The sequence below is a fragment of the Enhydra lutris genome, unplaced genomic scaffold (genome assembly GCF_002288905.1).
Source record: "Enhydra lutris kenyoni isolate GAN:26980312 unplaced genomic scaffold, ASM228890v2 scaffoldscaffold9, whole genome shotgun sequence".
NCBI classification, from domain to species: Eukaryota; Metazoa; Chordata; class Mammalia; order Carnivora; family Mustelidae; genus Enhydra; species Enhydra lutris.
In genome coordinates, this window is record NW_019154093.1 from 3,685,328 (window position 1) to 3,756,808 (window position 71,481).

The 71,481-nt window shown below is 47.7% G+C and overlaps 1 protein-coding gene across 1 annotated transcript; it reads right to left on the reverse strand.

Annotated features, from left to right (window-relative positions):
• Positions 1 to 6,489: 6,489 nt before the first annotated feature.
• On the reverse strand, positions 6,490 to 35,350 carry LOC111143701 (SPOC domain containing 1). The gene is made up of 14 exons (XM_022497525.1): positions 33,998 to 35,350; positions 17,212 to 17,253; positions 16,245 to 16,421; positions 15,601 to 15,661; positions 15,214 to 15,304; positions 14,329 to 14,488; positions 14,092 to 14,208; positions 12,419 to 12,544; positions 10,027 to 10,159; positions 9,652 to 9,803; positions 9,212 to 9,361; positions 8,561 to 8,650; positions 8,088 to 8,274; positions 6,490 to 7,154 (listed from the first exon to the last, which is right to left on the reverse strand). The coding sequence occupies exons 1-14, from the start codon at positions 35,348 to 35,350 to the stop codon at positions 6,490 to 6,492; spliced, it is 3,504 nt and encodes a 1,167-aa protein (XP_022353233.1).
• Between the last annotated feature and the right edge of the window lie 36,131 nt (positions 35,351 to 71,481).

Consider the following 71,481-nt stretch of genomic DNA (forward strand, 5'->3'; position numbering starts at 1 on the left):
ACTAAGCCCGCAGCCAAGCCCTGGATGTCCTCTTCCCCGCATCCCTTCTCCTCAAACTTGATGGGTGGCAGAGGGTGGCCTTTTCCAGGAGCGTGGGGCATCCACAGATCTGCACAGGAAGCCCCTCGCACTGTTGTCTAGAGCCCCCTGGGTGAAGAGGAGAGAGAGGTCTAGGGGGAGGTCTAGAGGGTCTCCTGTTATATCCTTGCCCTGGGCTTTTTAAACATTTGGGGTGGTTCCAATAAGTTGTTTGATCTTGGGCAACCTACCTCACCTCCCTGTGCCCCCGAGTGGGGTTAATAATAGTACCTGCCTCATGCAGTTGTTAGGAGGAAGAACTGACTTAATTCACGTAAAGCACTTAGAGCAGTGCCTGGCACAGAGAAAGGGCTTGCAAGTGTTCGCTATTATTGTCTATATTACCCTGGGATTTGGCTTTTTTCCCTCCAGCTGCAGAAGAAGCACCTTCTCTTTCACTTTGAGAGATGGAAGAAGTAGGGGATGGGGACATCCCTTCCACTTCTCTCCCTCATCCCTCCAAGCCCAGCACCCCCGCTTTGTTTGCCTCCCCAGCTCCACACCCTGAGGCCAGGCTGCCCAGCTGCCAGGACAGCCAGGTCACTGGACAGGATAGAATGGCTTGTTTAATCTCCTTACTGGTTGAATGAATGAGTGAACAAATGAATGAATGAAAAACAAAAATTAAATGACTAAAAGTCAAACAGAAGGCTGGATTCACTAACAGAAGGACAGACCTATAGAAGACGTCTTGGCTTTGGAGGCCCACGGATCTGTTTCCTGTTTGCTTTCATTAGATGGTAGGAGGCAGAGGGGGGGCTTAGGGCTCTGGACAGGCTTTCTGCAAAGTCAGCCCAGGGTTTGGTGAGTGGCTCATGCCTGGGGAGGGGGGTAGCTATACCTGCGGGCGCAAGAGGGGGATGGGGCATCTGCTTGTGTCTGGGTCCTGTGGGCCTGTGGACCTTGAAATTCTTCATTCCATGCAGAAGAGGGCTGTCTGTGTCCTACGGAAGCCCAAGCACGTGGGGATGGCTCTGTATGAACCCCTGCATCTCTGTATCTGCATGTCCCGGCTCCGAAGCCCCTCCCTGCTCAACAATGAGAGGCCCCGGGGTAGGTCTCATCCTGGTGTGGGGTGTAGGGGCGTAGAGGGTGTCGGTGAGCTTCATTACCTCCTTATTTCCACCTCTGCCCCCCTCTGGCAGAGCCAGGCCTCAGTGCTCCCGCCTGTCAGCTGGTGGGTTAGCAGTGACAGAGAGCTCTCCTGTGGCCTGGCAGCCTCCACCATCTGGCCAGGCTGGTGTTGGGGGAGGTGGGGGAACCTGTCCCAGGACGCCCCTCTGGGCCCTCAGGCTTAGCACTGGGCTCGTCTCAGAGAGTGCCAGGCGTAGGGGCACGTGGGAGTGCAGGTGTGTGTGAGCAGCGCTGCATGTGTGCCCATGTGCACATGATTTCGCGTGTGGCAAGGCTGCGCGTGGGTGGCTGGGTCTGGGTGTGACCGTGAGTGGAGTTATATGTTTGTATTCATGACTGTCCAGGTTTGTGTGTCCGCATGGCTGGATCCTTGTGGTCTGGGGTTTCTGTGTATGACGACCTATGTCACAGACCATAGGTGAGGTGCTTGGGTCTTGGCTCTGCAGGTTTTCCATGGAAAGCCCCCAGACACAAGTGGGAGAGGGACAGGGACCTATTCTCAGCTTTCAGTAGGGAGAAATTAACCTCCAGGTCCCTTTCTTGATGATTCTCATCTCTCTCCCTCAGCCTGGGTGAGGCTCGGTTGTGCCAAGTCCCCCTAGAGGGGCCGGAAGTCCCTGTGAAGGAAACCACATTGCCCCAGGAGCCCTAGAGCCCTGTTCCCTAGAGGCGGCACCTGGTACCCCCAGGCTCTCCGGGGAGCTCCTGCAGGGACTCCCCTCACCAGCCGCAACACAGACAGGACACTCATAAAGCCACTCGGAAGTAGTCACCCGATTAGCCGGTCATGAGGGGTGGCACAGGCTCACACATGAACTGGAAACCCACATGGTAGTCACAGCTCCACTGAACACGGGCACGTGGACACACACCCGTGCACCCATCTTGCCGCACAAACATTCACACGGGCACACAGATGGAAGGCATGTGCCTGTTTCCACACAAGCACATGCCCGTGAGTCACGAGGACGTGCATGCTTCGAGTTACATGCATGCAGACATGCTTGCGTGTGTGTTCCCAAGTGTTCTGTCCCTTCCCACCTTGGTTCCAATTCTCAGTCTGATACCCCGCTGCAGCTCTCCAGGGATGACCCTTTGCAAGGCAGGCATCAAAGGAGGGCAAGTGCCACGTGCACATGGGAACCCCTGGGAACACAGCTGTGTCTGTGTACATGTCCAGATTTGTGCACGTGCCACTGTATGTCTCGTAGTCTGTGTGGTTATAGCTCTCTGTTAAACAGGGAAGCGTCTCTATGTGACACTGGGGATATTTTCCTGGATCTATGTGTATTTCTGGCAGGACTTCCATGTATCTCCATGAACACATTTTTTTGTGAGTGTGGATGACAGTAGGGGACTTGTGTATTGTGTGACTAGACCATGTGGACTGTCTTGCCGCAAATGTATGTCTATATATGTGTGTATGTTTGCACATGTGTACATTTCTCATGTGTATATGGCTCTGGGGTCTGGAGTCCACAGGCTGGCTGGGCTGGCTACCATCCCTGCAGAGGCTGTGGCCTGGGGTGGGGCTGGGCGGGACTCGACTGCCTCTCTCAGCCACTGACAGTCGTATTTACAGAGCTCCGAGTAGGACGTAATTGCTTCTATTAATCTTTCTCTGGTTGTTAATTGCTCACTTATCGGGTTGTGTATTATGCCGACTGTTGCTCTTAATTCGCCTCCGTAGCTGCAGGTGTTTGCTGCCTTAGGGATGGAGACTTAATTGGCCCCCAGAGTGGGACACAGGCAGGCCAGCCGGGCACTGCCAGGCTCTCAGCCTGTCCCTGGAACCCTTACCTGTGGAGCACAGGTGGCTACAAGGGAAGGAGTTGGCCCACTGCCATCCGCAGGCGGACAGCAGTCTTGCATCCAGTGATCAGAGTGACAACTGTAGGGTATAGCCCCCATGTACTCCTACCTCCTCCAGAAAGCCAATCAACCAATCAGAATCCAGCTCCAACCCTCCCTCTCCATCACCAACAAACTTCATCTACCCAGGAGAGGAGCCAACCTCATTTATCTTAATTATGTGAACCTAATTGAGAACGAAGGGACCAACACAGAGTGGAACTGATTCTCCTCCTTTACCACCTCCTCTGCCTCCCCTCTGACCCTAGTAGTCAAGGCTAAGGTTATGGGGACTCTGGGAAAAAGGAAGGCAAGAAGGCCAGAGCAGGAAGGGCTGAAGTCAGACCCAGGAGGGACGTTCCAGGTTTTGAAGAGGCTATACAGAACAAATGGAGGCTGGAGGGGAAGGGGTGTAAGGACGTGCATGAGTGTGTGGGGGTGGTGATGGGTGGGGGATGGGGGCCATGCTTCACCAACCTGGCCTCCAGCCTCCAAGGACAAACAGGCAAACCAATAGTCCTCACCCTGTGCCTTGAATCCTGACATCTGGAAGTCCTTGCTGGTGTTTAGTTGTCAAGTCTGGCGCTGCAAAGGAAGTTAATTTGCTTCGGTTGGGTCCTGAGAGGAGCTGGATTCTAAGAAGGGAGGGTAGAAGCCATTACTAAGGGCCTGCTGTGTGCCAGAAGCAGCATAAGTGGATATAAAAGTGACATCTCATCAAATCCTCACATCATCTGGTGAATTAAGGATTAGTATCCCTATTTACAAAGAAGGAAACTGAGCCACAGAGAGGGGAACTAAACTTGCCCAAGGCCACACAGACAGGAGAGGGCAGAATTGGGATTCCAACCAGGCCTGGCATTGCATGGGGGTGCTGGTCAAGAGTACTTGGACGAATTCATGCTAATGGTTCAATAAAGGGCCAGAACGGGAGGTCACTATTACAGATCACCCACCCACCCCAATTCTGGGAACATTAACAAGCGAAACACTCACGCATGCGCGGCCCACGTGCCCCTCGGGCGGGATGAGAGAGAAGCAAAGGGAACTGTCCCGGGATAGTTGCCCAAACAAGTTCCGGCCCCGCCTCTATGTTAATGACATGCAGATATATGCAAATTTCTACACGCTACCGTTCAAACCTTTGGGAGAAATGGGACGACACAGGAGCGGTTGCTATGGAAACCCAAATGCGAGCCCCCCTGCCCCCTCTACCGCTCAAGCAAGCGCAGAGACACGTGCCCAAAGACCCAGGGTTCCTCGCTCCAGAGCCCAGAGGATCACGGAGTCTCGGAGGGTGTGAACCGGAAGGACCCTCGGAAACTGCGTCCAGCCCGGGGGAAGCTGAGGCCCGGAGAAAGTCGCGCCTTGCACTGAAGCCGAGGGGAGCTAGGTGGCCTTTCCGGTCCCTGGGGACTCCTACTCAGGCCTAGCAACGGGAGCCCCGCCCAGCGTTGCTTAGCAACGTCCCTCGAGCCCAGCAACCTCCGGTCACGCCCCCTAGCAACAGCTCGCCTAATCCTTGCTCCTGGCCTCCTCCGCCGCAAGAAAGGCGAGGGAAGAGGCTTGTGGACTAGGGCCAAAGCGTGGGTGGAGGTCGTACTGTCCAGCCTCAGCCTCCAAGCACGCTGCAGGATTTCGCGGTCCACCTCTAGCCCTCTTCGCGGGGCGAGGTGCTGGAAGGCCGAGTCATCGCCCCCATTTGCAGGGGGGAGGGGGGAACTGAAGCTCCGAAAGGAAGGCCCGGCCGAGAGTACAGAGCCTGCTCTTCCCTGAGTGCCCTGAGAAGGCAGCATACGCTCTCCTGTCTCCCTGAGAGGAAGCCCTGGGCCTGGGGAGAAGGGGTGCGCAGCCGTCTTCCCCTTGACCTGCCCCAACTGCGTTAGGAAAATGACCCAAGTTGACTCAGACTCAGATCAGGCTGCAGGTTGCATAGTAATTTGTGTCATTTACATACAGAACGGAGGCTGTGGCGCTCACTAGCCCGTCGGAGTCGGTAAAGTTACGGAAGGAACCCCGCTTTCTCAATCCTGATTCACTTGTCCAGTCCCCTTTCTGCGTCCTCCTCCTGCCCCCGCACCACACTCCGGGCCCCTCTTCCTGTCCCGCAGGCTAAAATTCCATACCTCTCCCCGCCCCCAGTTCGTCCTCCGGTCCTGCTAGCCCCGACCTCCATCCCTAGGCCGAGGGCCCCCTCTGCTGTCGACCGCGGGTAGGGCAGCAGCAGAGCTCGTGGGGCAGAGAAGAGGAACTCCCCCAAACAACCAATGCCCCATCCTTCCCAGTACAGCACGCTCCAGAGCGAGGCGGGTGCACAGGTAGACTTCCAGAGGGATGGACGGGATATACACCCCTTTAGGACCGGGGAGGCGGGGTGAGGAGGGAGGAGGGGTCCAGCCAGAAGTTCTTTCCTCTAAGCAGGGCCCTGCCTCTTCCCACTGGGTTAGGCAGCCAGGGGGCAGCTAGTTTCCAGGTGGGTCCCCAGACTCAGTTCTCCCGGGGTCCACCCCACACTGAAATGCTTTACAAGTGTAGCTGTTGTTAGGAGCTCACTCCAGGCCCCAGGCAAAGCAGCACCATCCCGCCCTAACACAACGAGCTTCCCAGCCTGCCCTGAATGCCCACCCCTTCCCAGGCCAAGACCCGTGGTTTTCTCCTGCACCAGTTTCTGGGAGCTGGCAAGACATGCAGAGAAGAGTCATCCTAAATGGATCTCCTAACTTACTCAACAGACACCCATACACACACACACTATCAGACATCCATGCACACAGAGGCACACACACGCTCACAAGCCCATGAGTACAGAGACACTCACAGATCCACATGGACACAGAGACACAGAGGGAATATGGTGGTACCCAACTAGCCAAATGAAAAAATTGCTGGTAACTGAAAAAAAATGGGGGGGGGACTGAAATCATTGCAACTTGCTCTCCTTTTTCTCCCTAACAATCTCTTGGTGTCTGTGCCCCAGCAAAAGCCTCATTTCTGTCTCCCCCACCCTAGTCCCGCCCTCTCTCCCATGGCTTCTTCCTCCTAGTTCAGAATACTTGCAGAATGCTTCCAGAACCCACCACAGCAACAGCTGTGCCCTGGGGCGCAGTGATGGTTCAGGAGCTCAAGGCAAGCAACTGGCAGGGCTGCCCCCTCCATCCCCAGCACTTCAGCTCTGCTACATCTGTACACAGAAAGTCAGACACACCTACCCCAACCCACCCCTGGCCCGGCCCCGGATCTCTCCTGATTAGCCAGCAGAGGCAACCTCACCTTTGCCAAACTCTTTATTGAACCAAAAATCAACACCAAGCAGACCGCAGAACAAGAAACTCAAACAGCTGACCCTCCCCTGCTTCCTCTGCCCCTCCCTCTCTCCGGAAACAGAAGATTCAGAATCAAGGCCTCTCTTCTGGTTGGCAATGAGGGTCAGGTCTCTCTAGGGAGGATACACTCAGAACCAGCTCCATCTGTAGGACCCAAAGAGTCAGGAGCCTGTCCAGGGGGCTCTGGAGATGCAGGGGGCTGGCAAAATAGGCCAAGAATTCCAGGGGCTTCAGGGGGCTGGGCAGGGTTTGGGGGAAAGAGCCCCTGGCCTGGGGAGCTCAGCGAGGCTTGGAGCTGGTGGCTCATGGACACCAGGGATTCCAGATGCTGGAGCAGGGCCTGGTGGGGACAGGAGGCCCTGTGGAGGTGCTGGCCGGGGCCAGATGGTGCTGCTGAATGGAGATGCCATGACTGGCACCAGCCTGGTTTGGGGGACCACTGCCCTCGCCGAGGACCCTGCCAGGCCTCTGGCTCTCCCCACAGTCTCTCCCTGCCTCTGGAAGGCCTGTGCCAAGCACAAATTCCCTTTGGATCCAGGCTGCCCGCGTCCTGGTTCGGCAGCGGAGCACCCTTTGGGGAAGGGGAGCCCTTCAAGGCCACGCTGGGACTCCTGTCCTCTGGCTGATAGCTCCTCCTCTCCACTTTTCTGTTGAAGGAGACCATCTTTCGAACCTTCCCCCACAAAGGGCTGGACTCCGCTGTGTGTGGAAGTCCTGCCTTGGGGAGCAGCACAGCCAGGACCAGGCTTGAGTGAGCAGCTTCCAGGCCTGGGAAAAGAGGGAGCAGAGAGACCAAGGGCCAGATAGGAGAGAACACACCGTCCCCAGAAGCTGCACTGTGGCAGCAGCAGGTCTGGAGAGGAGGCCCCAAGGAGAGCAGTGAGACGGGGGCCCATGAGATGCTGGGAACAGTAAGAAGAGGGTGAGCCTGTCCCAGACACGGGAATGGACTCCCCTGATGAAGGGTAGGGCAATGGACGGTTTGACCTCAAGACACTATGGATTCAGTCTGCCACATTGTCCCCAGGACAGGCAGCCCAGAAAGGCCAAGTGTTCCGCTTGGAAATGGAGGCAGCCAACCCCCTGAACACCACCCCCACCCCCACCCCGGGGGCTTTGCTGGAGCCACGCCCTGTGCACCACGGCCAACCTTGGCCTAGGACCACTGCGGTGAAAACCTCCCTCCTTCCCATCTTAGGTGATGGTTTCGATTGTCTGCGGGTCCTGCCTCTGTCCCACTGTGTCTGCCTTCCTTGTGGCCGCCCCAGGGGTTTCTAATCCAGATGCCCAGTTGAAGAGGCAGTCCGTGTGGTGGTCAGCAGCCCAGTCTCTGCAGCCCTGCCCCCTGGCTGTGAGGCCTGGCCCTGCTCCTGACCGGACGCGTGACTCCAGACAAGTCACCAGCTTTCTCCCTACCTCAGTTTCCTCATCTGTGAAATGGAGAAACCGACATCAGCATTCTGATGGGGGTGATTCTGAGGACTCAGTAAATTAATAGAAGTGAAGCTTCTAGAACACTGCCTGGCACCCAGTAAGCAATGTGGAGCTATGATGGTCACTCCATGTGCCAGTCTCAGGAGTTCCCTGCTGAGCTGAGCTGAGCCTGCCTCCTCCGTGGACACCAGGTTGACCTTCAACAGCGCTCCCCGCTGGTCACAGGGCAGGAGAGGCAGGGTCTGGTTCGCGCATTGGGGCACTCACCGGGGCCTCCAAGAGGGCGCAGTCTGGGGGGCAGGGGCTGGAAGGCGGGCAGGGGCAGCAGGACCATGCCCACGTGCTCCACAGCTGCCAGGCCGTGGCGCTGTTTGTTGTTGAGGTAGGAATAGAGCTGACGGCAGTTCTGGGTGTCCCGAGCCCCGTGCGGGCACAGTCTGACCACGCAGATGTCCTGCAGTTGCAGGAAGGAGGGTGGCTTCTGGAGCAGCCATCCTTTCCTCCTGCGAACACCCCGCCCTCATCTAAATCTCTGACGACCCTGTGAGGACGCGTGTCCCCCCTTTCCAGAGGAGGAAAGTGAGGGACTTGCCCAGGGTCACAGAATGTCTATGATTACAGGGGGAACCAGACCCAGACAGCCTAAGCCAGGCCTCTGCTCCAGACATGGAGAGAGACGGAGCACAGGGCTGGGGGTCCCCAGCTAGGAGGAAAAGGTGGTGCCCAAGGATGCCAGTTACCTTGGCCTCTGCCGGGCAGACGCTGGCCAAAAGTTCCCAGACAGTACCAGAGGGGATGCAGCCTGCCGAACGGATCACCTCAGGCAGGGTCTGGGGGCAGGGAGGACAGCCAGTCAGCCCCCAACTTCCCACCCACCTAGCACATGCTCCACACCCGCCATGGCAAAGCCACAGCCTTCAGTGACAAGGATGGTATACCAGAACCCCAGGAAGGTCAGTGGCAGCCTGGGAAGCCCTGACTGTCCCTGGAGGGCTACAGCCTACCTGGACCCACCCCTGCAGCTCCTCAGAAGCTCCTTCCTCCCTCCTTGACCTTTCCACTCCCATCCCTCAGTTCAGCTTGACCATTCAATAGTCACTTGACCATCCCTCCTAACCCCCACTCCCTGGGGTCAGGGAGGCACCACACTCCTCTCCCAGGGCCCTCTCGCATTATGCCTTCGGTTACAGGGAGTCCTTGACCCCTGTGCGTCTCCGCAGGAGTGGGGCTGGTGTCTCACTGGTCCCGTGCCAAGCACAGGGCCAGGCCCAGAGAGGCGCAAATGCCTTGTTCTAGAATGAGGGAGTAAGAGAATCAAAGAATGAAAGCAGTGTGAGGAGCTGACTCCCGGTGTGTGAGGGGGACGACCCTGGCGAGCAGGGCCGGAGTACCGTGAGGAGCCGACAGCTGTTTCCAGACACCAGCTGGGCCTTGGCCCTGAACCGCTTGATGGAGAACATGTCCAAAGCTCCCTCCCAGGGCGGCTGGCTGGGCAGAGCCTTTGTGGGCCCGGCAGGCATCTGGAGCCTAGAGAGAGGGACAGAGAGGCCCAGACAGAGCAGGTTATCAGGCCATCCGTCACCATCTCCCTACTTTTCAGAGAAGGTTCTGTATTCCCCATGTGGGTGCTGGAACACTAGTCCGAGCATGGCCTTGTGGGGGGAACCAGCAGGTGGCGATGACTGGTTCCATTGCACAGATGGGGAAACTGAGACCCACAGAAGAGGCAGGACTTGCCCCAGGCCACAAAGAAAGAAAAGGCCATACTGTGTCTTCTGCCCCCCAGGTGGGCACCCCGCCCCCTCTGACCCCTCCCAGCCCCAGCCCCACACCTGTCCTGGAGCTGTGTGGGAGGCTTCTCCCTAGCTTGGGGCGTCTCTGGAGAGGATGGGAGGGCTGGGCTTGGAGCTCTCTTGAAGATACTGTCCCCTATCCTTTTAGTAGCTTTGAAAGAGCTTGGCAGCTCACACGAGGGCTTCCAGTCTACAAAGAAGAGCAGCAGAGGCTGAAAGGCAGGCGGCTAGATGAAGCCAGCCTAGGGCTTTGGAGCCAGGCTTTGAACTGGGTTCTTTTCAAGGTGACCCGGGACACAGATAGGCCCACCCTGCCACCTTCTCCCCAGGCCATGGATCCCTGTTGCTGCTGAGCCCCCACTCAGCCCCAGCCTGCCTACCACCCCTGCACCCAGCCCGTGTCTCCCGCCAACCCAGGCAGATGCGGCAGCTGGGGTCCAGGAAGTGGTGCTCGTGCTGCCCTGTGGTGTCCTCGTCCTGCTCTGTGGTGGCTTTCGACGTGGCTGCCAGGGCCGGTGGACTGTCATCTATGGACACCATGGGTACCTAGGAAGCACAGGAGGAGAGAGCAGTGGGCTGGCAAGGTGCCAGAGAAGGCAGCAGCTCTCCATCCGTAGGGAGCCTTGGGGATAAGGTTTTATTTTTCCACATAATACATTCTTTTATTACAGAGATACGGTGAAGGTGTTGGAGAAAACTTGGAAAATACAGAAAATTTGAAAATCACTGAAAAGTCACCCCTGGCCCCATCACTCAGAGACACTTGTCCTTGTAGCAGATTTCCTACACACAGGGTGTGGGGTTCCTTTAAGTAAAATAGCTGGGATCATATATTCCGCCTGTATCCTCATCGCATCCCTGAATTACAGCAGAGATGCCTGCCGTGTTGCCCAGCACCTGAGTAAGCGGGGGATGGGGGTGGGGGGGGTGGAGAGGGGCATCGTATGTGCATTGCCACCACTCCTGGATGGTGGGGTCATTCCCAGAGTTTCATCATTACAAACAGTACTGAGGACATCCTTATGCAGAGAGCACTTTCCTAAGCTTTCATCTCTGTCCTCGGGACAAGTTCTCAGAAGCAGATGGCAGAATCAGGGAGAATAAGCAATTTTTTTTCTTTTTTCTTTTCTCATTTTATTTTTTTTTAAAGATTTTATTTATTTATTTGAGAGAGAGAATGAGAGCCAGTGAGCAGGAGAGGGGGAAGGTCAGAGGGAGAACCCGACCCCCTGCTGAGCAGGGAGCCTGATGCAGGACTCGATTCCGGGACTCCAGGATCGTGACCTCAGCCAACTGAGCCACCCAGGAGCCTGAGAATGAACATTTTTAAGACTTGATGCTCTCTATCAAATCACCTTTTCCCCTCACAACAGAAATAGCTTTAACTACAAAACAGGGACGCCTGGGTGGATCAGTTAGTTAAGGGTCTGCCTTCAGCCCAGGTCATGATCCCAGGATCCTGGGATCAAGCCCCACCTCAGGCTCCCTACCAGACGGGAGCCTCCTTCTCCTTCTACCCCTCCCCCCTGCTGCTTAGGACACGCTCTCTCTCTCTCTCTCTCTCTTAAATATAATCTTTAAAAAAATAAAAAATAAACACAAACGAAACATAGCTTTAGGAAGATTTTGAAAGATTCAGAAGCTCCACTCTGGCCTCATAAACCACCTCCAGAGTAGCACCAAGGCACACGCCTCAAATCACAGCCTCCCCTCAAGACCAACTAAGTGACCCTGGGCACAGGGCTTCGGGTTCCTCATCCAGGACACTGGCATCACCCACCTCGTAAGTCACTGTGAGATCCGAACGAGGCACTGTTTGTCAAAGGGGCATACAGTGGGGCTGGATAAGGAGTGAAGATGTTATTACGTGTGACTCCCCTCTCCGCTTCTCTGCCATTCTCTCCCCGGCGAGGGCTCCTTTCTGGGTTTTCTAGTTCCTCCCTCTACACTTAGGTGCCACTTATTTGGGGAATACAGATTGGTTTTGCTGGGAAACCCTTTCCACGCAGGCAGCGGGAGTGAGCGGGGATTTTTGTCTGTCACGTTCACTCTCATTTACTGAGAGCACGTGGCTCACGGGGTCCATCCACGCTGTCCACCCCGGACACAGAGCTTATTAGAGGCAGGTGAGCATCTGAGACATGGAACACCTAAGCCAAACCAGACCAGCCTCCCGGGAGTGACTGAAATAAACCGAGGGGGAGTTCTGATCATCTGCGGGAGGCTGAGCTGGTGATGAGTTCATTGATTTGAGGGCTGCTGAGGCACGGTGACAGGCCACGTGCAAGAAGGGGGGTGCGCAACAGGGAGGAAGGAGCAGATCCCCAGCAATGCAAGGGGAGTGTAGTGACAGCCCTGGGCTCTGGGTGGTTCTGCGCCCTCAGCACCCCAAAGTCCTGCCACCAAAGAGAGTAGGTCTCTGTTCCTCATATCCAAAAACAGTCGCTGACTCAAACAGTGTGACCCTCCTGCTTCCCAACCAGAGATCTGGCAAGAACGACTGGGGCTGGAGAAAGCAGCAGTGATAAGACTTATTCCCACTCCCATGGGATGACTTGGCATTAGGCCGGAAGGAGGGGACCGCGGAGAAGGTGAGGACAGGCCAGTCCCAGGGGTTCAGTCCTGCCCCCTGTTCGGCTGGACCCCTGTGGCAACGACCATCCCCTTGTTCACAGTGAAGACCCTGGCACTCACAGTGGCCCAGCAACTTGCTCAGGCCATCCAGCTGCCAAGGTGAGGAGTGGCACCCTGGGCACCAGACCACCCCCCTCTCCGCCCCCAGTGCCAGGTCAGGCGGCCGCTTACCACCAGGTCCTCCAGGGTCAGCGTCTGGTCCATGTCGCGCGGGATCTCTACTTCACCCTTGTGGGTCAGTTTGAAGGCTGGGAGGCTGCACGACTCCTTCTGTTGCTGCTCAATGATCTCCAGGCCCTGGCAGCGGAGGTGGGGGGGGGCAAGTAGCCCAAACTCAGCCAGGTCAGGGGGTCCCAGCCTACCAGGAGCCCAGGTGTTCACTTTCCCCCGGGGAGGCCCCTCTCCCTCGGACCCCCTCCTGGGCCACCCCTTCCTCTCCCTTCACACTTCTGCTTCCACTGTTCCCCATGCCTAACAAGCCCTCTCCCCTCAGCCCTACTGCTCCAGAGCTCACTCATTCACCCTCCAAACTCGAGCCCTGCCTCCTCCAGCAAGCCTTCTTGGACTTCATCTTCTCCCACAAGTCAATTCTGCCTCTGACCATGCCCCACCCTCTGGCTTGGGAAGAACACGGTGCGGTGGAAAGAGTGCAGGCTCGGAAGCATCAGCTGGGTCGTGACTAGAGACCCCCCAAGGCAGTGTGGCTTTGGACAAGCACTTCACTGCTCTGAGCCTCCATGTATCTGTTTTCGAGGAATTAAATTAAGGGCATTAAATTAAATGACAAATGTAGAATGCTTGGCTGGAGCCTGGCTCACAGTAAATGCTACCCGTCATTCTTACTGTTGATCAACGTCATCTTATCTGAAATGTTTCCTGGAAGCCTGGAGGAGGTCCCGTCCTCCCTGGCGGGGCTCGCCTCACGACTGAGGGCTCCTGCGCTTACATGGCCATGGCCCTTCACACGGCCTCTTGCTTCATGCTGTCGCCATCTTAAAATTCTTACTGCTTCTTGAGCAAAAGGCCACACATTTTTGTTCGGCCCTGCCCCTCACAAGATATGTAGCTGGTCCTGCTCCTGGTCCCCCATAGGTACCTGGACAGAGGCTCAGCCTACAGTGGACAGAGTCACCTAGCGGATTCCAGGTGGATCTAATCAGCCTAGTATCTTCCAGAACGGAGGCCACAGCAGCCCACCCCGCCCCACCAGCCTACTCCGAGATCAGACCCCTCTCCGTCAGGGACCACTGGCAAGCATTCCCTAAAGTTAGCTCAGTGCCCACACCCTCCCTGTCCCTGAGCCGTCCCCAGGAAGGAAGAGACTCATGGACATGGGTTATATGAGGATGTGACTATGAAGCATGAGGGCTGTGGGGTCCCTCCTCCAGCCTGAGGCACCAGGAAGACTTTTCTGGGGCTTTTGACGCTGATGTGGGAACAGAGACATCCCAGGGGGGTCTACCCCCATCAGTGATGGATGACAATCCTGGACTCCAGACCCCAGACCATCACACCCAGTACCCCCACCCCTGCCCACAGCCCAGCTCTGCAGAAAAGCAAATGGAAGATGACACCTCTCACGGGTCCACACTCCACCAAGCTCTCCATCACCAGGCCTTTTCCTTTTTGCCTCTTGTCCATTTTTTTTTTTGTAGAGAGGTCTCTCTCTCTCTCTTTCCTTGTCTTCCTGCTCTTTCTTTCCATTTCCTCCTTTTTATCTCTGTCTTGTGCTCCCCGAATCTCACTGCACCCCCACTCTGTTCTGTCTCCCTGCAGCACCCTCGGGCCCTCCCCTCCCCGGATCCCTCCCACATCACCTATCCTGACTTGACCCAACAGCTCACCCTCTTCTCTTCCTGGTCCCGCCAGCGGGCCAGCTCTTGGGGGGCCAGCTGGGTGGAGCTCATCCGCACCAGGTTGTGGGGGGTGACATCTCCCCGAACTACTTTGAGAAACAGGTCCTGCAGGGGCAGACATGGGGGCTGCACCACACTGCTCCAGAAGCACCCCCCACCCCAATATCCTGCCTGGGCTTCGAGCCTCCAAGGGAGGGTCTGGGCTCGCCCCCAAGCTCCGCGCACCGGATTCCGGGGATCACGCAGGTTGAACAGCAGGCTGCGGTACTTGGTCTTGTAGCGACAGCTGGTGGCTTGTGTCAGATCGAAGAGGGCTGTCTCAATGCCAGCAGCCATGCCCTCCACCGCCTCCTCACTCAGCACCAGATCTGGGAGCTCCTGGAGGCTGCGGAAGCCACGGCTCTGAGCCTGCAAGGTGATCTAGGCCCTTGGCCGGACAGGGCAAGTATGGGGCAGGGTCTGGACCAACTGTGGGTCCTATTCTGTGCATCTCCCTACGTATATGCGTTCATTCTCACCCCAGCTCTGCGAGCAAGCCATATTCTCATTCACCATTTACAGATGCGGTGAGCAAGGCTCAGAGAACATAAGGTGCTTGCCCAAGGCCTCATGATGAGTGGCAAAGCAAGATCTGACTGATCGGCCCACACTTTATCCTTGGCCAGTGGAACTGGGTTGGAGGAAGCCTGGGGGAAAAGGGAAGGAAGCAGCCAGGCAGGGGACTGAGCCCTGGCCCTCAGTGTAACCCAGACTCTGCCACTGACTTGCTGTGTGGCCTTTACCAAGTCCTACCCTCTCTGAGCCTTGGTCTCACCATTGTAAATGAGAGATGCACAGTCTCACTGTGTCTGAAAGCATTTGCTGTGGGTGGCAATCACAAGGACAGGAACAGCCCAGTGGCTTAAGGGGAGGGCGTGAACTTGCAGCCAGAGAGACCCAGGTTCAAATGTCACCTCTCCACCAGCTTGCTGTGCAGGCAGATGAGCTCACAGCTACAAAATGGGGTTTGTCACACACTTAGAAGCCCTGAGAACATGGCAGCATGGGCCTTGGAGGCGAGGACAGCTCTCAGGACGTGGGATGTCAGGGAAGTGGGGAGCAAGTCCTTACCGATTCCGCAGCACCTCCTGTAAGGCATGGACCACCGTAGCCCGGACCCCGACATCCAGGGACAGCTTCTCCTGTTGGGGCTGAAGCTGAGCTGCATGGGGGGAGAGGGAGAAAGAGAGAGAAAGAGTCACAAACCCCCATGGGATGCCTGAAGAGCAAGGGGCAGGGGTGACTCAATGCTGAAGGGTTCAGGTAGGCAAGGTTGGGGGCTCCCAACTTTAGGAACCCGAGCCGTTGGGTCCAGTCCCAGGCAGCTAGCAGCCCCATACCTCTGTGGAAGGACTGCGGGCAGTGAGACTGGGGGATGGGGCGAGAGAGAGAGAAGAGTCCTAGCAGGGGCTGGGGCCAGAAGCAGCTCCTGGGAGGGCTCCCTCCCTGGCATCTCACCTGAGTCCTCTCCCCCATCCTGTTCACCAGGTTCCTCCTCTTCAGCCTCCACTGGGCCGCACTGCCCAGAAGGGGAGAGGAACTGAGGCCATGACTCTGGGAGTAGCCTCCCAGCCCCAGGGGGCACTGCTCCCCTCATTATCACCTCCCCAGCTTCTGCCTGCTTCAGCAGGGGGGCGGTGGGGAGAGAGGCACTCATCCCAGGACACTCAGCACAGGCCTCACACACAGGAGCCCCCTCCTGAAAGAGAAAGGAATGGCTTCGGACAGCGGAAAAAGTCAGAGGCCACCAGGGGCCCATACCATCCCTCCAGAGGGAGGGGGCTAGAGGACCTCCGGATGGCAGAACATGCTGGTCAGCCAGGAACAAAGGTCAGCAACTGCTCCCCCTCCAAATGCACTGGAGGCCCAGCCCCTCCCTTGCTCCAGTCAAGCTCGGGAATTCAGGAGCGCTGGACAAAGAGCACACAGACCCCGATAGCAGGCAAGTGGGGGGTCTAACCCCGTCTCTGGCTAGCACATTCAATGTGACTATGGGCAGGTCACAGCTGTGTGGTGGCCGTGACATCTCTGTGAGGCAGGTGTGACAGCGTCCCTGGGCAGGGATGATGGAACACTGTCTATATGAAGAACTTGCTCTGTACCTGGCACCTGGCAGGGCCTTGGACCATGGGCCTTTCCTTCCTTCTGGGTCTCTGGACAGGCGATGCTAAGCTGACCTCCATCATGTCCTCCAGCACCTCCAGCTTTGGGGGCTGCGGCTCCCCTGCCTGGCCACAGCGGAGGGCCCCCAGGAGGTGGAGCACTGCCCCACAACCAAGCTGCAGGGGGAGGAAAGTACCTAAGAACCAAGGAGCAGCAGCATCGAAGGCCCATTTGGAGAGCTTACTTCCTCTGCACTCATTTACTGTCTCTCTCCTCGCTGTGCTGTAAGCCGCAGGAGGACAGAGAGCATGGATGTCTTGGTCCCACTATATTCCCACTGCCTAGAACAGGACTGACACGAAGTAGCATTCAAGAAATGTGTGCGGACTGCAAGGATCTCTATGCCAGGAGAGGAGCTGGTCTTCATTCTCATCCTCTCACCTTCCCCGCTCACTCCAGCTGCTTATAAGCATTTCAAGGTAGAGTGGTTTTTGGTCTTTTGATGAATTATAGACTCTATCCTGCTCCCCCTTTTTGCCCTGGCTGCCAGGAAGCTCAGCATTAACTTAGAGTCCAACAGTCGTACCTTTCCAGGATTGGCAGAGGGTGAGAGGTTGTCATACCAAGATTTCCCCTTCACTTCCCCCTTTTCTCTAACTTGAGGCTTTTATCCCTTTTCAAGTATGTTTTGATTCTTTTGATTTATTGCAAACCACAGGGAACTACTGTGAAAGCAGGGTCTGAAATCTAATCTTTGAATGAATTCTCATGAATGGTCAGGTTCCAAAGGTCGGGGAAAACTGGAAGTCTGAGGTTCAGCACCACCGGGGGTGGGGAGTGCTACCATGCTCTGGAGGAGAGGGGGTGGGGCAGGATTAACTCTAGGTCCTCTAGGAAGACCCCTCCCATCCCCCCAGACCTGAGGAGAGGGAGGAAGAAGAGCAGTAAGAAAAAGCAAAAACCTACGTAACACACGTGCTTCACCCCATGGGGCATTTCCATTTCCTCCTTGGAGAGAAAGGAGGCAGAGGTTAGGATTCAGAGGACCAGTGACCCCTTTGGAGGGAGTTCACATGAAGACACTCACACAAAGGTAAAAGAAGTTCAGTGTTCACAGGATTGGCAAAAAGTCCCCACAAAAAAACAAATGTGTACCCTCCAATGTCCATCAAAGGGGGAATGATTAATTAACCATCACATATCATCCTGTGGATTCTAACCGGCCACCGAGTAGAGTGAGTCATAATAAAATCAATATGTCATTCATCAGAGGCTTATAACGTAGCTTCCCCGAAGGAAACACATCACACAAGACCTTATTCCGGGTCCCAGATCAACACCATGCGGTATGTACCATTTCTACCCCCATTTTCCAGATGAGGGAAACTGAGGGTCAGAGAGGATCTGAAAAGTCCCGCAGCTAACCACGCAGCAGAGCTAGGGCTCGAGCCTACTTCTGTCTGACCCAAGCCCAGGCACTGAGCTGTGGGCTATGTGGACAGCACTGACAGATGCGGAAAGATTCATGGGAAGATGTCAGGGTGTATTATTTGGAGGGAAAAAAATAGGTTACAGAGCAGTATTGTTGCAAAAGGCCCATTTATGTAAATATGTATTTATAGACGCAAAAGGCAGGTTATCTCTGGGGAATGAAATTCCAGAGGGACTTTCAGTTTCCGCTTGTAGACACTTGGGTACTTATGTTACTCAAAATGAGCATGTATTTCTTTTATAAGCAGAAACATATTTTTTAAAATTAAAAAACAAGTTTAGAACAATGTGTGTAGTGTGCTCCCATTTGCTTTAAAAGAGAAAGAATTTTTAAATTTGTATTTGCTTGAATCTGCATAAAATATCTCTGGAAGTATCCATAAACCTAAAAGCAGAGGCTGGCAGTAGGAAAGGGACAGGGAGCTGGAAAAGAGGCTTCTCACTTTTTTTTTTTTTAAATCATGGGGATGAATCAGCCTTTCAGAAAAGTAAATTGAGGCAAAGGGATGGGGGGAGAAAGTGGGATATCTGGGAAGGAAAGCAGGAAAGACATTAAGAACAGCCCTCCATGGCTTAAAACTTTCTAACTGGCCCCTGTCTCGGGGGCCTGTCCATCAGCTTTATGAGGCTCCAAGACAAAAGGCAGCCGAATCTGACCAGCAAAGACTTTAGATGCTGGATTTATCAGACTAGAATACAAAATATGGGTAACATGTTTAACAACACAAAAGAAGGAGTTAAACATGTGAGTGAAGGTCAAAACGATATTACACAATAACCAAGCAGATTTGGTTGGGAACCAAACACAACTTCTGGAAATAAAAATGGGATAATCATGAAAATATAAGACTCCATGTCTTATATTATAATATAATATAATATGTCTTATATTATATTATGTTATTATATTATAATAGGTCTGATAGCCTATTAGACACTGCTGAATACACTGGAGAACTAGAAAACATTTTAAATAATCCGGAGTAGGGCTGCCTGGGTGGCTCAGTTGTTCGGCGTCTGCCTTTGGCTTGGGTCATGATCCAAGGATCCTGGGATCGAGTCCCACATCGGGCTCCCTGTTCAGCAGAGAGCCTGCTTCTCCTTCTCCCACTCCCCCTGCTTGGGTTCCCTCTCTCTGTCAAATAAATAAATAAAATATTTTTAAAAATAAGTAAATGATGCAGAGTATTCACAACACAGAGACTTTGAAAACACGGTGAACGAGGGGCGCCTGGGTGGCTCAGTGGGTTAAGCCGCTGCCTTCGGCTCAGGTCATGATCCCAGGTCCTGGGTTCGAGCCTCACATCGGGCTCTCTGCTCAACAGGGAGCCTGCTTCCTCCTCTCTCTCTGCCTGCCTCTCTGCCTACTTGTGATTTCTCTCTGTCAAATAAATAAATAAAATCTTTAAAAAAAAAAAAGAAAAGAAAAGAAAACACGGTGAACGAGTGAAAAGGACTGATTAATCTGACTAAAGTTCCAGAAGGAGAGAGGAGAGAGAGCCGGACAGAGGCAGTATTTGAAGATATATGGCTTAGACTTTTCCTGAATTGGTAAAAGACAACAATTCACAGATTCAAAAAGCTCAGTGAATCTCAAACAGGAGAAGAAAAAGTAAAGCCACAGCTTGGCACCACGGAGTGAAATTGCCCAACACCAGTGAGGAGGAGATCCTAAGAACATAAAGAGAAAGAAATGACAGCTAACACTTTAATAGCACTGAAAATGTGCCGCCACTCCTGTGAATGTTTTCCATTAGCTCATTTAATCCTCACCAAAACCCTATAAGCTTAGGTACTGTTACTATTATCGTCCCCCTTTCACAGAAGAGGAAACTGAGGCACGCAGAGGCACTCAGAGGCTAATCAGTTTGCCCAGTGTCTCACAGCTACCAGACCAAAGAGCTGGGATTTAAATCCAGGCAGTCTGATTCTAGATGCCACACCTTTAACCATATGCTATAAAGGCTTCTCACCAAGACATTTTTAGCTACAAAGGAACGGCAATTAGACTAACCACTAACTTCTCAACAGTCACAATGGAAGGCAAAACAGAGTAGAATAGTATTTTCAAATGTGCTTAAAGCAAATAACTATCAACTGGGGACCCATACACGTATTTTTTGAGAATGAGGATCAGACAAAGATATCCTAGTGAAAACCAAGAGAATTATTGTTATTCTTAATAATTTTATTTTTCTCAAGAAGGAAAATGGTTTTTTAAATTAATTAATCTATTTGAGTGAGAAAGAGAGAGCGCAGAGGTGTGGGGGGCAGAGGGAGAGGGACAAGCAGACTCCCCACTGAGCAGGGAAACCGACAGTGGGCTTGATCCCAGCAAACCCGGCGACCTCAGGGACCCCGGGGATCATGACCTGAGCCAAAGGCAGACACTTAATTGACTGAGCCACCCAGGTGCCCCACAAGAAACAAAATGTTAAAGGATGAACTTGAGGCAGAAAAAAGGAAATAATACCTGAGAGAAAAGCCGAGATACAAGGAGGAATTTTGAGCAAAGAAAATAACAAACAGGTTGTTACATCTATATGAACATTGATCATATGAAATTTTAACAGTGTGTAATTGGGGGATTAAAAATAAGATAGGACCAATTTACTGGATAATAGCACATATATTGGGAAGGTGCATTTAAAGCAATTAAATGTAATTAACTGGACTTAATTAAAGCATCCCAGGGTACTTATATCATTTCAGAGGCAGGTAATAGTAGTAACTACCTTTCAACTTTGACAAATTAGGTATTGGTTTTAAAATTTCCAAAATTGCCACCAAAAGAACGTAAACAGGGCATAGAAAATTCCAAACTACTAGAGGGATAAAAAAGGAATACGGAAAAATAATCAGGGCTCCTGGGTGGCTCAGTCAGTTAAGCATCTGCCTTAAGCTCAGGTCATGATCCCAGAGTCCTGAGATGGAGTCCTGCATCCAGCTCCCTGCTCGGCAGGGAATCTGCTTCTCCCTCTGCCCTTCATCCCATTTGTTCTCTCAGATAAATAAAAATCTTTAAAAAAAAAAAAAAAGAAAGAAAAAAGAATCAATCTAAAAGGAGGCAATAAAAGGGGAAAAGGTATAGAAAAGGCAGGATATATATGCAAAGCTCAAAATAAGACAGTAGGAATAGATTCAAATAAATGAGTAGCTACAACAAATGAAAATGGACCAATCCTTGAGATAAATACAAAAAAATCAGGCCTTTAAAAAAAAGAAAACCTGGGGTGCCTGGATGGCTCAGTGGGTTAAGCCTCTGCCTTCAACTCAGGTCATGATCTCAGAGTCCTGAGATCTAGTCCTGCACCTGGCTCCCTGCTCAGCGGGGGGCCTGCTTCCCCCTCTCTTTCTACCTGTCTCTCTGCCTACTTGTGATCTCTGTCTGTCAAATAAATAAATAAAGTCTTTAAAAATTTTTTTAAAAACCTAATTAAAGGATATTTATAAGACCCACTTCTAAAATACAAAAATGCAGGGTGCCTGGATGGCTCAGTGGGTTAAAGCCTCTGCCTTCGGCTCTGGTCATGATCCCAGGGTCCTGGGATGGAGCCCTGCATCGGGCTCTCTGCTCAGCAGGGAGCCTGCTTCCTCCTCTCTCTGTCTGCCTCTCTGCCTACTTATGATCTCTGTCTGTCAAATAAATAAAAATCTTAAAAAAAACCCAAAAATGCAAAAAAGAGTATAAGAAGAAAATAGAATAATATGTGAACAGACAAATACCAAGCAAAATAAAGCTTCATAGCCATATTACTATCTGACAAAACAGACTTCAAGGAAAAAAATAACTAGGGGCAAAGACCTCACTAAATAAAGATAAGCAGTTTCACCAGGAAGCTATCACATCTCTAAATGATAAGCATCTAGTAACATAATCTCAAGAAACATAAAGCAAAAAGTGACAAAACTGCAAGAAAAAAAAATCCACCATTATAGCAAGAAATGTTAATATACTTCCCTGTTGATGAATCTGGCTGACAAAATAGTAAAGATTAAAAAGATTTGATAAAAACTATTTTATTTATTTATTTGACAGAGAAAGAGAACAAGAGAGCACAAGCGGGGGAGGGGCAGAGGGAGAGGGAGAAGCAGGCTCCCCACTGAGCAGGAAGCCCAACCTGGGGCTTCATCCCAGGACCCTGGGATCATGACCTGAGCCCAAGGCAGAGGCATAACTGACTGAGCCAACCAAATGCCCCTGATAGAAACAATTTAAAAACTTCTTCGTGTACATATATAGGACGTGTACATATATAGAAGACTTTTCCTAACAAATAAAAAATACATATTCTTCTCAAGGATACATGTGATAGATAAAATTAACCGCAGTCTGGACCATAAAGCAGATCTCAACAAATTTCAAAAGACTGGTACTTTTTGCACCAGCACTGCCCAATAGAAGTATAAACATGAGCTGTGTGCATACTTCGAAGTTTTCTGGTAGCCACATGAAGAAAAAAGTAAAAAGAAACAAGTTAAATTAATTTTAAGGGCACTTGGGTGGCTCAGTCGGTAGAGCGTCCAACTGTTGACTTTAGCTCAGGTCATGATCTCAGGGTGCTGAGATCAAGCCCTTTGTCGGGCTCCACCCTGGGTGCGGAGCCTGCTTAAGATTCTCTCTCTCGGGACACCTGGGTGGCTCAGTTGATTAAGCTGCTGCCTTCGGCTTGGCATGATCCCGGGGTCCTGGGATCGAGACCTGCACGAGGCTCCTTGCTCAGCAGGGAACCTGCTTCTCTCTCTGCCTCTGCCTGCTGCTCTACCTGCTTGTGTTCTCCCTCTCTCTCTCTCTCTGACAAATAAGTAAATAAATAAAATCTTAAAAAAAAAAAAAGATTCTGTCTCTCCCTCTTCCTCTACCCGTCCCCCACTCAAAAAATTAATTCTATATTGTATTTAACTCAACATATGCAAAATACTACAATTTCAATATGTAATCAAATCAAGAATTTATTAGATTTTTACATTTGTTGGTACTAAGCCTTTGAATTCAATTCAATTCAATTCAATTCAGTTTTGGTCACCCAAATTTCAAATGCTCAATAGAGACAAGGGGATGGCGGCTGCCATTTCAGACAACTCAGATAAAAACTGCATTCTCGGGGCGCCTGGGTGGCTCAGTGGGTTAAGGCCTCTGCCTTCAGCTCAGGTCATGATCTCAGGGTCCTGGGATCGAGCCCCACATTGGGCTCTCTGCTCGCTGGGGAGTCTGTTTCCTCCTCTCTCTCTCTTTCTCTCTCTCTCTGCCTACTTGTGATCTCTGTCAAATAAATAAATAAAATATTTTTTAAAAAATTGCCTTCTCACACCACACTCTGATCAAGCTAGAAAGCAATAGCAAAGAGAAAGAGAGGAAGAAAAGAAAGAAGCCCAGAGGAATGGGAACTAAAAAAAAAAAAAAAAATCTTACTCTGAACAATAATACGTAAGTCAAAGACAAATTATAATAAATATTATGAAATAATAGTAATTGAATGATAATAAAACTATGCATTAAAGTCTCTGCGTGAAGCTAAGGTGATAATTACAGGTTCCCTTATAGCTTCTAATGACTTTAAGAGAAAGGAAGAAGAAAGAAAATTAATAAACTCAGCATAATTCTTAAGATTTTATAAAATAAGAAAATAAATTGAAAGGAAGATGACACTAAAGACAAACATACAATGGAAAAGATCAACAAAACCAAAAATCAGTTATTTGAGAAGATGCAAAACACAGACAATTCTCTGACAAAATTAAGGAAAAGAGGGATGACACAACTAGACCATATCCAGAATGATTAATCATGAATGCACCAATATTAAAAAGATAAGATGTTATCGTGAAATACTTTATGCCAGGGGCATCTGGGTCGCTCAGTCTTTAAGCACCTGCCTTCAGCTCAGGTCATGATCCCAGGCTCCTGGGATTGAGCCCCGCATCGGGCTCCCTGCTCCACAGAAAGCCTGCTTCTCCCTCTCCCACTCCCCCTGCTTGTGTTCCCTCTCTCGCTGTGTCTCTCTCTGTCAAATAAATAAATAAAATCTTAAAAAAAAAAAACACTTTATGCCAACTTGCCAATAAACTTGAAAACTCAGATTAAATGGATATATTTTTAGAAAAATATAACTTGCCAAAATTGACTCAAAGAAAAAAACTGAATAAACCTATAACCATAGAATGAATTTAATCAGTAAGGCGACATCTTTCCTAAAGAAGACACCAGTCCAGCCTCTTTGTTACCAGTGACTCTACCAAAATGTTCAAAGAACAAAATAATTCCAATCTTATACAAATTCTTACAGCAAGCAGAAAAGGAGAAGACACTCTGCAATTCATTCTATGAGGCAAAAACCTGGACACCAAAACCTTAGAAGGCAAATGAGAATAAATAATTTCAGGCCAATTAACACATCAATAGAAATACAAAAATCCCAAACCAAATATTATGAAAATGAATTCAAAAAATATAAAAGAGAAACATGATCAAGTTGGGTTTATTCCAGAAATGCAAGACTGAGTTAACATGAAAAAAAAAACCCCAACTCATTAAATTTACTACAATAATAAAGAATAAAAATCATATTCTCTAAAAAATGCAGAAATCATATTTGATCAAACATACTGTCCATTCAGAATAATGAACAAACCAGCAATAAAAGGAAGCTTCCTTAACTTGATAAAGAGCATATATATAAAAATAGAGCAAACAGGGGTGTCTGGGTGGCTCAGTTAGTTAAGGATCTAACTTTGGCTCAGGTCATGATCTCCGGTTCTGGGATTGAGCCCCACGTCAAGCTCAACATTCAGTGAGAAGTCAGCTTCTCCTTCTCCCTCTGCCCCCTTTCCCACTTATGCACAGGCCCACTCTTTCTGTCAAATAAATAAATAAAAATCTTAAAAACAAAACAGAGTGAACATATTCTGATGAAGATGACTGCGTTCCCTGTAAGGTCCAGAACAACACAAGGCTCTCCGTTATCATTTCTATTGACATTATACTGAAAGTCTTACCTAGCGTAGTAAGGAAAGAGGGCAGAGAATATGCAAAAATTGGAAAGGAAAGAAAAAAGCTGCCATTATTTGCAGATGACATGATTGTCTACATAGAAAACAGAATTTTAATAGGTAAATTATATGAATTAATAAAAGAATCTAGCAAGATTTCTTTAAAATTAATTGCATTTTTATACACCAGCAACAGTAATTTTTAAAAGTTACTATTTTATGATAGCATTAAAAGACATAAAGTAGTATAATCAAACATGATGTGGTTTTGGCTTGAAAGACCACGTGACCACCTATAAAATAGTCAGGCTGAAAACTATGAATCCAAACCTAATCAAAGTTCAGATTCAAACACCAGTTCACAGGAAATACAGAAGACAGAGAAACAGGTGTCATTAAATGACGGGGATGCAGTAAGCTACAGGACAAACTAATTTCTTCAAAAATAGATTGCAAGAGGGGTGTCTGGGTGACTCAGTTAAGCCTTTGGGTCAGGTCATGATCTCAGGGTGCTGGGATTAAGCCTCACTCAGGCTTCCTGCTCAGCGGGGAGTCTGCTTGTCCCTCCCCTTCTGCCTCTCCCCCCCGACTCATGCTCTCTCTCTCTCTCTCTCTAATAAATAAAATCTTTTAAAAAAACAGATTATAGGAAAAACAAGATATGGGGAGAAAACCTAAAGGCTAAAAGAGACTTATAGGCATATTAACCAATTACAATGTGTGTATTTTATTTAGATCTTGACTTTCAAAAGACAAAGCATAAAAATAATCATCTTTATAAGACTATTGAAGATTAGGATACTGAATGACTATTAGGTGATATTATTGGAACTATTATCAACTTTCAGACAAAATAACAGATGGCTGATAGAGTTGGGTGATGAATACTAGAAATTTCACACCAGGACCCAGTATTTTAGGGTTGCTGGTTATATGGTCTCCACTGCAACCCCTCGACTCTGCCTTTGGGGTATTAAATTAGTCATAGATAATATGTAAACAAATAGTTGTGTCTGTGTTCCAGTTAATTTACAAAACCAGGTGAGGTGGCCAAGCCCTTCTTACAATTCAATCTATTTTTGCAGATATTTGAAGTTTTCCATAACAAGTTATGTAGAAATATAGTATTTAGGAATAAATCTGAAGAAGATATACAATATTTTTGATGGAGAAAATACAAAACTTTATTGAAAGACAATAAAGATGATCAAAATAAATAAAGGAATATACCATGTTCATGGATTGACATATTATACAATACTTCACACCTTTACACTACTGTAAAGATGCTGTAAAGATGTTAGTCCTCCTCAAAATGATTTATAGATTCGGTATCTTTCTGGTCAAAATCCCAACAGGTTTTTGTGTATGTGGAAATTGACAAGCTGATCTAATACTTATATGAAAGAGCAAAGGAATGTAAGAGCAAAGATCCTCTTGAAAACAACAAAGATGGGAGACTTGTCTTGCCAGACATCAAGAATTATTAACAAGATACTATAATTAATATTCTATAATATTAGCAAAGGGAAAAATTTTTGAAAAAGAGTACAGGGAGACCAAAAACCAATCCCACATATACTGAAACATGATTTGTGACAGATCTGGCACTGCCTATAAGTAGGGAAGGACAGGATTTTCAGTAAACGGTGTTGGAACAACTGGGTATCCATATAAAAAACATATAGTCCATATCATTAACAAAAATTAATTCTAGGTACATTATAGACCTTAGTGTGAAAGACAAAACAATACAACGTACAAGAACATCTTCATAACCTTGAGATAGGGAAGGAATTTCTTTAAAAGATCTTTATTTATTTTTATTTTATTTTTAAATAATCTCTACACCCAACATGTGGCTCAAACTCACAATCCCGAGACTAAGAGTCACATGCTCCACTGACTCAGCCAACTAGGTGCCTTAAAGATTTCTTAAAACACATAATGAAAAAAAAAAAACAAACCACATAATGTAAGTGAAATAATGGATAAATTAGGATACATTAACATTAGCAATTTCCCCAGCAATTCTACCTCTTTTCAATTCCACTTTGATTCAACTGCCACTTCTGAGCAAAAGGACTGAAAGCGCAGACTTGAACAGATCTTTGTACACCAATGTTTATAGCAGCATTATTCCCAATGGCAATGAGGTAGAGACCACCCAAATGTCCATGGACAGATAAACAAAATGTACTATATGCATACAATGGAATATTATTTGGCCTTAAAAAGGAATAGAATTCTGATACATGCTACGACATGAACCCTGAAGACACTATGCTAAGTGAAATAAATAGTCACAAATGGAGGCATATTCCAGTTGTATGAGGTACCAAAACAGTGAAGTTCATAGAGACAGAAAAATGAATAGTGATTATCAGGGACTGAGGGAAGAAGGGAATGGGGAGTTACTGTTTAATGGATACAGGATTTAGGTTTGGGAAGATGAAAAAATACTGGATAGTGGTGTTGGCAGCATAACTGTGAAGGTACTTAATGCCTCTGAACTGTACACTTAAACAAGGTTAAAATGGTAAGTTGTATGTTATGTATATTTTACTACAATGAAAAAATTTTTAAATAATTAATTTCTGCTCATCCACAGACACTATAAGGCAAGCAAAATATGAGCCACACTTTGGGAGAATATATTTGCAAAACATATATCTGACAAAGGAATAGTATCTAAAATATATAAAGAACTCCTACAGGGGCATCTGGGTGCCTCAACTGGTTAAGCATCTACCTTCGGTTCAGGTCATGATCCCAGAATCCTGGGATTGAGCCCCATGTTGGTCTCCCTGTTCAGCAGGAAAGTCTGCTTCTCCTTGTCCCTCTGCCCCTCCCTCCCTCCACACTCATGCTATCTCTCTCTTACTTACTCTCTCTCAAATAAATACATTTTTTTTTTTAAAGAACTCCCACAGATAAATAAGGAAAAGTTAAACAAACAAAATAAAATTTTTGGGAAAAGAGTTAACAGAAATAGCCAAAATGTATGCAAAGATTCTCCTTAGTAATAGGGAAATGAAAATCAAAGTAGGGGTGCCTAGGTGGCTCAGTCAATTAAGTATCTGCCTTTGGCCCAGGTCATGATCTTGGGGTCTTGGCACCAAGCCCTGTGTTGGGCTCCCCGCTCAGCAGGGAGTCTGCTTTTCCCTCTCCCTCTGCCCCTCCCTGCCAGCTGTTGCCTGTGTCAGTACATGTGGGGTCTCTCTCTCTGTGTCAAATAAATAAATAAAATCTTAAAAAAAAAAAAAAAGACAAGATAAATGAAAACAACACTGAAACCCTGTAACATATTATTCCCACTTTGGCATAAACTTCAAGTGTTGGTGCAGATGAAGAGCTACTTTACACACTGCTTGTGGAAGTATCTACTTTAAAAAAACGTTTGGTGGGGCGCCCGGGTGGCTCAGTCAGTTAAGCATCTGCCTTCAGCTCAAGTCATGATCCTAGGGTCCTGGGATCGAGCCCCACGTCAGGCTCTCTGCTCATTGGGGAGCCTGTTTCTCCCTCACCCTGCTCTTACATTCTATCTCTCTCTCCTTCTCAAATAAATTTAAAAAAAACTTTAATTAAAATTTAAAAATTGTTTAAGTAAAGCTGAAGGTGTGTAAACCCTATAATCTAGCAATTCCAGTCCCAGGAACATTCCATGGAGACACTGTTGCTCATATGTACCCAGAAACATTACAAAATTGCTCATCATAGCATCACTAGATGTAATAGCAAAAAAATGCAAACAACCCAAATGTCCATATGGAGTCAATAAATAAACTGTGGCATATTCATGCGATGGGACACTTGCTGCCAACACTTAGGATCTGTATAATCTTGGGAAAATTACTTGATCTCTCTGTGCCTTAGTTTTTATCAGTGAAATGGGCATAATGCCAGTATCTACCTCATAGTGTTGATGCAAGGACCATCATTATTCAAGGTTCTTAGAACAGCACTTGGAACACAGAACGTTCTCTCTGTAAACACTGATGTTAAGCTTCCTTGGCTCATGCCCTGACACCTGACCACACTGCAGTCTCTCCCCTTGCATTCAAGCAATTTTGTCCTTGCTGATCTCTCCCACCTCAATCCTCCCCCTCCAGACCCCATCCCGCCTCCTGTTCCACTCCTGTAACACTCCAAGCTGCCTCCTGCCCCTGGTCCTCTGCTCTCCTCCTGATGTGTCTTTCCTACCTTCTCCGCCTGCTGAACACCTACTTCCTTTGCCCAGACCCAACTCCGACAGCCCCCATCTCTGCCCTACCTTACCTTAACCCCTCCTACCCACCCCTACCCCAGGTAGACTCAATTGCCCTCTGGGTAATCTAAGGTCTGCTGGGCCTCATTCATACCTCTGGTTACTTGTTTACCTCCTCCCACTGGACCATGAGTTCCCTGTAGGGGTCCCCCTACTTGTTGAACAAATTACAATAAAGTCCCATAAAAATCCAAACCCCTTAGCCAGGCCTTTGGCAGCCTAGCTCAGAGCACAGACTCTGGAAGCCTCCGCCTGGATTCAAATACTGGCCCCAGGGGCGCCTGGGTGGCTCAGTCAGTTAAGTGTCTGATTCTTGATTTCGGCTCAGGTCACGACCTCACGGTGGTGAAATAGAGCCCTGTGTCAAGTTCTGTGCTCAGCACAGAGTCGGCTTGAGATTCTCTCCCCCCTTCCTCCATCCCTCCTGCCCCACCCCCCACTCGCATGGTCTCTAAATAAATAAATAAAATCTTTAACAACAACAACAAAAATACCAGCTCTACTGTTTAATTGCTGTGTGACCTTGACTGAGTCACTTAACTTCTCTGAATCCCAAATGGGAGTACTGAGTATTAACACCAACTTTTAATATTGTTGTGAGGGTTGATTATGAGATGATGACCTTATGTGAAGCTGCTGGTATACAGTAAACGCTCAATAAAAAGTGCTGTTCTTAGGCTACCCATCTGCTAGAAGGACATGCTCTTCTCCCACAGCTTCTGACACTTCCCAGCAGCAGACAGAGGGCCCCCAGATGGGGCCAAAGGAGCTCCATGCCTCCCCGGTTGTGGTGAGCAGAGCAGGGGGCTGGGGCCGAGCTGCCCTCCCCTCACCACCTGCTGCTCCACCCTCAAAGTAGCACCAGACCTCACTGGCCACGGCGGAGCTCCGGACAGAGAAGAAAATGCCATTTCCTCCGCTGTGTCATCCAAAGGTCTGTATCTCACACCAGAAGAACACAACACAACCAACCTCTCATACTGGACGGCCATTTCATAGAGGAGGCAACTACGGTTCAGGGTAGAGACATCTCTCATCCAAAGCTACCCTGCAGTAAGAAGCAGAGACTAACTTTGAACCCACTGGTCTGCCCCTGGCACAAGCCAGGCTGCCTCCAGGAGAAGGTGCTATCGCCCTGAAAGGGGGCCAGACAGGCTGGACCCTATGCCCACGCCCCACTCAGCACCGGCCTCGACCACCTGTCTGTCCCTGTTGCAGCCCTGGCTCAGTTCTTCTCCTGCAGCTGGCACCCGCTGCCATAGCAACGGGTGGTTTCAGAAGCTGCACTGGCTGCTGAGTCAAGGATGGGCCCTGGAGGAGGGAGCAGCTGTGGGCTCCTTCAGTCAAGGCAGGTGGACACCTGGAGCCACCGCCGCACTCCCACAAGCCCCTCAAAGCGCTGCAGGCCCCCAAGTCCCAGTGCCGGCCCAAATAAATCATCAGAAATGAGGAGAAACCAGAGGCACAGCAAGGTTCTCTGCAGCAATACTTAGAGCAGCACACAACCGTACATGTCAATAACAGGTAACACTTTTGAGTGTTTATCTTGTACAAGGCACTGTGCTAAACGCCAAGCATGTGTCATCTCATTTGCTCCTCACCACCCCGCTGTCGGTAAGTGCTCCCCCCCATACCCCTCCAGTTTGCAGGTTAGGAAATGATGCTCAGAAAGGTGAAGCCGCCTGCCCAGGTCATTCAGATAGAGGCAAAGCCAGGACGGAATGCCAGGCTGGCCACCTCCAGTATTCGTACGCTCAACTACACGACGGTGGTCGGAAATGAGAAAAGGAAGTCCCAGCCCATCCTCTGGTCCCGGCAGCGCCCGTGGCCGTGACAAATATGTCTGCAGCCCACTGTGAGCCAGGGCTCCGGAAAGGCACAGATTCGGCAGAACAATGTGTACCAACTTGGAAAGATCTCTAAATGCTATAATGCTTGAGAAATAAACAAAGTACAGATCCCAGAACGATGAAGCATAGAATGGGCTTATTTAAATATGGGTGCCGCAGAGGTGTAGATGTTCACAACCAGGGGGCTGGAGGGATTCCAAGCGCGAACACCGATTATCTCCAGACAAAGGCAGTGGGGTCTGGAAGAATTTAAAGGGACTTCCTCTTTCTGTGTTCACAAATCAACGGTGAAAAAAAATTTTTTTAAGTAAACTCTATGCCCAACATGGGGCTTGAACTCACGACCCCAAGATCAAGAGCCACGTGCCCCGGGCACCTGGGCCGTTCAGTGAGTTAAGCGTCTGACTGTCTGACCCTTGATTTTTGGCTCAGGTCATGATCTCAGGGTCATAGGATCGAAATCTATGTCAGAATCTGCACTGCTTAGGATTCTCTCTTTCCTCCTCCCTCAGTCCCTCTCCCCGACGCTCACATGCTCTCTCTATATATACACCAACTGAGCCAGTCAAAAAAGCCAAGTCATACATTTGACACACACAGTCCTAATCTAGGTGAAGAAAAGATATGTATGTACAGGAAAGAGATGAGAGGAAAGACATACCAAAAAGTTGGCATTTGGAGTTTTTAAAATTTCTAATTTTCTTTTTTTTTTTTTTAAAGATTTTATTTATTTATTTGACAGAGAGAGATCATAAGCAGACAGAGAGGCAGGTAGAGAGAGAGGAGGAAGCAGGCTCCCCGCTGAGCAGAGAGCCTGATGCGGGGCTCGATCCCAGGACCCTGGGATCACGACCTGAGCCGAAGGCAGCGGCTTAACCCACTGAGCCACCCAGGCGCCCCTAAAATTTCTAATTTTCTATCATAAACACATACTAGTATCTTTTATTAAAAATTGTTTTTGAGGGGCACCTGGGTGGCTCAGTGGGTTAAGCCGCTGCCTTCGGCTCGGGTCATGATCTCAGGGCCCTGGGATCGAGCCCCGCATCGGGCTCTCTGCTCAGCAGGGAGCCTGCTTCCTCCTCTCTCTCTACCTGCCTCTCTGCCTGCTTGTGATCTCTCTCTGTCAAATAAATAAATAAAATCTTTAAAAAAAAAATAAAAATAAAAATAAAAATTGTTTTTGAGGGGCACCTGGGTGGCTCAGTAGTTAGGTGTCTGCCTTTGGCTCAGGTCATGATCCCAGAGTCCTGGGATCAAGCCCCCCCACTGGGGTCTCTGCTCAGAGGGAAGCCTGCTTCTCCCTCTCCCACTCCCCTTGCTTGTGTTCCCTCTCTTGCTGTCTCTCTCTCTCTCTGTCAAACAAATAAATAAAATCTTTAAAAATAATTGTTTTTAGTGATGTTTACAAAAGCAATGTAATAGCATTCTCATGCAATTGTAATACCAAATTGTGGTACATCACAGAGCAACTCACTTGTTCCCATCCCCGTTCTACAAATTTGCTCTTTGGCCTTGAACTAGTCTTCTCACCTCTCTGGGCCTCAGTGTCCACATCAGTAAAATGCGTATATATCAATAGCCTCTACCTCGTCAGGTTGTTAGGAAGATAAAGCGCTTAGTATAGTACCCAGCACACGGTAAGCAGGCTAGATCCTCTCACTAGCGTGATGCCAACAGGGAAGGGGCACAGGCAGACAGTGAGGTGTGCTTTCAGGACGGTCTGTCAGCATTTATGCACCGGTTCTGTCATTTACCAGATGTGTGATCTTGGGCCAGTCACCTTACCTCTCTGAGCTTCATGTGAATATTCAATCAAAACTGCCTAGCACAGAATACATATTCGAGGAATGTGGTAAAAATTCCACTTTGTGAGAAGGCTCCACCTTCTGCCTTGGATATAAACATGTGAGCTACTGGGGTGCCGGGGTGGCACAGTCCATTAAGCATCTGACTTGGATGGGGCGCCTGGGTGGTTCAGTGGGTTAAGCCTCTGCCTTCGGCTCAGGTCATGATCCCAGGGTCCTGGGATCGAGCCCCGCATCGGGCTCTCTGCTCGGCAGGGAGCCTGCTTCCACCTCTCTCTCTGTCTGCCTGCCTCTCTGCCTACTTGTGATCTCTGCCTGTCAAATAAATAAATAAATAAATAGCATCTGAGTTGGCTCCCACTCAGGTCATGATCTTAGAGTTGTGAGCTCGAACCCCACATCAGGCTCTGTAGCGCAGTCTATCTGGGATTCTTTCTCTCCCTCTCCCTCTGCCCCTACCCTTGCTCGTGATCATGCACTCTCTCTCTGTCTCCCTAAAATAAACAAATAAAATAAAATCTTTTATTTATTTATTTTATTTTATTTTTAAAAGATTTTTATTTATTTATTTATTTGACAGAGATCACAAGTAGGCAGAGAGGCAGGCAGAGAAAGAGGAGGAAGTAGGCTCCCCACTGAGCAGAGAGCCTGATGCGGGGCTCGAGGCAGAGGCTTTAACCCACTGAGCCATCCAGGCGCCCCTAAAATAAAATCTTTTAAAACAACATGTTAACTATTATTAATAAAATAACAATTTAATTAAAGGACAATGGAGAGAGAAGTAATAAATACAGGGAATATGGCTGGGCATTGACTCTCACTGTGTGAGCTTGGGGGAGTATGTTAACGTCCCTGAGCCTCAGTTTTCCCATCTGGAAACATGGGGATAACGTGCTATTGTTAACTCTAAAGGAAACACAAATTTAACATAAATGAAGTAATTTACTTTGCTCCTAAGGCGGTGCTAGGCACATTACTTTACACCATCATCTCACTTAATCCTTAAAACAACCCCCATTCAATTGGAATGAGTTATCCCCTTTTTACAGATGAGGAACTTAGTTTAAAAAAATATTCCAGAGTCACTCAGCTAGGAAGTGGACAGAGGCAAGGTCTGAACCCAGAACTCACCAACTCCAAAAGATAATGAACCCTCATAAGATATCAGCAAATGAAGTTCATTTTCTCGTTCCTGACATGGTGGGCCTCAGTTTACTCAGCATAAAATGGGTGTGAAGAACAATGCCCACTCAAATGCTCTCTAGCGTACCTCTATTAAACTCCACTGGCAAGCATGGCGTTAAGACTGGCCAAGTCCTCCCTAGCCCAACTTCTCAGACTCCACTTACCGGTCTGGGGAAGCTTTCTGGGTGGGATTTGTCTGGCTGGTCCTCGCTGAAGTCATCCGCACTCCTGTCTGCGCCCTGCTGCTGGGCGCTGGACACTGGGCCTCTCCTCGACTTCTTAGCATACTTGGAACTTCTCTGTCCCATGGATGGGCCCGAGTGAGCCCTGCTGGTTGTAGGCTCCAAGGAGCTGGAGGGGCTGTCAGTGGGAGCAGGGGGTCCTTCTCCCAGCCTCCCCCTGGACTCTGGCTGAGCCTTGACCTCTAGCTCCTCCTGAATGTGTGAGACAGCAGGGCCATCATCACAGCCAGCCCCGACTAGGTGCTCAGCTTCTCGCCACACTGTGGAGGCCTTTCCAGATGCTCCAAGGCCTAGTGCAGAGCTAGGATCCCAGACAGCTGGCCTGAGGGATTCCCCTCCATCAGGTGGTAGGACCCCTACAGGGTCAGAGGGGCTGCCTGGCTGGACCCCGTTCTCTGCAGCAGGCAAATATTCAAACTTCGCAGTCCCTGAGACACATCCCACACAAGTTCCACCTGGATCTCCTGACCCAGGCCCAGTGTCGTTGGGAGAGAGAGGACCACAAAGGTCTCCCAAGGACCCCATGTCAGCCCCTGGTGGGGGGTCTCCCTCACACGGGGGATTGTCCCCACCAGGGCTCTGACCAGACCACAAGAAGCCTCCTGCCCCCTCCCCACCCTCTGAGCAGGTCTCATACTTCCTGCAGTTCTTTCTTGCCCCCATAGGGGCTGGGCCTGGGGAGGATGGTAGCCTCCTTTTGGGAGGCCGCTCTTTACTGAGGGTAGGGCCCCTTTCATCACTCCAACCTCCTCCCGCCTCTCCTGGCCCGGGGCAGCTCCTCCTCCTCCCCACCCCTCCCAGCCTCTCCCTGCCAACCAAAGCTCTCTCTGGAAAACCCAAACACACGGGACAAGGGTTCCTGGGCCAACTTTCAGCGAAGATGTCATGCAGAGAAACCTGGAGCCTCCTGAAGGCCGGAGCCTTCCCCTGAGCAGACATTCTGGGTGGCTGGGAGAGGAGCTGGGGGCCAGGCACCAACTCCTGACTCAGTCCCTTGCCTTGTAGCTCCAGGGCCATCGAGTGGGCCTCAGCCTCCAGGCCCGCCCCAGGAGCACCTCCAGCCTGGGAGCGGGTACCTCGATGGGTCTCTTCCCTCAGGACCCTCTTCCTGCTGCCAGGCCAAACTCGGACCCCAGAGCTTGCCCCTGGCCAGTGTGGTGTCAAGCCTGACCCGGAGCTGGCTTCCACATCGTCCTGGAAAAGTGCAGCCATGCAGTGGGGGCTGAGGGCAGGATCCTCTGAGCTGGAACCCTCTGGGGACCCCTCCTGAGACATGTCTGTCCGCCTACAGGGGCCAAAAGCAGAACGCAACCCCCGTGAGGAGACAGAAGGGAGACTGCGTCACATTGGTTTCTGGCTGCCAGCCCATTCAGGCCAGGGGCACCTGGGAGGCAGCCTCCCTGCCAGGGGCTGGACGGAGGCTCTGCCCCTCCTGAGGCCCAGAGACCACAGGGAGACAACAGCCAGTCACATAAGCCTCCCCACACTGTAAGTCCCAGGGGAGCAGGGGAGGCCTGCCACCAAACAAGGTTGAGCTACAGTGACCCTTAGGTCTTCTAATCTCCGAGAGGTCCCACTTTTGCTTAAATGGGATGTAACTGTAACAGGTGCTGTTTCTTAAGCAACTACTATGTGCGTTATTTCATTTCATGCCGGCAGCCACAGGGTAGGAAACTGAGATACAGGGACTTTAGCGACTCACCAAAGGACACGCAGGAGAGGAAGAGGGGATTCTCTCCCCCACCCAAAGCCCAGCTCCTAACCACTGGGCGGGGAGCAGGTAGTGACTGGAGCTAATCCCCCTCACGCCGATCCTGCTCCGACGGATACCCCCGCCAGGTTCCCAGGCCTGATGGGGACAGTCCCCTACTGCCCAAGCCGTCCAGGAGCTCTCACCTGGGCTCCCCGAGCTCCCCGCACCGAACCACCCGCAGGCTGGGAGGGAGCTGGGGTCACGTGAGGGGGCGGAGCCCGGGGGTGAGGGCAGGGGTGGGGCCTCTGAAGAGGCGCTGTGGACGGCACCCCAGGCGTACTGGCGCCCTGGCACCGGCAGAGGGCGCGCTCTTCCTCCCGAGGGCTTCCCGGCGGAGGTGCCAATCACTTGGGCTTCTGGGCAGGGGTGGGTGGGCGCCTGAAACAGAGGGCAGAAGCGTTGAGGGGTCTTGAATCTGTCTGACAATATAAACTTGGTCCCAGAGCCATGGGGAGTCACTAAAAGTGCCTGAACCCCAAGGAGAATCAGAATTACACTTCTGCCTAATTATGTATTATTTTCATTGTCTCAAATATAAAAATATTACTCATATGGAGGAAAATGCATGCCCAAGACCAACTGAAAGGTTAGAAATAAACTCAAACGTCCTCTCACTTCCCGACTCTTGAGAGTAAACTTTCTTCCTTTCACCATGTTGTTTTAGTTTTCTATTCATGCCGCTTTCATAACTGTAAGTGATCTTATACTCTATTACTAATTAATAATATTAATAATAGTCTCATACTCTATTACTTGACTTATTCGTGGGAATAGCCTCCCTGCCCTGGTGATTGCATTAACCACCTGTCCTCCTTTCTCTTCCCAGTTTTTCTCTTTCATATTTATATTACTATCGTTTCTATTGATTACTCTCACCCCTCGGAATAATAGTCTTAAATTGTCCACTTCTTCCTTAGATTGTGTGTCTTGACTCTCCTCTGCGTGAAATGAACTGTTTCCCTCCCCTCCCCACCACTCACCCCCCCCCCCCACCCTCACCCCCACCCCGCTGCCCTTCCTCCAGCCTCCCACCTTTTGTCTTTGTCAAGTTCTGTGGCACGCCCATTCCATCCTGGGAAGATGATTCAGTCTGCCATACTTTGCCTGTGGATTGATTCTTAACATTGAAACCAGATGACATTACAGCTACATAAATATTTTCAGTGCGGAACTAGGAATCTGATAGACATCATGGAGAAGGAAGTGAAATTCGCAGGCAGTAACCTGCACCACGTGAGGCCAGGAGCCGCTTTGGGGGCGGTGGAATAGCCCACCGCCACCAGAGCGAAGGCGCTAGATCTGTAGATCAGCATGGCTGTATCTCAGTGACATAATGTTGGATTTTAAAAAGCAAGATAACGTCAGGGCGCCTGGGTGGTGCGGTCGATGAAGGCTCCATCCAACTCTTGCTTTCCGCTCAGGTCCTGATCTCGGGGTGGGGAGATGGAGCCTGGCATCCAGCCCTGCCTTGGACTCCGCACTCAATAGGGAGTCAGCTGGAGAGTCTCTCTCTCCCTCTGCCTCTGCTTGCACATGCTCGCTCGATCTCTCTCTCTCTTTCAAGTAAATAAGTAAATAAATCTTTGAAAATCAAGATAATGTTAACAGTAAGGGAAACAGAGGGCCAGATGTATGGGAAATCTCTGTACTCATCTTCCATTTTTTTTCTGTAAATCTAAAACTCATCAAAAATAAGGTTTGCTATTAAAAAGAGAGCGAGAGAGAGAGAGAGTAGGTGTTTTGTGACCCATATGGAAAGCTGTCGGTCTCGATCTGGCTGTCAGGGTCACAAATGAGGTAAGAGTTGAGACTGGATGCCACTAATGACATCCAATACTGCTCGAAAGAAATTATTTTTTTAGGGATGCCTGGGTGGCTCAGTCAGTTAAGCGGCTGCCTTCGCTCAAGTCATGATCCCAGGGTCCTGGGATCAAGTTCTGCATAGGGCTCCTTGCTCATCGGGGAGCTTGCTTCTCTCTCTGCTTCTGCCTGCCACTCTGCCTGCTTATGCTCTCTCTGACAAATAAATAAAATCTTCAAAAAAAAAAAAAAAAGAAAGAAAATTATTTTTTTAAGTGAAAAGACTTCCCATCCTATGGAATGTTCTAGTCATTGTGGCAAAGACTTGATCAGGTCTCCTGAGACCAGGGAACTGTTATTCTGGTCCATTTTGATAATAGAAGTCTCCCGCCATTGGCAAAGAAAGGGGGAGTAGCGGTTATTAGTACCATGTGGCACTGAGGATAGAAAGACAGTGATCACTAATGTATATAATGCTACTTTGAGCCAGAGACTGATCTACGTGCTTTACCTGCATTTATCAATTTTAATTTACCTATTTAATCCTGATGCCAGACTCTCAGCTTTTAAATCACGTTCTTCAAATCGACAGTAACCCATAGTAACTTGGAACTGTAGAAACCGGTGTTGAAGGCAGAAAACAGTCACAAGGCGTTGGGTGTTTACCAGGTCATGGAAGGGCCACAAGAGTGCACTCTAAGCTGGGCTTGGGGACACCGCCACCAGAGCTGTCTACAGATACAGCCTGGTGGCAGCCAGCCAAGACAGGGACCCAGCACGGCCATTGCTGCACTGTGTCCCAACATTCACAAAACTGGAGGCCAGACACGGACACAGAGAACCCCAGCGGCTCCTGCACTGAGCCTGTAAGCAGAAGCCGCCCAAGGGAAAAGACACTCATCCGCCTTCCAGATCCCGCATAGGGGCACCCAGGGCCGGAACCGAATCCACATTTGGAACGCTAGCTGTAAGGGACTCTGGGAAATCGTTTTTGGCTTTCCATCTGCTGCGAGATAAGAAGGCACGCTAGCATGTGGGAACAGATGTGGAGTGACTCAGTCTGCGTTATCCTCTATCATATTTTAAATTACTTTTTATCTCCTCGATCTACCCATTTCTAAGAGGTGTGCATTTTTTTATTTTTTTAAAAGATTTTATATTTATTTATTTATTTGAGTGAGAATGAGAGTGGGGAGAGAGCACAAGCAAGGGGGAGCAGCGGTGGGAAAGGGAGAAGCAGAGCCCTTCCCCCGCCCGCCCCACCCCATCCCTGTCCCCCCAGCAGGTAACCAGATGTAGGGCTCCATCCCAGGACCCTGAGCCAAAGGCAGGTGTTTAAATGACTGAGCCACCCAGGTGCTCCATAAGATGTGTTTTTATTTTATTTAAAGATTTTATTTATTTATTTGGGAGAGAGAGAGCATGAGAGCAGAGACGGTCAGAGGGAGAAGCAGAATCCCCATGGAGCAAGGAATCCTCCTGATGTGAGGGACTCGATCCTGGGACTCCGGGATCATGACCTGAGCAGAAGGCAGTCACCTAACCAACTGAGCCACCCAGGTGCCCCAAGAGGTGTGTTTTTAAATCTCATGTTATTATTGTGGACTTGTCAACTTTTCCTTTACTTTGCTGAGTTCCTGCTTTATATATCTCAAACCCCTTTTAAGGTGCATACAAATTCATTTATTTTTACCTCTTTCTGGTAGATTGTATCTTTCGTCAATGCCAAATGTTCTTCTTCCTTCCTATCAATGTTCTTTTGCTTTACTTCATTTATTAGTTCATTCATTATTAATAATACATTTATTATAGTAATTAATTATTCATTTATTATTTGCCTGGATTTACTAATACCCTGCTTGCCTGTGGTCAGTGTTGACCAGGCATAATTTTTCTTTTTCTTTTCAACTTTCATGTGCAGGTCTGCTTTTCTTTTTTTTTTTTTTTTTTAAGATTTTATTTATTTATTTGACAGACAGATATCACAAGTAGGCAGAGAGGCAGGCAGAGAGAGAGGAGGAAGCAGACTCCCCACGGAGCAGAGAGCCCGATGCGGGGCTCGATCCCAGAACCCTGGGATCATGACCTGAGCCGAAGGCAGAGGTTTTAACCCACTGAGCCACCCAGGTGCCCCGCAGGTCTGCTTTTCACCACGCCTCTTATACATGACATACAGCTAGACTTTAGAGTTCTAATCAGAGCATCTTTGTCTTTCATTGATGTATTTAACCTAGTCATATGCTTGGGATACTGACATACTTGGTCTCCTTGCTACCATTGCTCCATATGCTTTCTTGCTACAAATTCTCTGCTTCCTTTGTGTTCCTTCTTGCCTTTTTTCCGATGTATCAAATCACACTCCCTTTCTTTTCCTCAAAAGATTGGAAATTAGATTTTACTTTTTTTTTTTAAATTTTGTTTATTTGTCAGAGATCGAGGGAGCACAAGCAGGGGGGAGCAGCAGGCAGAGGGAGAAGCAGGCTCTCCGCTGAGCAGGGAGCCCAAGGCAGAACTCGATCCCAGGACCCTGGGATCAACACCTGAGCCGAAGGGAGACACTTAGCCGACTGAGCCACCCAGGTGTCCCCACGTTTTCTTATTTCTAATCTTCAGTAGTTACCTTTAAACTTACAACGTGTGTGCTTTAATTGCTCCCTGTTAAGTGTGCGTGGCCTCTGTCAGAGCCCTCCCGGGACACCCTGGGATGTGCCTGCTCCTTGAAGTCCTGGTTACGGCAGAAGGGACTGGATTTCCCGTGCGCCTGAGCTCCCAGCCGCTTAGGCAATGGTCGGGTCCTCCAGGGTTCCTCATCCCCATCCTGAAGGGCTGTGGACGGCCAGCCAGGGATGAACCGGACCTGTGGCTCCTTGCAGGTGGGTGAGCTTGTGTTTATGAAAAGCAGACCTTTTCCAAGGCTGCCAGGGGCTGCTGGCACCCTGACCGAGGCTGCCGATGGACGCACATCCTATCTCTAGGACTTATCACTGTTGATGTTGACCTTGATCACCTGGCTGGGTCCTGTTTGCCAGGTTTCTCCTCTGAAAAGTTTACTCTGTCCCCCTAGCTGTGCTTTTAGGAAGAAAGTCACTGTGTACAACTGTGAACCATCTCCTTGACAGTGGCATAGCTACATAAATTATTTGGAATTCCACATGGGAGATTTGTCTCTTTTCAATCATTTATTTATATCATTTATCCAATCATTTATTTATATCAGTACAGATTCTTGGATATTTATTTCATACTTCGGACTGGAACCCAACGCCGCCTTATTTATTTTGTTGCTCAAACTGTTCCAGCTTTGGCCACTGGGACCTCTTCTAGTTGGCTCTTGTGTCTCTTTACATTTTGACATATCTCCACTTGGGGGCAGGGAGCAGGGGAGGGGGTTGGTATATTTCCTACCTCCTTGGAGACTTTTGACCCTAATGATATCAGATGTCACAGATGCAGTTGGGACCCAGCCCAATCCCTCCTCCACTCACCCCTGCCATTATCTAGAGGACCTCTGAACCCCGAGCCCTGACTGCACCTCTGATCAGGGGAGACCTCAGAGCTGCTGGACACACCGAACTCAAGACCCTGCCCTTTCCTTCCCCCCATAGCCATTGCCCTGAAGAAACAATGCCCTCTCCCCTGGCTGAGTCTGTCTGCGGGTTACAGACCCCCAGAGTGTTTTGTAACCTTAGTAACATAACTGCTGTCCTCAGTGTGAGAATAAACTTATTTAAAGGACAAAACAAAACAAAAAATCTCCACCTTCCTTATTTTTGAAAACTTACCTTATCATCTCCATTCCTGAGACTTCAGATAAATGTCCTTTCACTGGAGACACTCCTATCCGCCAGCGTGGCACCAAGGTCTCTGGGGCTGTTCTAGGGGCCCTGGGTGGTCTACTTGACCTCATAAAGCCTCTGTTTCCTTGTCTGTAAAAGGGGGACAATGAAAAGCCTTCACAGAGCTGCCACTGACGGAGCACCTGTTACAGGGATCATTTATGAAAAGCCCCTAATAGAAGGCCGGCCACACGGAAGCTGTTAACACTGTTAGTAGTGGGAATAGCCTTTCGTCTCCCAGTCCCTGGCCTCTTCCTTAACACTCCCCCCACCCCGTTTCCCCACCCTCTGAAGCTCAGACACGACACCACCACTCTTCCATCCCCCGAGTCCTTCCAGGATCCAGAAGACCGAAAATCCCCGCCTGGGATTGAAGAGCTTTCAGAATCTTGCCCTGCTCCCTGCCCCTGGCCTCATCTTCCTTCTCTGCCCAAATCTGGCCAGATTATTCACAGCGCCCAGAACATTTCTTTGCCTTTGCCTATGCTCTTCCTCCTGCCCACGATGCTCTTCCAGCCTTTCTCCATCTGGGGATGCCCAGGCCTGAGTTTCTGTTCTCAGTGACAGAAACCAACCAACCAGCTGGAGCTTGTGGCTCCTGTCTGCCTCCCAGGACCCCCTCGCTCCCTGCTTACTGCTGCCCTTGTGCCCTGCCCCCACCCCTGCCCCACCAGGCTGCCCCAGGCGCCGGGGGTGGGGGTGGGGTTGGGGTGGGGCTGTTTCACTGGACCCAGCGAGTGCGGTAAGGAGGCCAGTGCATGGACTCATGGTCCCCCAAACCTGGGCGTGACCTGCATGAGGATCCCAGTTCTGCAGATGATCTGCTGTGTGGTCTCAGGCAAGTGCCCTAAAGTCTTTGAGCCTCGTTTTCCTTATTTATAACGTGACAATAATAGTAGTTGTTTCACAGGAATGTCATAAAGATTTCAGTGGATAATCCATGTGAAGCACTTTGCATAATGCCCGGGACACAGAAAGCTCTTACTAAACTGTCCCAGCCTCTCTTCTTATTAATACCAGGCAGCCGGGAGCTGCCTGCTCTGCTGGGCTCCATTTATTGATGGATTCAAGGCTAAAAATAGAGCTGCAGCTTTGGGGAGTTGGTCCTCCCAGAGCTAGGAAGTGATGCCCTTGCTAGTGTAGATGGGGAAGGAGCCTGCGTCTCTTTCCAAGAGCTCTCAGAGGAACACATGTCTTGATGCCTTACCCCCAGGGATTCCAGGGCAGGCATGCTGGGGCCAGACGCACCCAGGCTGAGGACCTCTCCTAGCAGGGGTTTCTGGGGTCCCACCAGCCAGGCTTCTAACTCCAGCCCTGCCATTTCCCAGCTCTGTGACCTTGAGCAAGCAGCGTTCCCCCTCTGAGGGTCATGATTACTCTTTAGCCTGGGGAATCAACAATGGTAATAACAGAACTTGTGATAACCTACAGCTTACATGCACTGAGGTCTGAGCCTTGGTTTTCCTAGCTCTGAAAGAGGCACAGTAGCCCGCACTGTGGAAGGTTTTTGTGAGGACCCAGAGAGGTCACGGACAGCAGTAACATCTTTTTTTTTTTTTTTTTAAGATTTTATTTATTTATTTGACTGACAGAGATCACCAGTAGGCAGAGAGGCAGGCGGGGTGGGCGGGGGAAGCAGGCTTCCTGCTGAGCAGAGAGCCCGATGCGGTGCTGGATCCCAGGACCCTGAGATCATGACCTGAGCTGAAGGCAGAGGCTTAACCCACTGAGCCACCCAGGTGCTCCAAGCAGTAACATCTGATGGGAGGCTGAGTTATCCAGAGGTGCATCGTCTCCCTGTCCAAGGGTATGGGGAGCAAAGACGGACATTGATTGTAGCTGTTTTTAGTTATTGATCCACCAGCCTTGGAGAATGCAAAGAAATGCATCCAACAGAAAAACACCTCTTGCCTTGCACTGTTTAACAGGCTGACACTGCCAGTGGGGAAACCATTTCTGGGCAAATGACTCCCCTGCTGTCAGTTTGGTGCTCTTGGCGAGCTGTTTTGTCTCTCTGGACAAGATCTGATTTGATTAAAGCAGAGCCTGAATTGGGGGCAGGAGCCCCCATTTTCCCTTCGGCAGCTAGTCTTTTTTTTTTTTTTTTTTTTAAATCAGAAGTAGGCAGAGAGGCAGGCAGAGAGAGAGGAGGAAGCAGTGTCCCCGCTGAGCAGAGAGTCTGATCCCTTCTGCAGCTAGTCTTAACAGTGACTCTAGCCCCTTGGTTACTTCTGACTATAAGATGAATACATAATGGTATGACAATACCATTAATAAAAATATACAGTCTGGGGTACCTGGCTGGCTCAGTTGGTAGAGCACTCAGGGTTGGGAGTTCAAGCCCCATGTCGGGTGTAGAGATTACTTAGAAATAAAATCTTTTGAAAAATGAAAAATAAATTTAAAAAAAATACACAGTCCCATCCCCATACACATCACCTTGTAGTCCTCAAGGAGGAGGACAGAATAGTATTCCGTGGAAGAGATCAAGAGCCTTTCTTTGGCCAGAGCACCAGGTGCAAAGGCTCTCGTCCCAGCCACCTGTGATCTGCGCACTTGACAACGGCGGGGGAGGCAGCCATGTTCTTCTGCCCAGGCGGAGCATGGAAGAAGGAAGACTGGATGATCATGGGAGAGTACCAGCAAGCCTTACAGGACTGACCCGCCAGGTGGGGGAATCACACCAGCAGCACCTAGGATGGGAGGTCAGGGTCTGGATTCTCCCTCCCGGATTTGGATCCCAGCACCACCCCTGGGGAACCCTGGGCCAGTCTCTTCGCCTCTCAACTACTTAGTTTCCTCAGTGTGTCTATTTATTTGTTTGCATAGTCACAGTATTCTAGCTTGCAGACAATAGAACCCATTCTGGCTGGATGAAATAGAAAGGGAATTTACTTAGGGATGTTAGGCTTGTCAGAGGATGGAGAAACAGGCTGTAAATACAGGTTTCAGGAGCATCTCCAAAAGGCACATTGGAAAATCAGACCATTGGGGGGAGCCGCTGCCACTGCTGTCACCACCCAGCCAGCCGGGGTGTCCCCACATGCATCCGTTCCCAGCCGGAACTCACCTCCTGGTTGGTACCTCAGATGCGTGAGTGGGATTGGAGGAAAGGAGATCACATGCCTGCACCCTAGCTTCCAGGGAGGCAGGCTTCTGCTTTGGGAAGAAGGAACTCAAGATATAAGGAATAATCAAAATGTAGAAAGGAATTTTTAAGATCGTTGGGCAAGGGCAAATATACAGTACATTTTCTTTCTTGTCTATTTCCCCCTCCTTGAATATAAACTCCATGGGGCAGGTGTCTTTTTTTTTTTTTTTTTTTTTTAAAGATTTTATTTATTTATTTGACAGAGAGAGATCACAAGCAGGCAGAGAGGCAGGCAGAGAGAGAGGAGGAAGCAGGCTCCCCGCCGAGCAGAGAGCCCGATGCGGGGCTCGATCCCAGGACCCTGAGATCATGACCCGAGCCGAAGGCAGCGGCCCAACCCACTGAGCCACCCAGGCGCCCCGTGGGTGTCTTTGAGGGTCTTGTTTACCTCTGTGTCCCCAGCACCTAACCTGGAGCCTGTGGGGAACAAACAAATAAAATGTGGGTCATGAAAGAACCACCTGGACTTTGAGGCTTTGACAATTAGCAGTCACTCAGGGGGCTGGAGCTCCCTTTTCCAGGAGGGAATCTGCTCCTTAAATCAAACAGTACATTTGATTTAGTGAACTGTGATGGGACCCTGATTCCTCCACAGCCCCTTGCCTGATGGTGAAATTGTCTTCATCTTCTATTTCCCAGTTCTGACTCACCTCTTCCTGGAGGCTTTCCTTGATATGCAACTCCATCACTACCACGACTGTCATCACCACCATTACCACCTTGCCCCGGGGAGCTGGTTTGGTGTGGTGGTTAAGGTAAGTTCTAGGGGCACCTGGGTGGCTCAGTGGGGTAGGTATCTGCCTTTGGCTCAGGTCATGACCCTGGGATCGAGCCCCGTGGCAGACTCTCTGCTCAGCAGAGATCCTGCTGCCTCTCACCCTGCTTGTGCTCTCTTTCTTTCTCGGTTTCTCTTTCAAATAAATAAATAAAACCTTAAAAAAAAAAAAAGGAAGGCAAACTCTACAGTCTAACTGGCTGACTTCAAATACTCGGTTCAGCTCTTAGTAACTGCCGGAGCGTGGATAAGTCATGGTAGCATTCGGAGGATCATTCTCCCCATCTGTAATGATTTTGAAGATCATTCTCCTCATCTAAGTCACAGAGCTGTTGTGAGGTTTAAATGAGATACTGTAAGAAAGTTCTTTGAAAGGGGCTGGGTGCAGAGAGCTAGCTCGATTGCTACAGCTGCCTTGGCAATCCTCACAGTTCTAGCCCGTACTGGGACATCACTGATTGTTTTCATGGCTGCAGCCCCAACTTAACTGGAAATCAGGAACCGGGGTGTCCTTTACTCCCCTTCTCCATACCTCTCTATGCACCTGTCGTATGGATCTGATGCTCACTCAGTGTTTGCTGGGTAACCAACCAACTAAGTTGAAGAAATCACAAATGCAAAGGCTGATAGATACAACAGCCAAAGTTTGTATATTAGAAAAGTAACTAAGATGTAAATGTCACCTGGGAGTGGGGAAAATGACAACTGGTTAATGTCTATATTATGTAAGGATTTCATACCCACCAATGAAAAATAGGTTGCTAAGAGATACCTGGACAAAGGTCACAACAAGCAATTCAAGTGAGGAAATAGAAGTAGTAAGTAAACACGGAAGAATATTCAACCTTCAGCAGGAAGTAAAAATGGGATACCAATGAAAGCAAGAATAACATAGAATAAATAATTCAATAGGAAATTGTAACACTACAAAATGTCCAGTGGCAGAAGGATGGTTTCCTAAATAGTGACACCTTGATTCAATGGCATGATGTTCTACCGTCAAATTATCACAAAAATGTGGAAACAAATGCTTACAATACAGTAAGTTTCCAAGCAGACTGCAAAATTGGATTCAAAGCATGATCACAAGTGTGCAAAATAGTCATCTTGACTCAATGACAGCCTAGCAGAAAATACAAGAAAATGAAAACAGTCACCTTGATAATGAAGCAGAACTGCACAGACTACACCATACACCAGACATTATGCCAAGGGCTTATTTCTACTAAATAAGAGTACAGAGAAGAGATATAAGAGCTCACGGAAATAAAAACAAGACCACTGAAGGAAATAAAACAAGCTGTCAGGATTCAGGAAAATTATGGTAGCGCAGAATTAGAGTCAGCGTGAAAGTAGCATCAAAGAGCATAGACACTGCTGAAACACCACAAGAATGTGAGAAAAAATAGAATGAGAAGACTTTTTAAAGTTTAAATGATGAGAGAAACGGACAGAGACCATATACATGTAACAGAAAAAGTAAACAGAAAATGACATCAAACAAATCATCTAAGATATCATTCAAGGAAATGCTTTAGGAAAAAAAGGAGACATTGGAAAGGCAATGAGACTCAGGAAAATTTATTCATAAAGATCAATATCAAATCTATCCTAATAAAGGTATTAGATCTCAAAGTCATAAAAAAAAATAGTAATCCTTTGGGCAACTCGACAAAAGGGAACCAGTAACTTACAAGGAGGGGGGAGGATACCAGGCTGGCCTCTGGCTTCTTCATGGCAGCATCCAGCATGAGAACTCAACAGAGCCCCACCTACAAAGTCAGCAAGGAAAGAAAGTGTGACTCAAGTGTTTTATTTTGAGGCAAACTGCTGATCAAGAATCAAGGCAGAAGACAACATTTTTGAACATGTGTGGGAGTTTGGAAGCTGAAGTAAAAGCACAGTCTGGATTTGTTGGAAGAACAGGACTGCTTTCCTTTTGGTGACCCCAAGTCTTAGGGTGGGGTTCGTTTGTGTGTTTATTTGACAGATGTATAAAGACCCTAGTATGTGTTGGGACCTGCGCCCCAGACTATAAATGATCTTTTACCAAGTGCTGGAGAGGGTGGAAGGAAAGTTTCCTCAAAAAGGTGAGTTGGCTTTTCCAAGATAAGTGGGAGTGAGTACATGAAGGGAAGGATATTCCAGACCAGGAGAAGGGCAGGCAGGCACGAAAGCATAAGGACAGATATTCTGAGATAGAATTTAAGATCTCAGCAAGGGTATGTTCCGGAAGGTCCAGACATCTGGAATGGGATGAGTGGGTAAATCCTAAAGACTCAGGATTGGGAAAGGGTAAGAGGCCTTGCATGCTAGGTTTTTTAAAGGCTTAAGCTTCTCTGCACAGAGACTCTGGAATCTTGGAATGGTTGAAGCATGAAAACCACTGTGTAGTTGCAAGAAGAAAAAGATGAGAGGTTCTGTGAGGACTCAGATTTCACGATTCCCGCAGTTGCTTAAGCTGGCATTCATACTTGATGATGCACATTCGAACCGTTCCCTTTAAAGTCAGGAACAAAGCAAGGTTGGCCACTAATGCTGCTTTTGTTCAATGTTGCACCGCTAGTTCCGGCCAGCACAGAAGGACTTGAAAAAGAATTTAAAACCTTAAGGATTACTGTCACCATCTAAATATTGTTCGTTGCTGAGTTAAGAAGCTTGCTTGTATATTTCCTTCCTTCTACGTCCTTATGTTTCTCCTGGAGGTGGTTTTTGGGGGTTTTCTCTCTCTGTCTCTGTCTCTGTCTCTCTCTTTTTTTAAGTAGGCTTCACGGGCAGTGTGGAGGCCAACCTGGGGCCTGAACTCACAACCCTGAGATCAAGCCCTGAGCTGAAATCAAAAGACAGATGCTTAACAAACTGAGCCATCCAGGCACCCCTTTCCTGGAGTTTTTAATTGTCTTTTCCTTTGTTCTTGGACTATTTGCATTTTTTATTGAGGGCAGAATCTTCCCAACAACTTGGTAAGGTCAATTTTCACCCAAGCACATTCCAGACACACTTCTTGTGCCTGGATCCCCCTCACCCTTCAGGTCACCACATTCTTTCCCTTCTTCAGAAAACAGCCCCCACACACCAGTTGCTCCTTGTCTCCCCTTCATCTCCTCTTCTCTGGATGGCTCACAGCTCAGGTACCAAGTCAGCCTCCTTCCTCCCCAGGTGAGGATATTTCTCGGAGGCTCCCTAAGGCCTGGGGTGTCCATCCCACCAGCTCATCAAATTGACCCATTCCTATAGAGGTCACAGTCTTGGTGCTAGTGGACACCATCCCCAGAACCTGCAGCATTAAGGGAAATAAAGTACTTGGAATAATCCATGTGATTTTGCATCAGGAAGCAGAGGACTTCTTTTTGAGCACAAGTGAGAACCCCTCAGGGATTCCCTCCTCTCCTTCAAAGCCCGCACATCTAATCATCTATCCATTCAATAAATTGCTTGAGCACCTGTCCATGCCAGGCCCGTGCTAAGCCCTCGGTATACACACCAGGACAGGTCACTCTCTACAAAAGGGCACCCAGTTGAGAGACAAAAGGGAGCCAAGATCCAGCCGACAGACCGATCACCAAACTAGGCTCATAAAGCTGTGTCTGCTCAAAGGGGTGCCTTTTTCTAGTTCCTTTGCAAGCACCATATGGGCTAGAAGGAGCCCTACACATGAATGAATTAAACCCATGTGGTACTTGGCCACATGGAATTACAGGCCAGTGGGGGGCAGACAAATGATTAAACAACTAAATATATAATTAGAATTCACTCTTTTACTTTGCTGGTGAGGACTCTTGGTTCCTGAGAAGTCAAGTCATTGGCCCAAGGCTGCTCAGCTAGTCAATGACGGAGCCAGGGTTCAGACTCAGGACTCCTGGCTCCAAAGCCACAATCTGCTCTGCAGAATGAAAGAGGCTTTGGGGATGGGGCGCCTGGGTGGTTCAGTGGGTTGAACCGCTGCCTTCGGCTCAGGTCATGATCTCAGGGTCCTGGGATCGAGTCCCACATCGGGCTCTCTACTCAGCGGGGAGCCTGCTTTCCTCTCTCTCTCTCTCTGCCTGCCTCTCTACCTACTTGTGATCTCTGTCTGTCAAATAAATAAATAAAATCTTAAAAAAAAAAAAAAAAGAAAGAGGCTTTGGGGATACATCAGTATTCAAGGTGAGCATCAGTCCCAAGCTTCATCATCACAGTTTTTCCCTCTTCCTGACCACACAGGTGATAAACTTGGCCTTCTCTGATCCTGAAGTTCCCTCCTCTTGACCTTGCCAGCCTCTGCGGCTCAGCTCTCTTGGATACACCTACTGCCTATTGCAGAGGCTTTTAATGAAATGACGTTTTTTACTTCCTGACTCATGTGTCTTCTGGACCCCGTCATTCATCCCAGGGGCCGGGCTGAGGACGGACCTGAGTGATAGCGCCTCTGCCATCCCATGATTCCGTTCACCGTGGCAGCTCAAGCCATCATATATCTAGGAATAAGCTGATAAGAACGAAATTATAAAATTTTACTGAAGGGCATAAAAAAGGATCTGAATAAATGGAGAGACACACCATGTTCCTGAATGGAGAAGCTCAGTATTATAAAGATGTCAGTTCTCCCCAAGGTAATCTGTAAATTTAATATAATTTCAATCAAAATATCAAAGGTACTTTTTCTGGAATTTGACAATCTGATTCTCAAGTCTAACAGGAAAAAAAGACACAAGAATAGAAGAGCAAAAAAATTTTTTTTAATAATTTTTTATTGTAGTAAAATACACATAACCTAAAATTTACTATTTTAACCATTTTTAAGTATACAGTTCCGTGGCCTTAAGTACACTCACACGGTTGTGCAACCATCCCCATTATTTTTTTTAAGATTTTATTTATTTATTTGAGAGAGAGACAGAGAGAGAGGAAGCAGGAGCAAGGGAGAGGGGCAAAGGGAGAGAGAGGGGCAGGCTTCCCCTGAGCAGGGAGGCCGACACGGGGCTCGATCCCAGGACACAGGGCTCTATTCCAGTACCCTGGGATCCTGACCTGAGCTGAAGACAGCCGCTCAACCCACAGAGCCACCCAGGCGCCCCTGAAACTCTGTCCCCATTAAGCAATAATTCCCATTCCCCTCTTTCTCTGTGAGAAAAAATAATTTTAATGAATAAAAATGAGGGGGAACTATCAAGGCAGAAATAGAAGTACTTACAAAACAAGAGAATTTTTCTCTTTCGCTTTCTCTCCTTTTCTTCTTTCCTTCCATCCATCATCTATCTTTTTTTTTCCTAAGGAGTTGGGAATTTTTGTTGTTGTTGTTTTTTAAAAGATTTTTTGTTTATTCATTTGACAGAGATCACAGTTAAGCAGAGAGGCAGGCAGAGAGAGAGGAGGAAGCAGGCTCCTTGCTGAGCAGAGAACCTGATGTGGCAGAACCCCGATGTGGGGCTCGATCCCGAGATCATGACCTGAGCTGAAGGCAGAGGCTTTAACCCACTGACCCACCCAGGCGCCCCAGGGAGATGGGAGTTTTTTAAATACACCAAAAGGGAACGGCTGGCAGGACAGCAGAGGAGAGACTGTCTGCCTGTTTATCTTAAGTGGAGCATTTCAAATCCAGGAGGAAAATGTATTTAATCAAGAGCATTAGGACAAATGGCTCTCCAACTTGAAAGATAAAAAATTTGAACTCTGCCTTACACCAGACACACATCCAAAGTACCTTTGATTTAAAGAACTGAATGTAGGGGCGCCTGGGTGGCTCAGTGGGTTGGGCCACTGCCTTCAGCTCAGGTCATGATCCCAGGTCCTGGGTTCAAGCCCCTCGTCGGGCTTTCTGCTCAGCGGGGAGCCTGCTTCCTCCTCTCTCTCTGCCTGCCTCTCTGCCTACTTGTGATTTCTCTCTGTCAAATAAATAAATAAAATCTTTAAAAACAAAAAATAAAGAACTGAATGTAAAAAACAAAACCCCATAAAAGCTTTAGAAGACAAGCAGGAAAGGTGGGTAGACTTGACTACGTTTACCTTCAGAACAACAACGACTACGTGAGCCGAGTTAAAAGACAAGTAACGGACTAGGGGAAACACACCTGCCTTAGACACGCAGGAAGGCAGAAAACACAGATCTCAAAATAACAGTTTTGCTTTTAGGTTTTCCACTTCCTCCTGTCAATCAGAGGCTTCACTTTACCTCCGGGAAAATTAGTGCCTTCATAGCAGGAATAAAAAGAGAGAAACAGCCAACGTTCGGATGTCATTGTTTTTTAACTTCCCAGATAGTTGGCTGAAGCCCGCATCAGAAACCACACTTTGGAGAGGCAGAAGCTTTGATCTGCAAGAGGCTATTTGTGCTGAAGGGAAATGCTCTTGAAAATCAAAAGGGTAGACCCTGAAGGAAGCTAGAGACAGAGTTTGCATGTTAACTATGGATTGAAAAGAGGGCAGAGAAGACCCAGACCGTGTGCCACCTAGAGAAATCAATGAGGACACTGGGCTGGGAGGGAAGAAGGGAGTGGGATCAGACGTGACCTTGGAAGGGGGTAAGGGGGACTGGGATGAGGGAACCAGACCTCCGGGGCCACAAGGAGGGGAAAGGAGTAAGTGCCCAGAGACAGCTAAGCCCTCCATCATCGCTGCCAGGGGGCTACCTGGGGGCTGGATCCTCTGTGGCCACTTACGTGGGCAGGTCACTTTGGCCATTCAGCTCTTCACTCTCCAGACAGGGCCTTGGTTGACAGTTGTCTAGAGTGCTCAAAAGGAGTGACGCTCACCCCATCCTGAGATTTTGCTGAGGGGCTCCATCCACATTTATCCCTATCAATGCTCACCCCGATTTAAATGACTTAGGACTTTTATCAGTCTCCTAAACCCAGGGGCGGGATCTTTGACACCATAGAGGAGGTAGTACTACGGAAGTGAAGACCCCTGGCAACCTGTACTTGGCTAGAACTAGCTAATGAATGGTAAAATCTACTCTGGCTAAATAGAGCCACAATATATAAAGAACTCTTATAAATCAATAAAAAAACAGATGAATAATCCAATAGAAAAATGGGCAAAAGACATGAAAAATAAAATTCACAGAAGAAATACAAACCTCTAATAAGTGTATGAAAAGATGCTCAGTGTGAGCTCTAATTAGGAAAAGGCAAATTAAAACCATAGGATGCATTTTGCTTATCACACTGGCAAAATTTAGAGAGGGAGATAAGGGGAGAAAGTGCAATCATGTGCCACTGGTAGAAGTATTTACTGACGAAAACCTTAGTAGAGAGCAAGTTGCCAGTGGCCCAGAAATTCTAAATGTGCATGCCTTTAAACCCTGCAACTTCCGCTCCAACCACAATGCCCCTCCAGGCGATGGTTGAGAAAATCATGAGTCAAGGGGTCTCCACCACTTGCGAGCAGGAGAGTTGTTTCCCAGCCATGTTGTTAGAGTGAGAAATTGGGTAACAGATTGGAGTGCAGTTTGGGGTGCTGCCATTTAAGGAGGGTGGGCATGATAGCCTTGATGGACAGAGTGATTCTTCAGATGTGGAAAGTGAGAAGTGACCCATGCAGGCTTGGGTGAAGACATTCCAGGCAGCCAGTGAAGAGAATAGCCAGTGAAGGCCCTAAGGCCGCAGCATCTTCAGGAAAAGGAAACCACCACTGGGGCTGGAGCAGAGCGATAGGCAGACGGGAGCCGTGTCTGGAAGGAGGGCACACCTGGCACCCGGGGGAAGCGGGGCGGGCAGGCAGGTCACATAGGGCCTCGTAGGTCACTGTAAAGGTGTTTGGTATTTGCTCCAAGATTGGAAACCAGTGGAAGGATTTCTTATTAAAATTAAAAAGCAGGGGACACCTGGGTGGCTCAGTGGCTTAAGCCTCTGCCTTCGTCTCAGGTCATGATTTCAGGGTCCTGGGATCGAGCCCCACATCAGGCTCTCTGCTCAGCAGGGAGCCTGCTTCCTCTCTTCTCTCTCTGCCTGCCTCTCTGCCTACTTGTGATCTCTCCCTCTCTCTCTGTCAAATAAATAAATAAAATCTTAAAAAAAAATTAAAAAGCAGAATATAAGATCAAAGTACAGGATGATATGTTTAGAAACTCATTTTAAAAAAGACTGAAAGGAAATAACCAAAATTGACCACAGCTGCTGAGTTAAGTGATGGGATTATTTATTTTTTCCCCTCGATCCAACTTTTAATGTCCCTTTATAGCGTGTTTGTAATTAGAACATTTTTATAAGAGTCGTTTTTTAACACTGGCTCTTGAGGGGGAAATTAGGCTGGAGGAGGAGGAGGAAGGGCGCAAAGAGCAACAGAGAGGGGGCACCTGGGTGGCTCAGTCATTAAGCGTCTGCATTCGGCTCAGGTCATGATTCCAGGGTTCTGGAATCGAGCCCTGACTCAGGTTCCCTGCTCGGTGGGAAGCCTGCTTCTCACTCTCCCACTCCCCTGCTTGTGTTCTCTCTCTCTCTCCCTCTCGCTGTGTCTCTGTCAAATAAATAAATCTTAAAAAAAAAAAAAAAAAAAAGAGTAAGAGAGAGAGTTAGAGGCTGAGCAGAGGCCAAGATGGAGGCAGACATGGAGGGAAGCGGCGCTGAGGTGGGAGAGACAGGACTGGGTAGGCCGGATGGCGAGATGAGAGATGGTCACCAGCATGGGTCAGAGAGGAGGCCCAGCCCACCACAGTCTCACCAGGACTTGGGCAGCTGAGCCACATTCCAGCCTCTCAGGAGGCCCCAGGGCTGCTTAGGTGACCCTAAGCAGGGAAGCCACATGAAGGAACCTGAGTGCTCACAAGGCCTCTCTCTGTGAGCAGGAACCCGGACAAGCCCTCTGAGAAGCAGCTGGTACTTCTAAGAGCAAGGCAGGGGCTGCACAGCGCTTTCACACAACACACACACACACCTACACACACACCCCCCCAAACACCCATACCTCCCCCACCAAAACACACACACTCCCACAGAGGGCCCACACATCTGCGACATTCTGCACGGAGAAATTCTGGTACCTGGTGAGAGCCGGGGGTCTGGGCTGGAGGCACCCAGCAGGCAGGGCCACAGCAGCACCTGGAAGCAGGAATTCTTTTCGGAGGCTCTGTGGGAATCCGCCAAAATGGCTCTGGATGCTGGTGGTGCCCCTCCCACATCCCCATGACCCCTGACTGGAGGCAGCTGGGGAGACCGTTTTTTTTTGGGCGCCTTCCCCCTCCCCACAAACTGCCTGGTGTTCTCTGCTCTCTATTTCACTGGAGAGGGCCTCTCAGCCCACCAGCTGGGAACAATTTAGAAACACAGGAAGCTGATGCCCCTGGGGCAACCGTTAACAAAGGGGGCCCGGAATCTTGGAGAAACCCCTCAGTTTGGAATCTTGGAGAAACACCTCAGTTTTCATTCAGGCCTCAAGTGGGACGATTCTGAGGCTCTTCTTAGTCCTCAGAAGGGCCCCAGCCAAACTGAGCTCCGTTGCCCACAGAGGTAACAAACTCCAAGAAATAACCTTGTTCATGGCGCCTGGGAGGCTCCGTTGGTTGGGCGGCTGCCTTGGGCTTGGATTGTGATCCCGGGGTCCTGGGATCGAGCCCCACATCCGGCTCCACGCTCAGGAGGGAGCCTGCTTCTCCCTCTCTCTCTGCCTGCCACCTACTTTCTTGTGCTCTCTATCCCTCTGTCAAATAAGTAAATAAATAAAAATCTAAAAAAAAAAAAAGAAAAAAAAAGATATCCTTGTAAGGGCCTATTTGGCCAGAGCAGCTCCATCCTGACCCTGTCCCGCCCCCCTCAGGGAACTTACTTAAAAACAAGTCCCGGAAATGAGTCCCAGGTAACAAAGCCCAAATATAAGGGTGGGTCAGGCCAGGTGGAGGTATTCAATCAGTGGGGGCGCATACTGTCTCCCTAGCTATCAAGGACTATGAGCCCTGCCTTTTGGGTGCCCTTTGGGTGCCAGTTCTGACCAAGGTGATAGGCTAGTTCAAATATCTACTATAGGGTGAATTGTAATTCAGTTGGTCACTTATGTGTGACCTAGCGTGACTGTGCAGCTTTCTCTGTGTTACAATCTCATTGGCCACCTGTGCGTGGCCAGGCCCAACCACATGGCCTTTGCCCTTAAAAGCTAGTCTGTAAGGCAGACTCTTTGCAAGAGATGGCCCTGGCCGGTCAGTTTGATTCTCGATGCTTGGTGCGAAATAAAGCTTTGCTTGACCTTCGCTTTGTATCAGTCTCGCTCCTTTGACCATGGACCCAACATTCTTGTTCAAGAAATCATCTGTCCTGTAGAATGTCCCCCCATTCTGGATTTGTCTACATGCTTCTTTGTGTTATTATTTACCTTGTTTCTCCATTCCCCACCCACCCCCACCCCCGTTTCCCATAAATAGAAGGCAGCCCCAAATTCAACCCAATGGCAGGGTGCCACATGGGGTGGGAGGAGCTTCCCCAAATCCTCTGGGCCAACCCTGGAAGCCACTTACAGACGGGCCAGACCAATGCCTTTTCAAGTCTTACACCCCGAGGGCATTTTGTGGTCTGGAGCGGGCAGGGGAGGGAATGCCTCAGGAGCAGCCATTGAACAATGCAGGGTGGGAGCTGGTGGCTCAAGATTCCTGTCTCCTGGCCTCTTCTAGAAGCTTCCTGACACTTCCCAATCTTTGAGAGGATCCCAGAGGAATTGGGCCCCCATTGTCTGAGTGGTGGCCACTCACTATTTCACTTTTTATTGATTTTCTTCTTCCCTTGCCTCATTTCTCCACTCTTAAAGGTCCTCTCTGGGATCATCTCTCAAGTAAACCATTTGCACCCAAATCTTTTTCCTGGGGTGTGCTTTTGAGGGAATCCAAACTAAGGCAGGAACTTCACAGGTAGGGCTGTGCACCCCATAGGACATCACGTCAGGGGACACCCGTGACAGTGCTAAGAGGGGTCAGCGGGCCCAGGCAGTGACAACCTGATGCCCTCCATTATAAAATTCCCTATCAGCCTTTCATACAATAATTTCACCCCTCCATGGTTACTGCCTAAATCCATTATTTCATTAGTCGTTGTTTAAAAAAAAAAAAAAAAAGATGATTTTTCTAAACCTATCAATCCTTCTACATTTATTAGTTGGAATTTTTAAATAAGGAAATACTGTTCATAAATGACAGCTTTAGGTTGAGATGAAATACTACAAGAATGACAGGATAAAGGCCCAATTATCTCCTTGTCACTGCTCAGGATGAGGATGGTGGCCTGGTTATTGCCAATGGTGTTTAATAATATTTGTTTGATTTGAGGTTTTCTCTTTCTCTCTCTGAATGTCAATATGGACAAATATATTTAGTCAATATGGCTAATATATTCAGTGTGATCCCATTACTGTGACGATGTCCTCACTTGCTGACTCCACAAGATGTCCCAGGCTTGTGTGGTCTATTTCCTGCCCCAGATCTGGAATCAACTGCTTCTCCAAGGAGCTCTGATTCTGGGTGGTTGGAGAACACAATCTGGGCCCTAGGTGTGCTCATTGACAGTGGGTACTCACAGCTTCCAAATCTTTCAGAGCTGGAAGATACATAACTTTTGAACAGAAAAATGAGAGAATGATGAGCTTCTGCTAATATTTCCAATTCAAATATCACATTTCAAGGTTTTTACTTAACTTCTTTGGTTTTATCCTCATGCTTTTTTTTCTTTTACACTGAAGAATCTGGATTCTGGTATTAACATAATTACTTATTTCCATTATGCTATGATTTATATAGAAGAGTTTCAAAAAATACCACCAATATTTGTAGTAACAGTGAAACTTCCAAAGGCAATTTTAAAATTTGTTTGCAGCTCTTTTTGTCCTTAGAAAATATTTTCTGGGCCACTTGGGTGGCTCAATTGGTTGGGCGTCTGCCTTCAGCCCGGGTCATGATCCCAGGGTTCTGGGATGAACCCCGCATTGGGGTCCCTGCGTGGCAGGGAGTCTACTTTTCCCTCTCCCCCTCTACCTGCTGCTCACCCTGCTCTCTTTCTGACAAATAAAGAAATAAAATCTTTAAAACAAAATATTTGGGGGGCACCTGGGTGGCTCAGTGGGTTAAGCCTCTGCCTTCGGCTCAGGTCATGATCCCAGGGTCCCGGGATCGACCCCACATGTGGCTCTCTGCTTCCTCCTCTCTCTCTCTCTGCCTGCCTCTCTGCCTACTTGTGATCTCTATCTGTCAAATAAATAAATAAAATCTTTTTAAAAATATATATTTTTAGGCACCTACCATCAATATATTGAGTTGTGGAGCCACTTCAGGCAATTATTTCCACTGAGTGTTTATATCATCAATTTGATACACATTTAAGTTTCTTTCATTTCAGATTGTTTTTGAATTTTAGACAGTTTTTTTTCTTCTTTCTTTTACATTTAATTTTTTTCCCTTTTTAAAAAAGATTTTATTTATTTGACAGAGAGAGTCACAGCGAGAGAGGAAACAGAAGCAGGGGGAGTGGGAGAGGGAGAAGCAGGCTTTCCGCTGGGCAGGGAGCCTGATGTGGGGCTTGATCGCAGGATCCTGGGATCATGACCTGAGCCAAAGGCAGACGCTTAACGAATGAGCCACCCAGGAGTCCCTTTATTCCTTTTTAAAAAATATTTTATTTATTCATTTTATTTGAGAGAGAGAGAAAAAATGAGGAAGGGCAGAGGGAGAGGGAGAGAATCCCAAGCCGACTGTGCTGAGCACGGAGCCCAACGCAGGGCTTGATCCCATGACGGTGATATCATGACCAGAGCCAAAACCAGGAGTCAGACACTCCCAACTGAGCCACCCAGGTGTCCTTGATTTAATACTATTTTCGAATGTGTGTAATATTTATCTGATTCCAAAGCCCAAACCACATATCAATATACATGTAGAAAATCTCACTTCCATCGCTGTCCCTCGGCCATGTTCTCTCTTCCATAAGTAATCATTTTTATTGTCATTGGGTGGTTTTAAGGTTTTTTGGTTTATTCTTCCAGTGTTTCTCTTGGCAAATGTAAACAATTTGTATACATATTTTTACCCCTTCCTACCCCATTATTACACAAAAGATGGCGTGCTGGATATTCAGTTCCACACCTTGTGTTTTTCACTAGCCGAGTATCCCAGAGATTGTCGCATTGCAACGCATCTTCCACAATTGTGTTATGGCTCACAGTATCCTTTGGTTCCTTGGTGTGAATGTATCACCGCTTATTCAGCCAGTCTCCCTAATGATAGACATTTGGATTGTTTCCAATCTTTTGTTATCTCAAATTATGCCACAATGAATAACCTTGTGCATAAATCACTTTAACATTTTCCCCAGTGTATCATTAGGCTAGAATCCTGGAAGTGGGATCGTTGGGCCAAAGGGTAAATGCATAAGTCATCAAGGAATTTTTTTTTTTTTTAGGTATCGCCAAGGTCACCTCCCAAAGAGTTGTGCTATTTCACATTCTCCCTAACAACTAGTTTTCAGTCATTCACTCAGTAAGCACACATTGAAACAGTGACAAAGATCACCACGGTCCCTGAGTTCAGGAGCTTGTGGTCTGGTGAGGAATTGAGAAGGAACACACACAAAGAATCGTCCATGACGGGTATCAGAAGTATCAGCTCTCTAAGAGTTTACAATCAGAAGCCCTAAGGTGATGGGGGTGGCCAGGCAGCCTTCCCTGAGGAATAACGTCTATGCTGAAGTCTGACGCACTAGTAGGTATTCATCAGGAAAAGTGGGTGGAGGAAAATACCCGAATAAAGAGGAAATAAAGGGCCACCTGATTGGTAGGATACCATCCATATTCCAAACAAAGAAATAAACAGTCTTGTGTTAAGAGATTCCGTCATGGGGTGCCTGGGAGGCTCAGTGGGTTAAGCCTCTGCCTTCGGCTCAGGTCATGATCTCCGGGTCCTGGGATCGGGGCCCACATCAGGCTTTCTGCTTGGTGGGGAGCCTGCTTCCCCCTCTCTCTCTGCCTGCCTCTCTGCCTACTTGTGATCTCTTTGTCAAATAAATAAATAAATAAATAAATAAATCTTTAAAAAAAAAAGAGGAAATAAAAATAGAAACCACAATAATCAAATCAAGGGAAATTTATATCAAAATTTATGGCACACTGGGTGTGGTACAAAAACAATGAATACAGTTATGCTGAAAATAAATTAAAAAATGATTGAAAAAAATTTATGGCACACAGTGATCTTCATTCAGAAGGTAATTTATCATTTGCAATTTCTTCGTTTGTTAAATTTTGCTGAAAACGAACAAACTCCATACGCAGCTTAAGACCCGAAAAAAAAACAAGATGAAGAAAATTCATAAAAATAAGATAAATTAATGAAGTAGGAGAGAAAGAAATAAAAAGCAGTGGAAAAGGTAAAGAAAAACTGCTTCTTTTGAAAACATTTTGTAAACTACAAGAACCGCTAGCAAGCCTAATTAAGAACAGAAAGTATAGTGCTTTTAGATAGAGATCATGGGAAAGGAGATAGAGCTGTGGGGCCTACAGGGCTAAGGGAATTTTTTTTTTTTAAGATTTTATTTATTTATTTGACAAAGAGAGATCACAAGTAGGCAGAGCAGCAGGCAGAGAGAAGGGGAAGCAGGCTCCCGGCTGAGCAGAGATCCCCATGAGGGGCTCAATCCCAGTCCCAGGACCCTGAGATCATGACCTGAGCCAAAGGCAGAGGCTTAACCCACTGAGCCACCCAGAAGCCCCTGGCTAAGGGAGTTTAAAAATAACATTATGGCAACGCATTCGAAGGAAGATGACACTCTATCAAAATAACAATTACCAAAATGGACTCAAGAAGTAGAAAAGTTGAACAGTCAAAGCAAAGGTGTCTCTCCCTCCTTTCCTCCCTCATGTGCTCTCTCCCACCCTCTCAACTCTCTACCTTTATTCCACCCTTTACACAGCCTCTTTGTGACCAGCAAGAGACCCACTGGCAACCACAGCAGCCACCTCCTGGACAGCCTACCCCTCATCCCCTTGTGGAACAAGAAAGCCCACCAGTTGTCCTATTCATTGTTATCATAATAATAACACTAATAGGTGTGCCTTGGTGGCTCAGTGGGTTAAGCCTCCGCCTTCAGCTCAGGTCATGACCTCAGGGTCCTGGGATGGAGCCCCGCATGGGGCTCTCTGCTCAGCGGGGAGCCTGCGTCCCCCTCTCTCTCTGCCTGCCACTCTGCCTACTTGTGATCTCTGTCAAATAAATAAATAAAATCTTTTAAAAAAAATAACAATACTAATAACAACTCCTGGCTGATTGCCCAACTATAGTCACAATGTGGATCAGTCACGGGACCAGCCTCAGCTGGGTCACACTCCCTGACTCCCTGGCTGTGGTGTTGGGACACCGTGCCTGACAGCTCCCCCCAGCTTGCCCGGGAGCAGTTACCCAAGAGACTGTGGAGGACCACAGTCCACTGTAGCCATCTAGCACTTTCAGACAATGAAACAGGGAGGAGACGAGGAGAGCAGGTAATAAACTGGAGAACGGTGTAATGAATCATGACCTGAGGCAGACAAAGCATGTGACTAGCTAAAATGGAACTAGATAGTATCCCAGATATTATTCACTCACCATGTAACAAATATGTGTGGGGCAGGACCTGGCTCCAGGCTCTGCTCTGAATCAGTAAAGAACAAAAGAGACAGAATAGCTAAGAATACCTGTCCTCATGGAGCTTGTGTTTCCATAAAAACATGAGAGAATTTTTTTAAAAAGAGAGGGGCAGAACATTCAGGGAGACCTGCTGAGCACAGAGCCCTGGAGGAGGCTTGATCCCAGGACCCCGGGATTATGACCTGAGTCAAAGGCAGACATTAACCAATTGAGCCACCCAGGCACCCCAAAACATGACAGAATTTAAGTTCCCATCCAGTTCAAATGTCTTTACTGTAAAATGGAAAACCATGTTTATGTGTCTTAAAAGATAAAAAAATGCGGGGCGCCTGGGTGGCTCAGTGGGTTAAAGCCTCTGCCTTCAGCTCAGGTCATGATCCCAGGGTCCTCGGATTGAGCCCCACATTGGGCTCTCTGCTCAGCAGGGAGCCTGCTTCCCCTTCTCTCTCTCTGCCTGTCTCTCTGCCCACTTGTGATCTCTCTCTGTCAAATAAATAAATAAAATCTTTAAAAAAAAAAAAGATAAAGAAATACAAAATCCATCCCCAACCTGAGTGGGAGCACAGCCTTCTCTGAGGAAAGACGGTTAGATAATCTGAGTGCCTAGAATCCGGAGAGTAGCCCACGTGAAGGTTCCCATGTTTTAAGCTACAAAGAGGCAGTCTAGAGTAAAGATTAAGCACATGGATTCTTGGTTCAAATCCCAGCTCCACCACTGATCGGCTGAGTGACCCCTTAAGACTTAGGATTGTGAGTTGAAATCTTACTAAAGTAATGCATGATATTGGAACAGCTAAGTGAATTTTGGGCTCACCATATTTATTAGTTTCATTCCCTAGATTGATAAGGATTACTTTGTACTCAGAAAGATTCTGTTTAAGTGAGAAAATTTAAACACTTAGAAATCAAATACATGGAAATTTATCAGCACGGTTTTACAATGTGAAGGTGTTTGAGTCTGTAAATGGGACCAAACATTTAAAGTCTCCTTAAAAATTATTCTGAAGATGCATTAGGCTTATAAATAGAATAATAAGATTTATGAGTTGAACATAAAAGTCTGAGAAGAACTAAGGTTTTTGGATTTGTAATTTTAATAAATTGACTCCATTTTTAAAACCAAAAATAAACCATCATCCTCAAGGGCACCAAAGAACAGCATCAACGATTTTCAGGGACAGCTGCTTCTTATGGGAGTAGCAATTAGAGCCCCAGATAAGCTACCTTGCTGGGGAGGCTGATGTTGGGGAATGGCGGTGGGGGGATGGGGAGACTGGACTGGGAGAGGAGACGGTCACCCAGCTGGGGTGGGAATTGAGAGTGAAGGGCTGGATCTTCCAGGCCTCTGGAAGTTGTGGGTAAGACACAGGAAAGGAAAAGGAGGCAGCTTCAGATGGGAGTACTCTTCACGGAACTCCGTTTTACTCTGTTCAGGACACACCACGAATTGCTTTTCACTTTGGTCACTGAATAGTTTTCCTTCTAACACAATCGCAGGCCAGAGGGACCATACGGGACTTGGTTTAGGAGAATCCGAGCTGTCCAGGCAGCTAGATGACTGTTGAAAAGGTGCTTGCAGCTCTGTCCTGGCAAGGGGTGTGAAATCTGGAAGTGCAGCACGTGGGGTGTGGATGCGAGGAAGAGGGTGCTGCTCTACGTGGAGATCATTTCTGAGGCTTCTCCTCAGCTTGGAAGGAGCCACCCTCAGGACCATCCTTCTCCTTTGGCCTGATTCCTGGTACACCAAGTAGCCTTCTAGGCTTTGTTCTGTTCTGTTCTTCAACTCCTGTCTATTTAGTGTCTACTGCATGCCAGGCATCATTCTCATCGTTCATCACCGCAATCATCTTGTTAAATTCTCATAAGAATTCTGGGTGGGGGTGGGTGGCCAGGGTCATTTAGTTGGTTAGTGTAGCCCTAGATCCCAAACTCATGATTCCACACTACCTTTCATTGGCAGAGTTTGCTTCCCAGAGACCATGATACCAGGCTTAACAAGGGCAATCCTAGCAGATCTCAGTCTTCTCAGGTAGAACATGGGAAAAATGCACCCTACACATTGGGCAGTTACATGAAGCAACAGGGACAACTGTTGGATAAAGAAGGAAATATTTCTGGTTTCCTTTAGGAAGACCCTGTGCCCCAAACTCAAGAACAGTGCAGAAAAGGAAAAGAATAGGCCAACCTCACTCATTCATATTGATGCAAAACTCCTGAATAAAACCGCAGCAGAATGAGAAATGTGATATTTCTTGTACAACTGGGATTATAGACTGAGTTTATACTCTTTAAAAAATATTAGCAAAGAGAACCCAATAGTATATTAGGAGAGAAATATGCCACAAATAAGTGGCATTTATTATAGGAAAGTTAAAATAGTTTGATATTAATAAATCTATTAATATAATTTATTGTAGAAAATGGACAATAATAATCATTTAAAAGAAAAATATACCATGACCAAGTGGTAGTCTTTACAGAAATAAAAAGACCAATATGAGAAAATCTATTAATATAATTTATCTTATTAATAAGTAGAAAAAGAAAGCCATACCATATTATTAAAAGATAATGAAATTGCATTTCATCAATTTAATATCTATAACTAAGTTTTACAAATCTTAGTAAAATAGAAGTGATATGATGATTATTGTTTTCAAAGGTCTCTAACTTTAAGTATCATACTTCACAATGAAACTCTAGAAAGAGTTCCATTAGATAAAGAATAATCAAGGATACTTACCACCATGCTTAATTAACAGTTCTGAACATTCTAGTTGATTTAATTAGGGAAACACATAAAAAGGTATAAATATTAGACAGAAGGAGGCTAAATAATCATTATTTAAAGCTAATAAGATTATATATATGGAAATCCTCCCTCAAATCCATTAACAATATTGAGTGAGTCTAAGAACGTGGCCAATTACAAAATCAATACACAAAAATCAATAGCATTCCCGTCAAACAATAAAAAAACAGAGGTATCTTGTTTGGATGTGCTTTCATAGAAAATATGTGAGTTTTTTTATTTTTTTTTTTTTAAGTAGGCGCCACACACCATGTGGAGCCCTATGCAAGGCTTGAACTCATGACCCTTAGGTCAAGACCAGAGCTGAGATCAAGAGTTGGACACTAAACCAAAGGAGGCACCCAAGTGCTCTAAAAATCTGTTTCTGTTTAACTGGAGGAGCTGATGGATATTACAGAGACCTGTTTCAGTTAGGAACTGATTCAAGCAGCAGGTAAGACAGCTAGCAGAGGCTTACCTGAGTCAGGGTATTTTATTTTGGCCCCAGTGCCCTTACGGCGGCTTCTTGTGTCTCCCACTCTGCCATTCTGCTACTCCAATAGCACAGTCACAACAAGGAAGAAGGGGGAAATGCATATAGAAAATGCAACTAGCAGAGTCTTCCACATGGGGGATAAAGTCACCAAGCCACACTTTGGCACCACCCCTATGGACCCTTGATTAAAAAGGGGGGAGGGAGGGGGAAGGGCCTAAGAGCTTTGAAAGTCAGCTGATTAGAGGAGAAGCAGAGGGAAATTTTGGAGAAACCCTGTATATTCAAGGTTCCACTCCATGTCTGTATCTACTGTGTGGGACGCCCTTACCTTCATCCTTGGTCCCAGAGATTATACGATCTGCCACCCTTGCAGCGACATTGGCCTTCGCAGGATGGGCGGTGGCAGTGGGCAGCATTCTCTAAGAGCCCTCACACTGGGGCCTCAGTGGGAGAAGGGTTAATGCCATCTGGAAGCAGTAGTTTACTTATTAGTTTGGGGACCCTTGTACTGCTAAACTGGCTCTAAAATTTTTTTTTTAATTTAAAAAACCATTCTGATATGTAGCATTCACTGATTTCCATGGTATAAATACTCCCAGTGTGGCCAATTTCCAGCTACCACGGTATAACAACCAGCTCACGGAATTCCCGAATATTTAACATTCAGGAACCCGCACATGCTAACTCTAGCCTGCCACTCCTAGGAAGGGATTCTCAGAAATAACTGGAGGGTCCCTTTGGGGACAGAGGATTTGCCATCATGTGGACGGGGTGTTTGGTCATTATAAGTTGAGAATGAAAAGCCAACCAGGCAATTAAACTCAACTTTGTAGCTGATGAGGTTAGATACTTGGGCTACATTTGCATTAAAATCTTTTTATGTGTATCTCATTGTAAAATTGACAAGGAGGCAGATTCATCCATTCAGCAGATATTTATAGAGAATCTCCTCTGTGCCAGGGACGGTTTGAGACACTAGGGATGAATAAAGTGAATAAAATAAAGTCCTTGTCCTCATGGCGTTTACACTCCAGTACATATGAAATCATGTCAGGTAGTTAACAGTTGCTGTGAAGAACATTAAAGCAGAGAAGGGAGTAGAGTGATAGGACTTTATTTTAGAAAAGGCACTGGGGGAAGCCCTTGCTGATTAATTAACGTTTGAGCGGATGTGGGAGAGAAGTGAGGGAGGGAGCTAGGCTGGGTCTAGGGGGAGCACTCCAGCAGAAGCGAGAGGAAAGACCCTGTGATGGAGCTGTAGGATCCTGGTGCTGCTTCCGGAGCTCAGCCAACAGTGGGTAACGAAGTTAGAGACGTAGGTAGAAGCCCCATCAAGTATGGATGGAGTTTGCATTTTATTCTAAATATGATGGGCAGGCATTGGAGGGTTCTGAGCAGGGAAATAACAATATCTACTTTGCATTATATTGTGTCAACATCATGTGGGTGGTAAGAGAGGAAGCAGAGGGCCCAATTAGGAAGCTGTTGCTACACTTTGGGGGAGGGGGAGATGATGGTGGTTTGAGCTAATTAGTAGAAGTGGAGGAAGTAAGAAGTGGTTAGATTGAAATAGAGTTTACAAGACTTAACAAAGAACAGGATATGAGATGAAGGAAAAAGAAGATGAATCTCAGATAACTCCAATATTTTGGTACTTCCTGTCCAAATCTGGGGATTGTCAGGGAACAGCAGGTCTGGAGTAGGAAGAACAAAGAGTTCAGTGGATGATGATAGGACTTTATTTTGTCTTCATTCTTGAAGGATTTTTTTTTAAGATTTTTAAAAAATTTATTTGACACAGAGAGAGAGAGATCACAAGTAGGCAGAGAGGCAGGCAGAGAAAGAGGGGGAAGCAGGTTCCCTGCTGAGCAGAGAGCCCGATGTGGGGCTCGATCCCAGGACCCTGAGATCATGACCTGAGCCAAAGGCAGAGGCTTTAACCCACTGAGCCACCCAGGCGCCCCTTGAAGGATATTTCTGATGGATGAGTTCAGAGTTGACAATTCTCATCATCATAGACATGCAGAAGAAAAACAACCATAAAGGTAACATTTTTCAGAGAGAGAAAAACTGAAACTGTGTCACTAGCAGATCTAAACACTCTAAAGACATTCTAAGTATCTTATCTCAGACAGATAGAAAATTATCCTGAGCAGAAAGTCTAAATGAATATTGAGTGTAAATAGTAATAGTTAATAATAATAATAATAATAATAATAATACCTTGAAGTTTCAAAACCAAATATCTCAGTCAAAGGGCAAAGACTGCCAGATTGGAAAATAAAAGTCCATTTATATGTTTATCATCTACAGGAGATACATTTAAATTGTAAATATACCAAAAAAAGGTTGAAAGTAAGAAGGTAGAAAAAGCATGTTATGCAAATACTAAACAAAAGCAAGCTAACATAGCTAGGTTAGTTACAGAATAAAATACACCTTAAAGCCCAAAACACTTCACAATGGGGAATGGGAGTCATTTCATAATGATAAAAATTTCATTTAAGAAGATATGCCAATTCGGGGCACCTGGGTGGTTCAGTCGGTTCAGTGTCTGCCTTCGGCTCAGGTCATGATCCCACAGTCCTGGGATGGAGCCCCACCTCAGGCTCCCTGCTCAGCGGGAAGCCTGCTTCTCCCTCTCCCACTCCCCCTGCTTGTGTTCTCTCTCTCGCTGTGTCACTGTCAAATAAATAAATAAATCTTAAAAAAAAAGAAGATATAACAATTCTAAATTCATATGTACCTACTAACATGCCTTTAAAAGGTGTAAAGCCAAAAAATGGCAGAAGGAAAAACAGACACATCAACCATCATAGCAGAAGATTTCAACATATCCCTTTCAGTGACTGCTAGGACAGGCAGACAAAAAACAGTAAGAACGGAGAAGATTAAATGATTAACAAGCCTGACCTAGCAGACATCTGTAGAACACGGTATCCAACAAACTGTAGAATTCATGATCTTTTTCAGGACACTTGGAACATTTACAGAAATCAGCCACATACTGGGCCATTAAGCAAGTCTGAACAAGTGTCAAAGTATTGAAATCATACAGGGTATGTTTTCAGGCCACAGTGAATTTATGTTAGAAATTAAAAAAGAAAGGGTAACCAGAAAACCCCTATGTATTTGGAAATTAAGAATTCTGCTTCTAAATAATTCATGTTATTCATTGACTTACATTAAACCATAAAGAAAATGTCTTCTGGGGGTTAGAAAGAAAAATCAGATTGTGAAATACATAAGCAACAATGGCATACAAGTTGGAGGTTAGTTACTGGAGTTAAGGTGTTTTAAGGTTGTTGCAAAGTTCAGAGAAAGAAAAGACATTGATTAATTTTAGACTTTGACAAGTCAGATAGCAAGGTGAAATTATGAGGGTATCTACTAAAAGAATAGTAACAGAAAGTATTTCTTTAAAAAAAATCTTATTTATTTGGAGAGAGAGGGGTGAGGGACAGAGAGAGAAGCAGATCCCCCACTGAGCAAGGACCCCCCCCGCCATGTGGGTCTCGATCCCAGGACTCCAGGATCATGACCTGAACTGAAAGCAGACACTTAACCAACTGAGCCACCCAGGCACCCCAGAACAGAAAGTATTTCTTCCAAACTGATGAAAGGGAGAAAAAAAAAAAGAACAAGACAAAACAATAGACCTCTCCTCATTGATAGAAGTGAACAAAACTATTAAGAAGGACATCTAAGATTTGAATACATGTGGGCTTCCTCGTGGATGATGAAAGTGCTGTCTCCAGCTGTATCTGGGGACTGGGTGGGAAGGTGATGGGGCATAGGAAGATTTAGTTCCCGCCAGAAGCCTCGTCCTGGGAATGCTGGTATCAGGATGTGGCAAACACTGTTGATGTCCCCACCCTCCCCTCTCAGACTGATCACCTCCATCTGCTCCAGTGAACTGGCACTTTCTGAGTCTCATTACCTGAAGGCTTTTCCCAAAGCAGCAAAAGACCTCTCTGCCCTGAGAGTGACTGATGGGGAAGGTGTATAAATACCCCAGCTCCCTCACCTCTCTGGTGAGATCACCTTATGACATTCTCCAGAGTTTTCCCACAGACTTTAGTTATGGTTCCTCAGAGTAGTAGCTGGTGATAACGTACCCTTCGCTGTCAGCCTTACCTTCTCTGGGTCATTTCCCCACCCCCCCCCTGCTGGTGTTTCCTGACTTTTCTGAAAAACCGTGTAAACTAAGATCCATGTCTCAGGGTCTGCTTCTGGGGGAAGCAGGCCCTGCGTTAGAGAGACGCTACTGGACCCAAGTGGCTGTTGGACACAAGAGCCATCCCTTAGTGGCTGCTATTTCCAAGGAAGCCATTGACATGGACCCTGGGAGGATCCTCTCTGTTTGACAGGAAAGTGCAAGACTTAGGGTTGGCTGGACAGCCTGGAGGCCTCAGCTGGTGAGACAACTTGGAGGGCCCAGTGTGCTTCTCTTGGGGCAGAGAGGACAATAGGAAAATCTGCTTCTGAAGAGCACAAGGCTTTAGGCAGTCCTGGGCCTACTTGCTGACAGGGGTGGCCTAGATTGAAGACTTTCTGGATAGTCCCCAGGGAAGACTGGGCATCTTTGTTGACAAGTATATACACTTGCCTAAGGGGAAATGGAATTTTTGGAGCTCCATATATGTTTCAAAACAGCTAGAAGAGAGAACTTCCAGGCTCCTTGCCCACATACCTCTTCCATCCTGTGGCTGCAAGAAAGGGAGTTTAAGGAAACCTATGTCAGTGGTTAGGACACGCCATGATTGAGAGGAAAGAGGGCAGGCTGTAGAAGGAGCAGAGCTCCATTCTAGTCCCAATGTTGTCCCTTGCTGGGTGATGTAGATATATGGCTTAACCTGCAGTTGGCTCACCCAAGAGACAGGGATTATAACAGTATTATCTTACAGGATTCTTGTGAGGATTAACTTAAATAATGCTTTTAACGTGCTTGGCAAGTATCTCTGGTACATAAAAAGTAATCAATAAGTTGTACCATAATTATTATATTTGCCACAAACTTGCTTATTTTTTTAAAGACTTTATTTATTTATTTGACAACGAGAGAGCACAAGCAGGGGAGCAGGAGAGGGAGAAGCAGGCTCCCTGCTGAGCGAGGAACCCAATGAGGGTCTTGATCCCAGGACCCTGGGACCATGACCTAAGCCAAAGGCAGATGCTTAAGGGACTAAGCCACCCAGGTGCTCCACCACAAGTTTATTTATAATAACAAAAGAGAATAGAAACAACCAAATGTCTATCAAAGGGATATTGGTTAAATAAAGATGTTACATCCAAATATATAGGGGGATTCTGCATAGCCATTAAAAATTATGATGCGGGGGCACCTGGGTGGCTCAGTGGGTTAAAGCCTCTGCCTTCAGCTCAGGTCATGATCCCAGGGTACTGGGATCGATCGAGCCCCGAGTTGGGCTCTCTGCTCGGCAGGGAGTCTGCTTCCTCCTCTCTCTCTGCCTGCCTCTCTGCCTACTTGTGATCTCTGTCTGTCAAATAAATAAATAAATAATCTTTTAAAAAAATTATGATGCAGGGGTGCCTGGGTGGCTCAGTGGGTTAAGCCTCTGCCTTCGGTTCAGGTCATGATCTCAGGGTCCTGGGATCGAGCCCCAAATCAGGCTCTCTGCTCAGCGGGGAGCCTGCTTCCCCTCTCTTTTTCTTCCTGCCTCTCTGCCTACTTGTGATCTCTCTCCGTCTGTCAAATAAATAAATAAAATCTTTTTAAAAAATTATGATGCAAATCTACACTTGTTAATGTGGAAAACTATTCATGTATAGCTGGCCCCCGACTTTGCGATTATGGGAAGGAGGTATGCGTTTAGTAGAAAGTGTATTTCACAATTTTAAGTTTTGATCTTTTCCTGGGCTAGTGATATGCTGGATAGCCACAGCTCCCTGTCAACCACCACAATCAGGGGGGTCAACAACGAGTACCTGTAGAACCATTCTGTACCCACACAACCATTCTGCTTTTCACTTCAGCACAGTGTTCAATAAATGACATGAGATCGCCACCACTTTGCCATAAAATAGGCTTTGGGTCAGATGATTTTGCCAGACTATAGGCTAAGTACGTATTCTGAGCATCATAAGGTAGACTAAGCTAAGGTATGATATTCTGTATGTGAGGTGTATTCAATGCATTTTCTTTTTCTTTTTTTTTTTTAAAGATTTTTTATTTATTTATTTGACAGACAGAGATCACAAGTAGGCAGAGAGGCAGGCAGAGAGAGAGAGGAGGAAGCAGGCTCCCTGCTGAGCAGAGAGCCCGATGTGGGGCTTGATCCCAGGACTCTGAGGTCATGACCTGAGCCGAAGGCAGAGGCTTTAACCCACCGAACCACCCAGGGACCCCCAATCAATGCGTTTTCAACTTAACAATATTTTCTTTCTTTTTTTTTTTTTCTTTTTTTAAGATTTCACCCATCCATTTGTCAGAGGGAGAGAAAGAGAGAGAGCACAAGCAGGGCAAGTGGCAGGCAGAGGCAGAAGCAGACTCCTCGCCGAACAAGGAGCCTGATATGGGACTTGATCCTAGGACCCTGGGATCATGACCCGAGCTGAAGGCAGATGCTCAACCAACTGAGTCACCCAGGCGACCCTCAACAATATTTTCAACTTACAATGGGATTTTGGGGGATGTAATCCCAGCTTTAAAAAAAAAAAAAAAAAAGATTTTATTTGTAAATAATCTCTACACCCAATGTAGGGCTCGAACCCATGACCCCGAAATCAGGAGTCACATGCTCCACTGACTGAGTCAGCCAGGTGTCCTGAGGATGTAACCTCATTTTAAGTCAAGAAAGATCTGTATATATAATTTAGTAGAGCAAAAAAGCGTTTTACATCTCAGTATATATACATCAACCTGATTTTATGTTTATTTATTTACTTTTTAAAAGATTTTATTTATTTATTTGACAGACAGAGATCACAAGTAGGCAGAGAGGCAGGCAGAGAGAGAGGGGGAAGCATGCTCCCTGCCGAGCAGAGAGCCCAATGTGGGGCTCCATCCCAGAACCCTGGGATCATGACCCAAGCCGAAGGCAGAGGCTTTAACCCACTGAGCCACCCAGGCGCCTCCTGATTTTATGTTTAAACCCAACTTTGGATGACTGTATATAGACACATGTGGAATTCTACATATTAGTGCTTAGAAAGATGTTTCCATTAACACTGCAGGGTGACGGGGCACCTGGGTGGCTCAGTGGGTTGAGCCTCTGC

Excerpts from the sequence above, each read along its gene's own strand:
- LOC111143701 (XM_022497525.1), bottom strand. The coding sequence starts at position 35,350 with ATGTCTCAGGAGGGGTCCCCAGAGGGTTCCAGCTCAGAGGATCCTGCC. Across the intron at positions 8,651-9,211 it reads ACAGCTGTCGGCTCCTCACG|ACCCTGCCTGAGGTGATCCG; the intron begins GTACTCCGGCCC and ends CCCTGCCCCCAG. Across the intron at positions 8,275-8,560 it reads TCTGCCCGGCAGAGGCCAAG|GACATCTGCGTGGTCAGACT; the intron begins GTAACTGGCATC and ends CTGCAACTGCAG.